The sequence below is a fragment of the Nyctibius grandis genome, chromosome 6, assembly GCF_013368605.1.
Source record: "Nyctibius grandis isolate bNycGra1 chromosome 6, bNycGra1.pri, whole genome shotgun sequence".
Classification (NCBI taxonomy): Eukaryota; Metazoa; Chordata; class Aves; order Nyctibiiformes; family Nyctibiidae; genus Nyctibius; species Nyctibius grandis.
In genome coordinates, this window is record NC_090663.1 from 43,100,600 (window position 1) to 43,172,688 (window position 72,089).

The 72,089-nt window shown below is 38.5% G+C and overlaps 2 protein-coding genes and 1 long non-coding RNA gene across 10 annotated transcripts; 1 reads left to right on the plus strand and 2 right to left on the minus strand.

Moving 5' to 3' along the window:
* Positions 1–10,195: 10,195 nt before the first annotated feature.
* Positions 10,196–25,665, minus strand: CEP44 (centrosomal protein 44). 5 transcript variants are annotated; one of them, XM_068403888.1, is made up of 11 exons: positions 25,574–25,665; positions 21,891–22,040; positions 21,145–21,292; positions 20,024–20,170; positions 18,908–19,015; positions 17,323–17,454; positions 16,739–16,948; positions 13,623–13,692; positions 11,448–11,575; positions 11,149–11,186; positions 10,196–10,342 (listed from the first exon to the last, which is right to left on the minus strand). In XM_068403888.1, the coding sequence occupies exons 2-11, from the start codon at positions 21,977–21,979 to the stop codon at positions 10,285–10,287; spliced, it is 1,128 nt and encodes a 375-aa protein (XP_068259989.1). In that variant the 5' UTR covers positions 21,980–22,040; positions 25,574–25,665; the 3' UTR covers positions 10,196–10,284. The 5 variants fall into 5 exon arrangements, with proteins under 5 accessions (XP_068259989.1, XP_068259988.1, XP_068259990.1 ...); XM_068403887.1 differs by lacking the exon at positions 25,574–25,665 and adding an exon at positions 25,369–25,518; XM_068403889.1 differs by lacking the exons at positions 18,908–19,015; positions 25,574–25,665 and adding an exon at positions 25,369–25,518.
* Positions 25,573–46,996, plus strand: FBXO8 (F-box protein 8). Of its 4 annotated transcripts, none has more exons than XM_068403894.1 (6): positions 25,573–25,748; positions 30,687–31,026; positions 33,293–33,419; positions 43,704–43,822; positions 45,460–45,656; positions 46,423–46,996. In XM_068403894.1, the coding sequence occupies exons 2-6, from the start codon at positions 30,698–30,700 to the stop codon at positions 46,608–46,610; spliced, it is 960 nt and encodes a 319-aa protein (XP_068259995.1). In that variant the 5' UTR covers positions 25,573–25,748; positions 30,687–30,697; the 3' UTR covers positions 46,611–46,996. The 4 variants fall into 4 exon arrangements, with proteins under 4 accessions (XP_068259995.1, XP_068259993.1, XP_068259994.1 ...); XM_068403892.1 differs by having other exon boundaries at positions 30,690–31,026; XM_068403893.1 differs by lacking the exon at positions 25,573–25,748 and adding an exon at positions 25,878–25,967 and having other exon boundaries at positions 30,690–31,026.
* A 2,875-nt stretch (positions 46,997–49,871) lies between these two features.
* Positions 49,872–55,378, minus strand: LOC137665094 (uncharacterized). The gene is made up of 3 exons (XR_011048443.1): positions 55,231–55,378; positions 50,883–50,989; positions 49,872–50,132 (listed from the first exon to the last, which is right to left on the minus strand). It is a non-coding gene; the product is annotated as an uncharacterized lncRNA (long non-coding RNA).
* Between the last annotated feature and the right edge of the window lie 16,711 nt (positions 55,379–72,089).

A 72,089-nucleotide genomic window follows, 5' to 3' on the forward strand; every position in this document is an offset into this window, starting at 1 on the left:
AAGACAACTTAACTGAGGTGGATTTCTTTAAAGTTAGCTATGTGCTGAAGTGTGCTGCTGAGGGTCAGCACAGGTCTGAAAGGTCCATTACCCAAAGCCTGAAAACCCTCTGACATCTATGCAATTTTAAATAACCTGTCAAATTAAGTTGTCTCCTCTCATTTACAGGTCTGTGACTTGTACAAGATTCAAGAAACCGACCGTCACATTCCATCCTCACATTGACTAAAGGTCTATGAAATTACTTGCTGAAGCAATATTACTATCCTAGTACTGGGAAAGTATATATGTTAAATAACTTGTAGCACTTTAAAAGCCTGCAAGAAAATGCAGAAACAGACTTAAACAGTAGATAAGTTTGGAGTGGAATAAAGTATACAATGAGTGATATCTGATAATGAGAAGGCACACAACACATTCACTGAGAAGCTGCAGCAGTGTAGTTCGACTATCTGTTAAGCCAATCTGGTCCTGGTCCTGCTGCTTTTCTCAGGGAACTCCTGCCATTCCTGCATAGGTGCTCAGCTGTAATGGTTCCTTGCACGGTCAGAACACTTGTTTTAAAGACAAAACATGGAACCTCTGGAACAGTTCTCTTGAGGTGAGAAAAGGCATAGGAGAGTAAGTGAAAGCTTGCAGTCAACAGTGGGGAAAGGACTAGGATCTTTAAGCAGTATGCATCTGTTACACCAGTTCAACCATACGGCCACAAGCACCTAAATAAGGAATGGCTGGGACTTCTTTTGCTTTATTTCAGAGGCTTGCAAATAATCCGTTTTGTGTACTAATCACTATTTTAGCAGTGAGCTTCTTACTGTGCCGGTGTTTGGTTTTCCTTAACAATCTGTTTATTTCTCCTTTTTTCACCCATTTACAAAATTAAATCATTTAGAAAGCATTGGAAGGTATTCAAAGGTTAATGAAAGTGACTGAATGTTACTAATTCACTGATCAAAGGAGAGTGTTTTGTGTGCTTTATAGAGCTAGGAACAATTACAGTATTTATTAATTGTTACATCTACTATTACACTCTTTTATTATTACAGAGCTATGTAGTCATGGCTCTCTTCTTAAGACAGAAAAATACAGACATACCAGAACACACAGCTCCAGCTGGCCAGTAACACCTAAAAAAAAACCCCCACACTAAAAAAAAAACAACAAAAAACCCAACAATGCTTTAGTTCTCATTGTATTCAAGGTGACTGTGATATCTGTGATACTAGGTCTGACCTCATATATATCCTAAAATGTTACAGCACTCAAAAATCACCACAGCAGACCTAAAGAAGGTTGGGAAGAGCCTCTCTGAGGAGGTAGTATAATAGGAGACAAAGTACCAAAGTATTCACTCACCTCATAAATCATAAAAGAGACAAATTAACCTGTGCAGGCAAGCTATTAACAAGAAAGTCCTTATTAGCGAAGGGATTTCTAGTCCCCAGAAAACTGAGGGTGATGTGCAATAAATATCATAATGCAACAGTATCATAGCCTGTTACTGCCAAAGAGAAGACCCACCCCAAGTTCCCTTCTGGGTACCCCCAAATGCTTACTCCTGTCCTCTGAACTGCCCCAGCTGAACTGACCCAGTCCACACTGTTACATGCACACAGCTTCCTGATAAACCAGCGTAGGGGAAAGGGACCTGGGGGTCCTAGTGGACAACAGGATGACCATGAGCCAGCAGTGTGCCCTTGTGGCCAAGGCCAATGGCATCCTGGGGTGTATTAGAAGGGGTGTGGTCAGCAGGTCGAGAGAGGTTCTCCTCCCCCTCTACTCTGCCCTGGTGAGGCCGCATCTGGAGTATTGTGTCCAGTTCTGGGCCCCTCAGTTCAAGAAGGACAGGGAACTGCTAGAGAGAGTCCAGCGCAGAGCCACAAAGATGATTAAGGGAGTGGAACATCTCCCTTATGAGGAGAGGCTGAGGGAGCTGGGTCTCTTTAGCTTGGAGAAGAGGAGACTGAGGGGTGACCTCATTAATGTTTATAAATATGTAAAGGGCAAGTGTCAAGAGGATGGAGCCAGGCTCTTCTCAGTGACATCCCTTGACAGGACAAGGGGCAATGGGTGCAAGCTGGAGCACAGGAGGTTCCACTTAAATATGAGGAAAAACTTCTTTACTGTAAGGGTGACTGAACACTGGAACAGGCTGCCCAGAGAGGTTGTGGAGTCTCCTTCTCTGGAGACATTCAAAACCCGCCTGGACGCATTCCTGTGTGATATGGTCTAGGCAATCCTGCCCCGGCAGGGGGATTGGACTAGATGATCTTTCGAGGTCCCTTCCAATCCCTAACATTCTGTGATTCTGTGATTCTGTGAAACCAATTCATTAAGATGGACAGACACAGCGTCAGGGCAGAACTTCATGGGAAAGAAGAGGGTTGTCATTTTTGGCTTATCTAAAATCATGTCCCTCCAGCAAGCTTCTGCAATGGTGGTTGTCTGATTAGCTGAGATATGCCCACACAAGTCTAGAAAGGAAAAATCAGCTTCATGCAGTAGAGAAAATAAAAAATCCAAGATCTTTAACACTCCACCTGTGAGTCAGAGGGGAGCCTGACGCTGAATAGCTCTCAGTATGGGTGTCAGAGAAGGAGGAAAAACATACCGACAAAGAATTTATATTAAAATTTGCATTAAATTTGTATTGAAATATTAGTATTAGCAACGAACATTGGACCATATTTTTTTTAGAGAAACAAAAATCCCATTCCATCCCCCTCAAGCCCTCAATACACCTCACCAATCATGCATGCACTGGACCTAAATTCCTCCTTGGCCTTGCTGGCTATGGTCTAAAACATGAGATTTTGGTATTTTTGTTTTAACAGAGAGCTAAAAGTGTTCTGATGAAAAATGGAGAATGCAGAGCAGATTACCTAAATCCTGGAAGCAGAACAACAAAAAAAAGGCTTTGAACAGAAACATCAATTCAGATTCCAAGTCCAACCACCTCCCTCCAAAGGGATACAGCCTCATTTTGTTTCCCCTCAAGTACAAAACACAGTTATATCAAACACCTTAATTTTTACACCACTGCTCACCACTCTCCCAGCTTTAGAGGGGTTCCTGGGTGGAACGTTTGCTGAACTTCTGAGGAAGGTAGGAGTCTGAACTATCTCCTCTCCTTCTGCATATCACCTTCGAAGATTAAGTTGTAATCATCATTTTGCATTGGTCATGAAAAGACCTATTCCACTGTATTATCAGTATGACAATCATACTATAGTATATTTTCCCTACACATTTCAGCTGTTTTAATTTCAAATGGTTCTCAGTATTAGTAACTTTTAAATTAAATGCACCCTCTCTGTATTTTGTGTTGCTTGTCAGACACATTACATTATGAACCTAAATTTTTAAGCATTATTTAAATTAAATATGTCCCGCTGACACCTGCTTTTGGTTCATTCAGAGCCTTTTTCCTGCTTCCCTTGTAGTTCCATTTTTATCTCATCCAGAAGTGTCTCCTGCTATGCGGATGTTATCTCAACACTCAGGAAAGACCTCCGTATTCTGGGCATATATTTTTCAAGGCCATAAATATCTCTACTAGGACTTCAGTTTGCTCTTCACTCAAGACAGCTTCTCTCCTTAAGCAAGAAGTGATTCATGGGTCATGACGGTTTATCCAATTTGTTGCTAAGGTGAAACTCTACCTGTACAGCAAAGCTCACAAACCTTTCCAGAACATCTACAAATTGCAGGCTTCTTGTAGTTCTACATCAGTATTAGTTAGTACATATTTATGTCAGTCTTTTAAGCTGGGGGCAAGACCATGAGAAAGCTCACTAAATCAAAAATCAAAAGTATATCAAAGCCATGCCTGTAACAAAAATACTCTCACTCAAGGCCAAAGTCATGAAATCAACTATGAAATAACTCAAGACATTAATCTCTTTCAGTGCCCTCCCATTCACTAGAACAATTGCCTTTTTTTTTCCATGCTAAAATAACATAAGATTGTATCCTTTCCTTCCGCAGAAGTAAGAGGCTATTTTATACTGAAGACAATTAATGATCAGTGCATCAACGCAGTATTATTCAAGTCAAAGTCAGCTTCAAATTAAAAGTTTTAACAATTTTTAATATGACATTCAGTCACAAAATACTTAGAGCAATACATTGTTTGCTGGTACATCTTCATGAAAAGGCTATACGTGATATAGAGAATACAGAAATGTTTCAACAGTGATGTACAAAAACACCTACAGAAAACCTGTGTCACTGATCTTAAATTGGTATACCACAGCTTTAAAAGGAATTTGATAAAGTATTCAGGCTAGCAATCTCCCACCATATCAGCACCTATTTTTCTGTAGTTCACACAAAAGCACAACTACTTTATCTGAAATTATCACAGCTGTCAACTACTCTCATAACTACAAGAAGCTGGAGCTTAAGTTACTACTAATACATGGGCTCAAGTAAGTTCATGAACTTACCCTTTAGTTCCTTCCATAGGTTCCAATGGAATGGTTTCAATTAAGAGAACTCTTAAAACCAGACTCCTTTTTTTCCACTAGCTTTTTTCCCTAAGTAATTCTTCAAGAAGGCATAAACTATGAACCAAACCGCATAATACTCTCAGGAGGAAAACAAGGAGAATCACTTAATTTTACAGTAGGAGAAAGCAGACATAAAGTTACTATAAACTACTAATGCAACAATACAGGGATGAAGACTCTCTGTAATCCCAGACCATAAGTCAGTACAATAGGAAAGGCATAGCACATTCAACTTGATCACCTATGAAACAAACATGCACTGCTAAAAATAACTACAGAATCTTCATGTATATTAAAACTCACTTATATTAACACTAATGAAATGCTTCGAACTGTTAATTATATTGTCTAGCTTATCACTTTACAGTTAAACTAAGGTTGAGAGGAGGATTTGTCTCATATTTTTATAATACAGTGTGATCACCTATAAGAAATATTATTTCAAATGCCTTACATGTGCATACGTGTTTATAACACAATATGAAAGGTTTACAAACATATTCCCTGAGGATTCATTTTGCATTTGCCTGTACATTTGATGGTCATTTTACATAGCAACAGGGGAGAAATTTATTTTATTTTATTAAACACAATGAAAAATATGCCTCCAAATCCACAAAAATTGGCCAGAGGAAAAAAAAAAAAATCAGAAGCGCATGTAATAAATAGAGCTATTTTAACACTTGAAAACTGACCCAATTGAAAATGTAGATCCCCTTTAATCCTATTTTCCATGGTATTTCAGACACACGTTTGCCCCTTCATTCAGTCAATTCAAACATAAATTAAACAAATGCAATAAACAAATTTTCATGAATACATACGTTGGGACTTTGCATAGGACCTTCTTCACTCCGAGCTCACTATGGGCTCAGAGAACAAAACCTTCATCAGTAAAACACTAACTTGACCCATTCTCTCTCCTGCTGCCCAGTTACTTGTTCACACCACTGCATGCTGCTCCATCTGCGAGTTCAGACACAAATGTTTGTATGCAATGTCATAAGCTGGATCACAGAGAGGATGTGGATGGGAAAAAAAAAACACCAATACCCCTCACTGTATTTTCAGAAGGGTATACTTAAGTCACATTAGTTATAAAATGCAGTTCATAGTGTAGTCAGACAGTAATGAGCAGCAGTGGGAGGAGATCCCTTAAGCTGCCAAAAACTTCAGCTTTGTGAAACTATTCTCAGCATTCACGGAAAGTATTCAAGGCTCTCTAACTGCAGTTCTCTTAAGCCTAGTTCATATTTCAACATGCACTCAATGAAGTGCAGCAACACCAGGTAAGAAAAGAATAGACATACAGGAGTGAAAGTTTATGAAGACCTTGCAGAATGTTTTAGAAATACAATTGTATCTTTGATTAAAATACCCTGAGGCATAATATCCTTTGATATTGCTTATACTAAAAATTAATCATTATAAACCTAACATTGGCAAAAATTATATTTCTGCTGATTCTGGACCCTATAATCAAAAGCTATTTTGCTTTATGGCATATGAAACTTCCTTTACGATAACTGGAAAGGTAAAGGGGAAGGGAAAAACAACACACATTGCTGTATTAGATCATCAGTGCTCCCCACTACTGCTTATTGTTGTTAACCTATATTTAGAGCAGTTTTCTCCCAGATAGTAAAAAGCCTCACTACTTCCAAATCAAGCGTCTGCTCTGGATAAAGTCTAAAGAGGATGAGTTTTGTAACCACAGATACAGCATCTTTCTGTATTAGATAAGGTCACATTGAATAAACAAAGCTACTAAGTTTACTACACCTCATGAAATAAGCTGTAGGATGCTCAAGTAAAGAAATATCACCGTTTTAGACGTTTATACCCATTTGGAACAATCAAGTCACAAGTGTTTTACCTAGTACCCTTGTATTGATTGCATCATCCTACGTATCCTACAAAGAACACAACACGGACCTCAATCGCACAGAAATCTGCCGAGATACCACAGAAGCAACATACTATCATTAAACAATTTTTGCAGATTTAATACCTCTCCTGAAGAAGTGTATTTTGCTGTCCAAGGATTATAAGTGAGCTACTTAGTTTTTCACCACATAGAGTAAAAAAAGATCCTAGAAAGGAACTGAAAAGGAACTATAGGTGGCATAAAGTGCTTGGAAAGATAACTGTAATGCCAAATAAATAATTTTAAGGTGGAACATATTACAACTGCAACTATTTGAAATGATGGCTAACTTCCATTCTGAAAACAAGCAGCTGATATAAAAAGCTGTTTTAACCCCTGTTCACTGATGATTAGTAAAGAATTTTAAGTGTCTCTAATAAAAAATAAGTAAATTCCACAAATACTAGTAGCTTCTCATACATTTTGATCATCTTACTTTTATCTTTCTCCAGAAAAACTAACCTTTACAAGACAAGAATGCACTTCTCAAACTTCAGTGTGTTCATATCCTTAATTTTAGCTTTTCATTGCTATAATAAAATAAAAATAGATACAATAGATCAAACAAAAAAGCCAATGAGCAAGGAAAGGGAGAAAAAAAAGGAACAAAATAGCCATTAGAAAAAAAAATAGGTTTAGTATGAGCAATAGGCTTATAGGCTGGTTGTATCGCAGGCTGTAATGGCAACTTAGGCAACATGGAAAATTTGCTGTGAAGCCATCTGGGCACCAGACAGCTATCCTCACAAATCAACACATACTCTTGTTTAAGAAATTAAAAAGAATACCTTATTTGAAAGAACTATCACCTATTTGATCTTCCACAGGGAGAGAAGAAAATGGCCACTCTCATCAGGTATAGCTAAATTGAAGTCACAACACTACATCCTACCAGCAGCTTAAGCTAAAATAAAAATAAATAAAAAAAAAAACAAACACACCACCAACAAAAAAAAACACACAAAAAATATTTAATATATATGCAGTATTTTTCACATTGGAATATTTCTTCAAAACTCTGTAGTAAATATACATTACTAGGGAAAAAAAGAGCAACAAAATTATTTTTATATTAGAATTCAAACAAGGTGGCTCTACGAATCACTGCTAGACTAACAGGGAAGGAAAAACAAGTGACCTCCCTCCTCACAGAGTCTAGATTTCAGCTCTGCAAATTCCACAAGAGATTTTCTCCTTAATGGAACTTATTTCAAGACAACAAGTATTCTGTATCAGGCAAATTTAAAAGAAAGTAAAACTTTAGAAAACATTTTCAGTCCAGGTTTCTTCTGCACCATGTTTGCTGTTGGACTAGAAACTGAATTAAGCCTGACTTGGGATATGAGACTACACCAGGACAGAAACACATAAAAAGAACTCCAAGAATAAGCATAAGAAAATTGGATATACTTACAAGTAAATAGGACACACTTAGCAATTAAGGCTTTGAGCTTTGAATACACTTCTGATGATGCAAAACAATTCCAAGTTAGGCATAAACACTAAGATATAATTGAACTCAGCCTGTCTCATACTTAGGTACAACCAAAGTTGAGTAGTCTGCAATAGAATTTAAGTATCAGATCTTAAACATTAAAAGTAACATCATAAAGAATACATTCTAGTGTCACAACTGCAATAATTTTCTTAGTATTTATGACTCAGAGCACTAGAATTTCACAACATGTAGCAGTATATACACAAACTGAAAATACAAGAAGAGGTTATCAGACTGCTTTTCAATATTACAGATTTGGGGTGAGAGGATTCTTATTATGTTTTCTATAGCATTTTTTAATTTCAGTAAATTAATTAAAGTACATACTGATACTAGATAAGACAGAGTAAAAAAAAAAAAATAATACCTTAATGGAAGTCCTGTAAGCTTTAATAGATTTAGAATCTTGCTAAAAAAAAAAAAAAAAAAAATCAAGTTAAAGTATATTTTTGTAGAAGCTTCAGTTTTAGCATTCTACTTTAAAGCAATTATGCTTCATTATCCCACGTAATGCATAAACACTTTCAGTTATATAAGGTGGAACTATTCTATTGATGTTTAAGGAAATAGAGCTGTCAGAACAATTCTTAACTATAGGAAGAAGGAACCACTTGAACAACTCTGGATTTTCAATTTTGCACTACATTTAAATAGAGCTGATATTAAATTGTACACTTGCAGAAAGATCTTTTTTTAACATTTGCTGCAGCAATCAAATGCATTCAATGATAAATCCCTGTAATTTGAATTATTTATGTTGACTAACACTTCTCATCTTTCCCATAACATTGACAAACAACAGATTCATTGTTCTGGTTCCTGCCACGAACTTTATCAAATATCATACAGAATAACCATCTTAGTTAACATAAATGCCTCTTCGATTCCAAAGCAAAAAGGAAAATTTAAAGAGAGGTAATATTTCAAAATGTTTTATCATTACTGGTTTAAAGCAACAACTTTAATTGTATAGAAATATACTTTTTTCCTTTGGTAGTTACTTTGTATAAAGATTTCCACAAGATGGTGCTGTAGTCCTATTTTAGAAAATATCACCGATTTTCTGTTGAACTGATCTAACATTTAGAAGAAAACCTCATTTCATTGTTAGGATAATGAACAGTGATTTGCAAGGTCTATTTTCAATTAAGGCACAAAACACATTCACATCATCTAACTTTCCAATTTTGTAAAATTGTTTTTCTTTTTTCTTTGAAACAACTGGAAAAATAAGTTCTATTGCAAGTCCAAAAACCCTCAACTAAAGTTTGCCTAACATAATGGATCACTGTATGTTCTTCTGTCTGTATGTAAAATAAAGTCAATTTATATTCCATATGGATAGAGAAAAAAAAAATCATAATTATTGTTAAAACATATAAACTACTTTTTACAGCATAATGTCAAACAGCTGCTTTCACCTTTATTTGCAAAGTCTGCCAAAAGAATCTATTGGTTTTGTGATATCAAACTCCAAAAATCTTTTTAAGTGAAGTGAGTATTATAGCACAAAGAAACCTTGATATGATAGGCTACCAATTTACAAAGAGTAATAAATAAATCTTATCAAACCTCACATATCTTTGGTTTGATTATATAATGTTTATGGAAGTCTTACGTCCACTTATATGTCTTAGAGAAATTTTAGTGTGGATTCAAATCATAAAAATGTTGTGTATCTTTGTATACTGGATGGTCTCCATCTGTGCTGCTGGTCTTAAAATGTGTTGGGTAAGAGCACTAAAACACTCAACACATCTCTTGCAGTCAAAGTCTGTGGACTTACTTGCACGTTTTAGTGTTTAGGATCAAACTGACCCTCACTTCGTCAGTGTTAATGGAAGCCATAATGTGTTGGTGCTCTCCAGCTCAGCATGAAAACTTATATTTAAAAAAAACAGCAAAAAAGGTACATATCTAAAATTGTGTATTTAAGTTTTCATTATGACTTATTTAACAGTACAGATGGTAAGATGGTATGTAAGAAAGTCTCCTGGGTGCAATATGCAAGTCCCGGCTGGAATGTTTCCAACAGGAAGTAAACCATGGTCCTCAAGCCTGCACTTTAAAAAACATATTACTTAGCACACTGCTAACAAATGTCAACACAAAAATACATTGCTTTAATGACTTCACTTTACAGAAGTGGGGGGGAAGCTATTTGAACCAAAAATCGGGGCTGGGGCGATGGAAATCAGCACACAGATGCTTTAGAAAATATTTATTCAAAGGAATAAAAGCACAGATGATCATTACAAATTTGATATATTAAAAATTTAATGTGTACAAACATACATATTAGTTCTGCTATCCATAAGTACAGAGACCAGGTCTGAAGACCTGTGCTTTCAGGTCTTCTCAGAGGTGTTGCTTGAGGTTTTCAACAATTCTGAGGTTTCTTCAATTCTGAAAATAAATTTTGTTTACACATACACTTATTAAAATATGGTAAAAAATAACTGACTTGTCTTTAACTTTCTAATGAATCCAAAATACTATCAAGCAGCATGAAAGCTTAAGTTTCCTCTCATCTCCCTTTTCCTCTGCGATTGGTTTGTATTTTAAATGCCCACCACATATCAATAAACTTTAAGTATATATAAAGAAGTAACCCACAAAATAAAATTAAATCATAAAAAAGGCTACATTTTTTTTCAGGCCAGGCACTTACAGAATAGAAATCTCCTGCTAAAGAAACATTATACAGCAATGCATTTCTCTTCAAGTGTAATAAAAATATTTCTTACAAAAAAAGCTTTCATTACAGATCTCAGGACCAATATCAAATACACCTTAATACAGTTCTCACAATGCTTAGCCTGAAATTAGTTTTACTTTTCCTCAAATAATATAAAACATAGTTAAGATACTTGCAACTTTTCTTCCTGAAAAATAACTACAGTATCAGGGAATTCCTATCAGAAGATAAATAATATTCCTATTTCTTGTCAACCAGATTCTAAACACTCTTTAATCTCTAGTTAATACTATTAAGAATGCTTTCTATTGCTTTTTAGAAACCAAAACAGTGACTCATCCCACAAATACAGAACTGTAAGTGGATTTATTATCCAGGGGAGTCATAAGGAAATGCCACACCTGATGTAGAGACCTTTGAGGTTTGGAACACATATGTATGTTCTCTATACGCCTTAGTCCAGTACAACTCCCTCCTGGGAAATGAATTCCTGCTGCCCTTTCCTATTACTTACATTTTACTTATCCTTTCCATTCTTTGTCTTGTTGTCTCCTGCAATTTAAAAGCAACAAAGTTAGTGAACTCTTTAAAGCCAACATTCTTCCGATGGACTTTCAACCTGAAAAAAATCATAGAGAAAATGTGACTTTAAGCACTGTTATCAAATCAAAAGGATTTTTATGAGACAGACCTAGATGTAGTTTTGCATAGTTTCCTGTTTTTCACTAGTAGTATATACAACTAAAACTAATGCTTACTTGTTCTCTTGACCTCAGAAAGGAAATCAACTAAGCATTTGCCAGTTTTACTTACCTTTGAAATATCTGTCAGACCAAGAGAATTAATGGTCACGGCTTTGGGAGATGGGTCTGTGGATAATAGTGAACTGTATCCAGACGACTGATGAAGACTCTCTGGCATCTCCTCCTTCCTCTCTGTATCTATGGAGAAACGCTCACTTTTGTGTCACCTTTGCCTTTTTGCTCTCTTATTGCAAGGTCAGCTATCAAATAGCTTGATTTACAGTATGTAATAACAGAGGAGAATGCATTGTTTAGAGAGGGAAAAAGAACAGCTACTGGTGAGGGTCCAAAACAGGTTTCTCTTTTTCTTATAACAAGGTAAGAGCAGTATACTATGTATAACACACACAAGACAAATTCAAAAAAAAAGATTACTAGGAATGCCACCTTTATCCTGATTACAGGGAAATCAACATTCAAGAATGTCTAACTACTGGGTCAAACATTTAGAAGTAATTTCAAATAGTTTACATTACTTTTACTGTAACCTACTTGTTCAAACAGGTCTTTAATTTGTAAGTAACCTGTCTTATAAGCAGCAGAAATACAAACAAAATCATCACTTTCTTGTTTAGCTTAAAATTTGTATCAAGCTCTTGCTGTTTCCCTAGCTCTCCTCCTGTTGGGATAGGTTTAGCATCCATTCAGCAGAAACACTTTTCTTTTACATTGTGAAGGCTTTGATACTCCTTGCAACTTCAGAATACTATTGTCAGGGAAGAGAATTTAGTATTTAGAGAAAAAGTGTTCCCGTATCCTTATTTTCAGTAAGGCCACCATCTATGGATCATACTTTTGGAACATATTTAGCTACACTATTCTGTATTTAAAATCATACTGAATTATTTTTAACCAATTAAAATTAAAAAATGTTTCTTCTGTATAGCTGTGATTCCTAAGGAGCACTACAACCAAAAACAGCATCAAAGCATTCCAAGTACTGTTGTACATCTCAGATATAAGAGTTAAGACTAGCTGTGTAACTTGTATGCCTAAAATTTCCTGAATCATATTTTAGAAAAACAGGAATAACAAATTCAGAAGAATTCTAGAAGCCTGAAAATATGAAAACTCTCTTTTAAAGACCATCAGCCTGTTTGCTGACTATGAAGTCCTCAAGTGTCAGTAACATACCACTAAACTTATGAAAGGAAGTAAACGTGTTACAAGCTTTCTAAGGTCTGTAAAAAGAAGGTCCCATTTGTGAGACTTCAAAATTAAAACAAACTTTGATGTAACCAAGAAACTGTCTTTCTAGTTTCCATGTAAACTTGGTTACTGAGATTCCCTTTTAATTTCAGTGCAACAGCCCAACACGGGACAAAAATGCCTAATAAGTAAGAATGGGAAATAGAATATTCTCCTTACTACTTGTGATAGGAATAACAGCTGCCATAGGGGAAACAGGCCAAATTAATAAAGAGAATGATGCAAGGTAAGGGCTAAAGAGCTACCATTGAGGAAGACAGAAGAATTATTTATGGCCTGGGGAATGTTTTTAATTTCTTTCCCCCTTAAGGCTTGTTTACTTCTTGTACTTTACCAAAATTAAGTTGAAAATTGAAGAAAAAGATTTTGTCTTGCCCTTCAAAATAAGGAAGTTCAGCAAAAATTCTACATGCATAGCTGCTAACTGCTTCAAAAGGGATGAAATTATAGAGAATGTTCAGCAGTGATTTGAAAAACAACACAGATTATGAATGAAAGAGCCCTGATTTGTCCTAAGCCCCATTATAAAAGTAAAAAACAACATAAAAAGTGACACTATTTTAATTATAACAAACCTGTGGCAACAAATATAATTTCTTTTGTGCTTATGAATAGCTTATTTTTAAAACACTATAACTGCTTTAAAATGCAGCTATCATTATGTTTTTCACAGATCTAGCTATAGCACCTTAATTAAATTTGCATATTTGAGATTTTTAGTAGTTATTTGTTACTATTAATTACTATGCTATATATTTTCATTAATGCTTTGAAAACTATTTCAGTAAATAAAGCTTCTAAAGAATAAATTACAAACATGAATTGACTAGCAGGTTGATTTCTAATTTGCAGCACGCATTTAAATTCAGAGGTCACTAAATTGCAATTGTCTACTTAAAAAACACTATTTTAGTCAAGGTCAGCAAGAAGCGTTTAGCATGTGAAGTTAATTAAAAAGAAAGTCATTAATACTCACCAGGAGAAACTGGAATCCTACTAGAAGTACATTCTTGACCTGTATTGTTGAACTCTGTAGATAAGCCTCTCTGAAATACAAGTTTACTGCATTTTAGCCATACACCCTGTTTAAACCATCTTTTGACTGAACAAAAGTATATTTAAGTACTAATTATGTATGCATTTGCTACACCATGCAGATATATTGGCACTGCACAAATGTTTTCCAGGACTAAAAAATCCAAAATTTCCATACATACATTGTATTAAAAAAATAGTCTATTTCATGGGGGCTTTTTTTAATATCAATATTGCTGTTCATAAACAGGTCAAAACCAGGTCCAAATATAGTACATATAACTCAGGTATGAGTAGAATGAACAATTAGACTGCTCTTGGCCTGTGCCAACAATTAGATCTTGACATTGGCTGCTGTTACCTCAACAAAATAAGTGTACCTTCTACTTCTGGTTTATATTCAGAAATGCAGCTCCTTGGTCCTAAAAAGTTAGTCTATAGATGAACTGAAATTCATTCCACTTCAATGCTTAGAACTCTAAAGTCTATTTTATGCTAGTTTCCCAGGCTCCTAAATGAGAGAGGGCTCTTTTAAGAAAGGTTCTCAGTTTAACTCAATCTAGCTTAGAAAAGGTTGTTCATAAACAAAATTAATGTTGTACTAACAATAGTTAGTTTTGAGTGCAATTTTCTGACTTCAAAACAAAAAAATCCAACACTCAAAAAACATCAGGCTTTTTTCACCAATGAGTTATCATTATGATTTTAAATCTCAGCCTTTGATAAAGTATATCACTGTATATACTGGAGTAACTATATCAGTTAACAGGGGAATATTATACCCAAATAAGTGAATTAGGGAGAAATAGTAGGTACTGTGTGGGAAGAAGCTGAAAAAAACTGTAATAATGCGTATCTCAAAAAAATTAAAATTAAAAAAAAAAAAGGATATCTACACTGACTACTTCTGCTCAATTCCTTTCATTGAAATAGCTTTGGTAGCTTTCAGACTTTCCCAGAGCTAAATGCACAGCTGCTGCTACTTTGGCAGCAGTGCAAGACAGATCTTAAGAGCGTTCCTGCTACGTTGGCTAGATGCCAAAAGTTCCCTGAAAAAAATGCAAGAGTAAGAAGAAAGGAGTAATTCTGAATTGCTTCTATATCTGTGAAGCACAACTTGGATGGAATTTCATGAAACAAAGAAGCAGCAATTCTCTGGCCCAAAGGATTATTTCTTGGCAGTTTTCAAACGCCTATTGCAAAAAAGAGTTTTGAAGATTTTTTTTAAATATAAAATCCAGCTTCTCTTGCTTTGAAAAAAGACAAGCAACAATGCCACACACAAACTAAATTCAAGCTTGTTTCTGCAGATCACTTATTTCAGTAACATGTAGTACAGAAATAAAATTCTTACTGGAAATTTTTGAGTGATACTAATGTTAAGTCTTTTCCAAATACTATTCCAAACCTTTGAACAACTGCAATAAACATGTTACTGAAATAATAATAAATCAAATTTACAGAAATAAAAGAACAAGCCTAGTCTGAAACACAAGCTTTCCTGTGCTACTACTGTCATAAATGCAGCAACTATCTCTTGAAGAGACTACACTTGAAACAGGAGCAAAACTATCTATGGCTGTTCAGCTGAAGGGCTCTTGAGACTGCTAGCAGAAGAAAACATTATCTGTGGTGGTTTTATTTTGACATATGTCCACTGATAATTAAATTACAATATCCATGAGAAATTGATTTCAAATGGTAAATCACTTGAGCCATTACTGATCTGAAACTGTTTAAAAAAAAAATGACTGAGATTGTCAATCCTTATAATTTGAGCTACAGCCTTTAGAAATAACCTAGTGATCAGTCTGAACACTTATCCATTTCAAGACTTTGCATAACTAGCACACTTTCAAGGCACACATTAAAAAACAGGTCTTGTATACAAGTATTAGCGACATTTTCAAATTTTCAGGGCCAGCCAGCAGCACACTCAGAGCTCCTGGTTACAAGTAAATTCAACATTTTTACAGTTACAGAGAAAAATGTAATACTGATCAACTATTTCCCACAAGGCTTTTCAACTTCTGGAAAATATCTGACTATCTGAAGGATACATGAGATGCATATGCAAATACACTTTGAAATTAAGCATGTGATCACAAAATTAATGCTATGGTTCACTGCATCTCAAAATACTTACATGTGCATATATATTATATATTGGGGGATTGGACTAGATGTTCTTTCGAGGTCCCTTCCAATCCCTAACATTCTGTGATTAAATTAAATAGTGTGCATACAAGGACCTTTCAATGGCATGAAAAACAATACACAGTCTTAATGCAATAAAATACTTCAATTGCTCTGACAAATATGCCAAATGTAGCCACATCACAACTGTAGCACTTTCATGCATTTAAAAATGCAATGAACATCATGGACAAGAAACAGGAAGGCGGGAGGGGCGCAGCATCCTATTCTTAGTTTGTGAATTAACTTTTCCATTAACCTTGTATTTTCCATTGAGCATGCCATCTATTTTTGCCAATGTTTGTTATACAGAATGAAGACTTTATCTTCCAAAGGGAATACCTGTATCTGATTAGAGCTTGAAGAATTAAAAAAATAGATATTCAACTGTATCAACAACAAAAACAAGATTTGCAGGCCAGTGTAAGATATTCAAAATAGTGCAGATCAGAATAAGGAAACCCTTAAATGTGTCACTAGCACAATGAAATTCTCAACTACAGAAACATTAAGCTTTCAAAGACAGCATAATTAAGAGTCTTCAAAAGCTTCCTTCTACAAGTTCGCTAGGAAATGAAAACACACACAGTCATTACTAATGAAAACAGGCTTAGCTACACCTGCTCTTCCCGCAAGGACACAATTTCCAATGGAGAGCTTTGCTTCATAGAGCATGAGAAAACAACAGAATTTAACAGTTAAGAAAAAAATACCACCAACTCCATAAACAGCACTTCCATTCAGATCATGCCTTTAAAAATAGTGAAAGGCATACATCGGGAGGCAGGAAGAAGAGAAACAGGCTGACAACATTGTGTCTGGGCAATTTTTGTTATGGAAGAAAAACAGAAGTTAACATACCTTTTCGGATTGCAACAACAGTCCTGTTTCAAGAAGCAAAACTCGATTCAACAAGTTATTCCAGTCCTTCTCATCTATGATCACCTTTCCTTTCAGTTTCTCTTCTAAAACATGTAGTTTACCTTCCATCCAATCTAGCTTATGAAGCTTTTCCTGGCAATCAGCAAGCTGACTCTTTAGGAACTCGATCTGAGAATTATGTTCTATGACCTGAAAATATGGATAAGAACATGTCCTCTAATTTCAAAACAGATATAATTCATAATTTTATCAATGAAATTAAGTGGAATCTTCCTCAAGTTCAGTAACCACATTCTGCTACAGTAGAAAATTGTTTTTCTTTCAGAATTGCCATAATACGCCTATTCATGGAACTCAGCTTTTAAAGAAACTGTCGACAGAACTGGCACTTGAAAGGACAGTACAATATAACTGACTTTTTTTTCCAACATATTTATTATATATCTATTAGTTACACTTAAGGAGCATCCAGCTATCTTTTTAAAACCTCTATCCCTTTAGAAAAGCCCTGTAACAAAAGTTAAGAATACATGCGAACAGCTTCTTAAAATAAAAGTTCTTACTTGTTCACATTTAACTTCCACTACATCATGATCTAGGTTCAATTCTTCTTCACTACCTCCCTGTGCCAGAAGGGGTAGTGGATGAAGGTCATCATTAACTTCATTTCCTGAATGCCGTTCTACTTGAGGCTTCTTTTGAGCATGTCAAAAAAAATTCACTGGTGTTATGCATTACAAGAACATTTCAATTCATCAGCCACGTAACTGACACAAAAGACGTATCATTTTAGTATTTATTTATTTAAATCTGACAATCTTATCCCAACTGCTTGCAAAATACAGAAAGCAACAGCAGACAGTTTAACTTAAAATATCATACAGTCATGAAAGAACTGTAAAACAAATATGCACACACTTTATCATATGCACTGTGTGCCTTGGTTCCCTTCAATAAACAGTAACAAAGGCATTAATGTCCTCTCTTATTATAAGGGTTGTTAGATTTCTAAGTGTGGAATGGGAGGTAAGAATCTCACTGTACGTATTAACATGTATAGACAGTTCCAACATCAACACCACCACCACTCAAACATTCAGGGAAAAAAAAGTTTAACTAGGAAGATTAGAACTCTCTTCTTTGACGACCGTCAGCAAAATAGCCCTACTAGCTACACATTTCATTTCCTTTGAATGCTTCCCTTAGAGAGAACAAAATAAGAGACAAATTTTGCCTTTCTTTCTAGGTGGATCAAGTCCTATGATCACTACCTGCCACATAACAAAATAAATTACCTAATGGTTAAAACCCACAATTACTAGTTTTGTGCAGCATCTTAACACTTACAGATTCCTAGATGTTTTACTGAAGCTGAAACTCTTCTCTTCTAGAGAATTCTTAATACACTCACGCATATCCCCATTCAGTTCTACCATTCAACAACCAGAAGGGCCAGATAAGTCATTCCAAATATTCTCTTTGTGAAATTCTCCTCTGCTAAAACAGTATTTTACTGCTAAATAGAAGCCACCAACATTTAATGGGCTGTCACAGTCCTAAAAGTTTTGTACAATTTTACTTTGCACTCTTTTAGCAGAAAATATTAGGAAAGCTGTCTCCTCCACAGGTCAAGAGTATCATAACACGTAAGATCAAGTGTTGCTCTTGTAAAACCAAATCCAAGAGGAATGTTACATTAAGAAATCCTTGCTGAACAGATACAGACTAAAGAGCAAAAAATGTTTTGAAAGCTACATTGAAAACATTGCAATGTTAGGCCAAACACTTATTAATCTCCAAACAGGATGTATATTCTTTTTCCAATTGCATCTTCATTTTCATTGATGTCCCTCCATTTGATATAATTCAAACGGCAAACAACAGCACTAGATCATTACCACCAAGACTTTGAGATCAACTACCCGGTGAAAAAGAGAAGCAATATCCTCTGTATTTCAGCTATTATTTCAGTCAACCACACTTGGGGTGTGGTTAGAGAAAAAGAAAAAAAAACACAACACAAAATAAAACCACAACTGGTCTGATCAAGCATTAAAACCTAAATGAAAGCACACATTCCAGAAAGAGCCTGACTTCTTACAAATGAGATTAACCTTTAGACATACAACATAAAAACTATTTTCATACCTGTTTGGAATTCAGAGCACTGCTACTATGATCAGCAAGGACATTATCACAATTTGACCATACTTCATATTTAAAAGATCTGAGTTTTTTCCTTGTTTGGGATTTAACCTTCAAAGTGAAGAGTATAAAATATTAAGCTTCTAACACAGGAATGTTTTCCGGGGGCAGGGGGCGGGGCGGCGGGGGGAGGTGGGGTGGGACAGGACACAACACACACGACACAACATGGTGATGGGATAACACACCCCGTTTTCTGCCATCATTAACAGTCAAGAATATTGCATGGCACACACAAACACATTTAAACCTCTGCAGTACAATAATGTCTAAAAAAAAAAGTTAAGTATGGCCCAAATTTACAAAGAAAACAGATCTGGAAGTGAATGGCACATTCATACACCCATTAACGCCTATGCAAGGCTGGATCAAAGCTGGTCATAAAAAAAAAAGACAACTTGCACCAGAGCTGAAAGACAAACAAATATGAAAAAAAGTCATTATACCCCCAAAAGTGACAAATGAAGCATACAGAAGTCCTGAAGACTGTTATAAACTCAAGCGAAAAAAAATCCTGTAAAATATGAAGACTGAAAATTCCTTTTATTAAAGCATACTCTGATATACAGGATACACTGATAAAAAATAATGCCTTACCAATGTAAAACAGTACATTTAATGAAAATTATCAGATTTGAGATGTATACCACTGAAACACAAATACAAGTGTCACGTTTAAATTAAACATTACCAGAACTTCAACATATCAGATGGTTTTGCTTTGTTTTTAAATCTATCTGCAAAGTCTAATGAGTTACACAAACATTCACTATGTTGAGAAGTAGAAAATATATTACTTACTGTAAAGACACCAAGTACTAGATTTGTCTTCATTCTAATATTTTTTTGTTTATACTATGAAGCATTGGCAGCTTTGTGTCTTTTGTATACCTGATAGCACTCAAGCATCTTACAATGGAACTTCATACTAATTTTCCCCTCTATTTTGACTATCAGCAATGCTGCACCTTCAAATAAACTGGTCTTCAGTTTCTACCTGCAGCATCAAGCATGTCAAAAGAAACTTATCTCATAATAAAGTTACCATTTAAACAGTACCTTATGCGAGTTACTTAATTCCTTATGTTTTTTCACCACGCAGTTGATAATGTCACAAACAATCTGCATTTTTCTTTCTGCAAAGCCAAACTGAAGAAACTGCTGTTTTGTTAAAATTGGTTTATATTGAAATTGATCTCGAAGAAGCTGCAACAAAATAAAAAGTTTACTTCACTTTCAAAATCACCACACAATTTGTTGTAGAAATGGCAAGCTCAGGTTTTTCTACAATCTTTTATTCTTCACTTCATCAGTCAAACCTTTTCTCATTTGGTTATTCATATATTTTCAGCTGTTTCTTCTAACTAGACTTTCAACATACCTCTTCCAGAAACATTTCATTCATGTCACTCTTGTAAAGTTTAACTCACAGTAAGATTAATGAAATAACTGGTTGTAGACATTAATATTAAAAAAGTTAAACAAAAACTTTCCAAAGTGAATGCACAATAAAAAGTTGTACTGATCTCAGCAAATGCGTCAGAGGGCTAAGTAAGGCTACCACAGAGCCTCTTTGTAAAGGAGTCTCTGTCCTCCTCAGATGGAAAACTAGTCTGAATAAGCTAGTATTCATTAATATATCAAGCCACCTTTTATAAAAATGTGCTTATGGATATTTTTAAGGATAGTTCAAAATTATTTTCATTCAGTTAAGGATTTGATTCCAATTTATAACCTGCTAAGAACTGGACTTTGTATCTTAATTTTGCATGGTGTTTTAAAATAACTGTATAAATTAATTGTGTTTTCATTATAATTTTTAAGTTTGCTGTAATTTTTTGCTGGTTATGATTTCTTCTAAGGTCACTTCTGCAAAATCTATTGTGTAATAAGTATTTCAGTATTCTTCACAACTAACATAAAACACAATAATGTTACTGATTCTGCAGTTGTCTCAAAATTGAGATTTGGCTAATAACACCCAGCCTTATTTTCATGAAAATCTAAATAAAGACTTGCCACACAATGACTTACTACTCATCTTAAATCCTAACAGAATTACGATTCACGTTCATTGTCAAAAATTTTTACATTCTAGTAAAACTCATACTAGATGTTTAATTTTTATGAAGCCATACTCAAAACTGTGTCTCTTCTGCAAAGGACATGAAGACAGATACCTTATAAATAGCTTCAATAAAACGCAAGTCACTCTTTGCTGTGAGTTCCACATCGCACTTTACCCAAAGTTCTGCTATGTAAGTTGAAAAAGATGTAAAAGAATAGCTGATGATAGGTAAAAATGCAGCTGGATCACCCTTTACCAACCTATTGAGAAACAAAAGTATTTTACACAGCAGAAGATAACAAAAGCCTTTCATTACATTAATTCAAACATTTACCTTGAAAGGTGTTTTAATATAGCCAGCATGTTATACCCAAGTACCTCCATTTTAAGGTTTCTTCCCAGGAATATCTCATTTGTCAGTCTTTACCGGTATCTATAAAATGCTCAAAACATTTTTGTGACCCTCACATAATTTTAACACTGTCAGGTGTAAAGCCCACCAGCATTTCCATCTCAGCATTCAACACCTTTTTTTTTAATCTTTACAGGATGAAATTTCCTGAAGAAAGCTTTGCTAGCACTTACAAAGAAATTATAAAGGTGGGAGATTAATCAAGGAAAAGAGAAAAACAGCAGAAGAGCAAGATAGCTATACACTTCAGGATTATTCTAAGGATTGCTCAGAACAGCAAAACTGCATCCTTCATCTTCCAGTTCACTTGTATCAAACTCCAGCTTCCCACAGAGATATGCTCTGCTTACTCATCACTGGGTGCAATGCTAATATTTATACTTATCTTGTTTACACATCTTGCTGTCATCATGTATTAGCATAAATTTATTCACACTGCCACTTACACTGTATAATCCACATCTCTTGGATAATTTAACATGCGAAGTCCTTGTTCTATTTTTCTTAAACTTCCTTTTAGGTCTCCTGTTGCCATTATTCCAAATGCTATTCTTCTTTCAGATTATGAAATAAATATAATACAGTACATTCTTCTCCTTAAAAGAAAAAAAAAAATATGTACACAAAAATTACAAAGTGCAATAGAATTATAACTGAAATTCAAAGCTTTTTGCTTCTCTTTTCTAGACACTACTATTTCCAAAGTGTTACCACACAGCACAGAGCTAGGGCTCAATACCAATTAATATCCATCATCACCTTCATTCATTCTAAATGGGATCAAGTAGTAATCCTCAATCCCATCAACTATCAAAGATCTTTAAAGATATCTGAAAGCATATTAAGAATTTAGGGGTGGCTAAATCTACTACAACTGAGTGAAAACAAGTTTCTTCACTGTTTCAAAGGAGCAGAAACTCCACAAGCAGTGAAAACCTTTTGCATTCTTCACTTTAGAAAGCTTCTTATTCTTTTCTTCACCTGGTCAAAAGAGTAATGTTTGGATCAGAAGGCAGGACTAGCAACTCATCACAGACAATACTTCTCTATTCACAGAATCACAGAATGGTTAGGGTTGGAAGGGACCTCTGGAGATCATCTAGTCCAACCCCCTGCCAAAGAAGATTTCCCCTAGAGCACATTGCACTATTTAGATGATTCATTAAACACACTTAAAATTGTTTGGGGGGGCGGGGGGGAGGTAACAGACTGTGTCGATATTTCAAAATAGGTGCAAGTTTATTCGGATGATAACCAAAAGGCCCCTATTTAGCTTCTACATTGTAACATGCAAGTTGAGAACCCACTTTTAATTTATTGTGGGCTTTGCTCCACAGAAGAGACAGACTCATCTAAGGACTCCGTGTAAACTACAAAAAGGTGCCTTTGTCCCTGCAGAACTAGTCTGCAAGGAAACCGAAGACTTCAAGACAGAAAAAGAAAAAAAAAAAAGGAAGAAAAAGAAAAGATGACAAAAAGAGAATCAGCAAAGCATGAAATCATCAGCAGCCAAATCAGCTTTTAGATCTATCCAAGGGGTAACTGAGTACAGGAAGCTCACACTTTTAATACGTTTTACCAAACAGAACTGATCAGTAAATTCTCAAATGGAGAAGAGGAGACTGGGGGGGCGGGGGGAAGAAAGAAAGAAATTGCCATAAGAGATCTAAAAACACTGGCAACTCCCCCTGGCTGGCATATACTAAATATCAGTACTAATAATAATTTTACAGACCCTTATCCCTTACTCCATTGCTTCAAAATACATTTATATTTAGAGATAGCCTATGAGTACTATTTACTGTACCTTGCAACCGTTTGTTCGTAAGCAACCAATATCAGTTCTTCTCCAACACAAGACTTTAAAAGCACAGACTGGACAATAGCCCAGCTCTTAAAGTCACAAACAAAAACAAATGGCCTGCATCTTAGCATTCTGGACAGACTGACAAAACTTGAGAAAGTCTATTAGTAAACCGCCAAACTCAGTGGTTTTTGAATAGTTTAGAGAAAAAAAAAATACAAAAAAAAAAAAAGGAGAAAGTTAGTTAAAAGACAAAGTACAGAAAAACAGAAAGTTGACACTTCTCACAAAAAGTTCTCCTTCCTCACATCCTTGAGATCTGCTTGTGACTGGCTTAATCCTCTACAGCGCTTCCCCCAAAAGCCTCAGTAAAAGTAATGATTTCAGCTATAAAGGCTTAAAAATAGAAATTTACTGTTCGATTTTCTGCTAGAACCTGGGAGATAATTACCTGCCACTGTCTTCACTGAATTTCTTTTCTTGCCAGAAAACAAATACTTTGAAACCTACCAATCCAAGCAGTGAAAAGGCATTGCCTGACTGCCTATACATGAAGCGATATTCTCAAAATACAGAATTTTATATAATTTCTCTTGCTGACACGACCAAAAAAAAACAAACACTCCAAAGAGATTATGTCTAGCCTTGTCAGAAATCACCTCCGACGGGTACTCCAGTTTGCAGCTTTGTTATTTCATCTTACTAATTAAAGCAATGAGTCTTTTTTTGAAAGGAATTTCTTGACCACCCACTTCACTTACAGTAAAAGGAAAAAGCTTGCACTCACAATGGTCTGGGTTTGGGTTTTTTTTTTTCTTCTTGTGCCTCTGTGTTGTTTAAATTAGCACTCTTCAAGAAGATGGAGATCTTCACATGTGCCCTGCCCTTGTTATTTTCTTCCTGCTTAATTATTAGGTTTTTCTCTTTAATCATTAGGTTCTAGGCTATTAGTCATGCTAAATGTAAGTACCCAACCCTCATTGTTAAAGGCTAGGGACAATATAACCTCAAGTATTTGGAAACTGAGGCAGCTATTCTTCTTGCATTACTTTACAAAGTAATCCACCCTACGGTTTTGCCAATTTAAACAGATCTCAAGACAAGACTCAAAGAGTCTAACATAAAACTGGAGCTCTAAGCTGCAACGCAAATACTCATAGAAGACACTCTCACAGGAATTCATCTAATCATATAGGCTGTTTCCCAAAAGTATCAACAATCCTTTCTACACCGGACCTCTGGATGCAAGAACAGGCAACTACTGTCACTACAAACTGAATAGCTCAAGAAATCATAAAAATAACAGTTAAGTTAGTAGAAAATACTTCAACAGCTGAGGAAGGTGAACACTGTAAGAAGCGGCACAGAGCTTTTGCCTGTAGGAACTCATGACAGAACAGTTACAGAACATTGGCTATCCAGAATAAAATCAGGTATAACAAAGTTTTAAGAGATAATAACCTAGAACTGCAAGTGGTTTAAAGAACAATTATCAAAATTCCATATGGTATTCAAAGAAATAATGAATGTCAAAAAACACCAAAAAAACCCATGCAAGTTACCAAGTACTTTAACACTGTAAACACTGTCTTTGAAACGTCAAAAAAAAACCTTTCGATTTCTTCAAATTGTATTAAGACTTTTCTGTTACATGGGGCGGTGAGCAGGGCGGGAATCGCACCGTTACGCAGAGATGCAAAAACGTCAAGGAGAAATATTGCACTTTGCTATCGTGTCAGCTGTGATAGACACGCTTCAAGCACACAGGATATCTGCAAACGAGTGACCCGCTCAAGGCGCTGCGCGTCGCGGGGCCGTTGCCCTGGGAGCCATCAAAACACCGGCAGAAAAAAAAGCGTGGCCCCGCCACGGGCAAGGCCGGCTGCGGTCCCGTGGCCAGCGCCAGCGCGCTGAGGCGAACTCGCAAGAGCGGGACCGACGCCGGCCTCTCCACCCGCCCTTCCTCGCCCCTACACCAGCCGGAGCCCCGGGCCTCCCCCGCTCCGCCCCGGGGCTCGCCGTCCCTGAGGAGAGGGAGGGCCCTGGGCTCGGAGCCGTCCCGCGCCGCCGGCCCCGAAGCGGGGTCAAACCCCTGCCCCGAGACAGATCCTGACGCTCACCCGCGCCAACAGCCGCCCCGCGCTGCGGGAACGCCCTCCCCGCCGGGCCGCCTGCCCCAGAGCGGCGCGGCCTCGCTGTCCCCCCTCAGCGGCCCCGGCGGCGGCACAGACCGAATCTGCCGCCGCCAGACCCGACGGCTGCTTCCGCTTCCCGCGCGTCCCTCCGCGGTGACGTCACTTCCACCAACAACAGCAAACGTCAAACCTGACAGGCAGGAGACGGGGAGGTGGCCGCCTCCCTGCGTGTCGGAGGGGCTTCCCTGGCTCCCACCGCCTCTCCTCGCCGCGGGGGCTGTTCAGCCCCTTCCTGCTCGGCGAGGCTCACGCACCGACTCGGGCCAGGCTCGTCGCGGCGGCGGTTGGGACCCGAGCTCGCACAGGTACGGGCCCCGCAGGTTTCCTCCGCGGGGCAGGCGGATACGGACGGACGGACGGACGGGCGGGCGGCGCGTCCAATCAAGAGACGGGGCCGTCGGGGCGGCCCAATGGCGCGCGGGGGCGGCGCCCGCGGGGCCAGGCCCGCCGGTGGCCGCCGAGCGGGGGGCGGCCGTGCCCCGGCGGAGGTCCCGGCTCCCCTTTGCGGGGAGAAGCGTGACTCGGTGAGGCGCCGGGGAGGTGGCGATCAGGGCAGCTGCGGAGCGCCTCGGGACGCGGGGCGGCGGGAGGGCAGCCGCGGCCCTCGGCGGTGGGGGTTCCCCGGGGCGCTCCTGTCAGCTGGGGCGGCCTTGGGCGTGAGGGACGGGCTGTGCCTCTGGAACCGCGGCCTGCTTTGGCTGGAGTGCGGCTGGCAAGGCTCTCACGTTCGGGGAATCGGCAGGCCTCCGTTGCTGATGCAGCTGCGACGAACGAAGCTTCAGCTTCGGTGACATTGAAGGAAGGAAACGTTTTCGCGTTTAGGAGAATTGGGGTCGCAAAGCAGCAGCTGTAGCGCTCGGTTACCGTGAGGTGGAGGGGGTTTATATCGAGAGTGTTTGTTGTGTTTTTATTTAATAAAGCAGAATCCAGTACCGGAACAGCATTAATCCAACTTACAATTAGCTTTTAGTGTCCTATCATGCTCTTCAACACTGCAAAATAATTTGTTATGTAGTAACAAAGTAGCATGAAGAAAACATGGTTAAAATTGAAATCCAACTCTAATTGATATCAGACAGAGCCAGAGAAGATCAGCAAGTCATAAACAAGCTTGATGTTATTTTTACTGTGATAGTTATTGCAGCCAAGCTGTCAGAGGTTTCAATTGTTAGATAAAGTTAAATAACTGGAAGTTTGGAAACATATTTGAGTGGCCTGTTGAATCTGGAGATTGAAAATGTGTGTTCAAAATAACTTAAAAATACAGTTCTAGACACCATTATTTAAAGGGCTTTATTGTAACAATGGGTTTACTCATATGGTTTTATGAGTGACTCTCAAACCATTCATCTTGGATTACTACAAAGCTGAAAGTAATTGCGTGATGGGGAAAATAAGATGTGATCTAACAAACGGCAGATAAGCTGCTGAATAGCTACACATGTATTAAAACTTGTGGATTTCCAGCAGGTGGTTCTAGGATGGTTTCAATTGTGTCTCACACTGTTTCTTCTTTGGAATTTCTTCAGTTGCTACTTAAAATAGCAAATATATATTTCTTTATCATTTTTACGTTTAAAAAAGACTTTTTAAATGATTTCTGCAGTGATATTTTCTGTATAAGTCTTAGAGTACATTATAAGAATGCTCATTTCTTGAATGACATAGTATTTTTTTTTCTGCCTTGATGCCACTTCTAGTGCTAAATAATTTAGAAGTTACTATGTTGTTGGTGATGTATAGCAATAGCTTTTGGAGGGGGGGAGAAAAGCCCTTTGAGCGCCAACAAGAACTATTGATATTCTTGTTAGCTCAGCATTCCTCAATAGAATGTGTTTTGTAAACAGGAACTTCTAGTTGAATATTGCAATAAAGATATTAAACTAGCAACTAAAATTTGGGTATTTGATATAGGGCTAAGTAGGAAAACTTGGTCCTCTGTGACCACTACCAGATTCTTTGGGTAGTGCGTATAGAACAGAAAGATAATCTGACTTTGAAGAGGTTTGAAAGCTATTATAAAATTGCCAGATGCTTACCTGATAGTTCACTTGTTAATGGACTGGGCACAGCCTTTCTATGAACTGTTTCTGATAATGCCACTGGTCTTTCCTTCTCGGCTTTCTGGTGTATTATGATTATGAAACTTGTCACAATATGATTCCTAGTGATCTTCAGAGCCTTGGATTTACTGTTACTCCTTTTTTTTAAAATTTTATTTAAACTATGCCCAAATAATTAGTATTTTCAGAAGATTTTTAACAGTTGGGAGTTAACAAATGTGTATAGAAATGTAGCTTTGTGATAATGATATAAACTAGTGTCAGAAAAGACAGCAAAAATTCTAGCAAAATAAATTCCTTAATTTGTCTTACAAAAAGTTTCCTCAACAGATTTCTGCATTTAACAGAACTTTCCTTTCTCTCTACTTGACATACACAATTTAAATAGGATAGATTCTCTCATTTCATCTTTTGTAAAATGTAAGGTTTAATATTGCAATGTAGTCATATTTTTTTCTTGCTGATTTCTATCGCTTTAGTGGTTAAGGACTTGAAATAATGATGAAGAATTACAAGCCCTCACTCCTGATTCTCTCTGTCTCTGAAACTATTATTTTGCTGTTTTGCTGTTTTATCATTTTGTGTAAATTCAGTGCTATATTTCAGGCAGATATTATTTTTGTTTTTACATGAAGATCTACACTGAGAAAGTGTGCAGATTATATTTGAGTTACATCTACATGTGTATGTATACGTTTACCTCTTTCAAAACCCTACATTTTTTGCATAATTGAATTGAAAGATCATTATTATTCAGTCATTCAGATCATCTGGTATCTTCAAAGAGTGAACACAGCCTCTAAATTGGGCATCTGCATATTTGAAAGTGTAATGCCTTGTTGGCAGTGTTCAATTTACTCACAGGGCTAAGGTCAAGAATTGGTTGAAGCCTCCCAATTTAGAGATCTCTGTTTACTAAATACTGTACTTAAGTAATTAACAAGCTCGTATACAGTGCCTAGCAAAATGGGAACTTTTATCTTAATTGAATCCTCTAGTGAGGTGATAGTAGTCCTTTTTGAAATGTTGTATTTCCTCAGAAATATTCCTTATCTGCTCTTTTCATCCCTTGGGAAAGTCTCCGCTCCTCCTTCCAGCCCTTGGCTGTTACCGCCTGTCCACACAAGCTGGTTTTTAGCTTGGTTCTTCACTGCACACCACTGCGTGCTCTGCCTGCTCAGCAGGGCCAATAGCAGCAGCAGCTGGAGTTGGAGCGGCAGGCAAGTTGATGGGTTTATGCTTGTAGTCCCAAATGCCAGGTCTGGCACACCTACCACTGATTCATTTAATAGCTCTTGATTTTATTGTAACAGCACTTTGTCATCGTTCTTTGGGATGAAGGCTAGTAACTTCCTGCTCCTTGGAGAGATTTAGTTGCTCAAAACTAAGGAAAAAGGTGGCACTGAATAACTGCAGCTCTGGGAATGTCTCCTTAGAAAAAGTTGCTACCTTTTATTTTAATCTAGCTAGGCAATGAAAAATAAAGACAGAGTTCTTCATCTTGTGAAGAAATGTGTTTTATTTACAGCTAGACGTTTCATAAATTAATTGCAAACACCAGCATGAGTTACCAAGGCCCACTTTCATCAGACCGCTCATCCTTGTGTTCCCACTTTTTCAATGGCAGAATGTGGTATAGCTCCCTCTTGTGAAGCAGCTTTACTGATAGCCCTAAGGACTTTTAGAAATTTTATGCCAGTCTCAAGAAAATGAGAATACCTTCTTTATGCATACATTCTTGCAGCCAATTGTGTATCCTGTTTATGGTGTGACTGAGTAAGCTTTTTTCCTTAAACTTGCCTGATAATTTATAGCAGTTGATCATGGTTTAACCTGCCTCTGTATGATAAAAAAAATAAGCCAAATATGTAACTGTACAGGAAATGAGAATATAAATAATGATCAATTTGTGTAAAATCTTCTGTATTAGTAAACTGAAACATGTGACTACAGTTTCTTCACAACTGTAGCCTTATCTAGAAACAAATTCTTGAAATTCCCTTGAATGCATGCATATGCAGATAACTGCTTCACCAGCCAGCTGAACCTGTCTTTTGTCTACCTCCATGTTGGTTATGCTTTTTTTTTTTCCCCCTGTAATTTCTCTAATTCCTCCATTTTTCTCCCATAATCACTCACCGCATCCATGGCTTGTTTCTTTCTGCTTACGTAGAACAGTTTCCATTCATGTCCAACCTTTAACACTGTTAAAGCCCCATTTTGAATTGCCCATGCTAATAGAATATGTTTTCAAATACATGTGAGATCCTACCAGACCAGGCCATAAGTGTTTCTTTTTTTGAAAGTCAGCATCGGGAACCTGAAGATTCCTAGTATGATCACTTTAGTGATCTGTCACCATAGCAAAGCTTGAAAAATAAGATAGTTCACCATATATACACTACTTGTCATGGGATTAAGACAACATTCCCATACTGAATTAGTACGTTCTACTGTACTTTAATTTTCCCTCTTGGTAAATCCAGGTGGTTACTGAAATTTGAGTTGTGGCATTCAGAAATCTTGATAACTGACTAACATTCAGCTTCTGTTCTTTTTATTACCATCTGCAGCAAAGTTTGACAAAAAATACCACAGTGATAAGTAAAATGTAGAAGCCTTACCATAAAGTTTTTGTGCTACTGTGCAAGAAAGCTTGAAAAGATACTTCGTGTGCACAAAAACAAGAAACTGAATCCTTAATGCATTATCATCAATGTCTTAATATCAGTCACAGCCTAATTTTGTGCGCTACCCACTACTCAGGACATTTTTGTTTCTCCTTACGTTTTATAGCACTTCGTTGACTCTAAGCTATTTTTATTACATTTTAAAGGAAGTCTGAAGATACAAATTCCAAATGTTCTGATGGTTGCAGCTTCTTAACTTGCATAGGACATAGCTAATGTTTGGTACTGTTTGCAGAAGCTTATTGTTAATTTTGTAACTCTTCAAGTGTAGAAATTTTTGAAAAACTCTTCTAGTTTTTTTATAGTTTTCGTTTTCTGTATTCGTTCAGCTGCTCCATTGGAGACAGATTATTGTCAGCGTAACTTTGACAAAACTCACTTTTTTTCTGTTCAGATCGGTCCTACAATTTTATTTTTCCACTGTGTGCTGAGTCTGTCTTACAAATATTTATAAATAGCTGTCAACATTTAATTTGGATTTTGTGTCCAGCAGGCTCGCAGATGGGTCAGGGATTCTGGAGAGTTGCTAGGAACCAGCAACTGCAACACCAAGGATACAGTGGACAAAGCTATCTTACCAGAGAGCATGGTAGGAGGATAGCTACTAACAATGTTTCCAATACAAGCCATCGCAAACAAGCCCAAGGAGGCATTGACATCTACCACCTGCTGAAGACAAGAAAATCTAAAGAACATGAAGGATTCATTAACCTGGAAATGCTGCCACCAGAGCTGAGTTTTACCATTTTGTCATACCTGAATGCAACTGATCTCTGTCTAGCTTCATGTGTCTGGCGTGATCTTGCTAATGATGAGCTTCTCTGGCAAGGGTAAGCAAAAAAAAAAAAAAAAAAATCACCTGGACATAGTAAAAATAATTATTACATCTTAAATTTTTCTAAACATGTGCTTTTTGTCATTCTAACCTTAGCAAAGGTTTCCTAAGTTAAATAAGATTTGATATAGGGCAAACATGAATATAGTTTAAATATGTGTTATTCTGGATTTGTAATTACTATCAGGTATTACTGGAGATTACTACATATACAAGTGTGCTTGGTACAAGTATACGTGTGTGTTACTACACACCTGTTGTTTGATATATCATGGGGAAAAAAACAAGGACTTGTCCTTGCTTTTGTATTATCTCAAAGCACATCTCAAATGTTTGTATTATTACTTCTCTGAACTTCAAACAAGTATCTAGCTTGAGCACACAAACCTATTCAGCTGAAGCTCCACGTAGAAAGGGATGAGAACTCATCTACTATACTTGTCTGAGAGCGACTTAAGTGTATGTTTTTTGGAAGATGGAAGGGGGAAAGAAAAGGTCAGTTCTACAAATGTGTCAAGTGGAATTTCTGCAGTCTTAACAGTTGAAACACATTTCTAGAACATGCAGAGTTTGTATGTCCAGAAAATAAATAAAGGAATGTTCTATCAAATAAAATAGTCTAAAATCAAAATTTAATTAAAAATATTTGATATTTGGTGGTTTAGAACACTAGGAAAGACATTAAATCATAATTCTCTTTAGAGTAGATGATCATCAGAACTCTTACCTTCTTTCACAACATATTCTTACCCATTAACTTAGCAGACAGTAAGTAGTGTTACTGTAATAATTGGGTTGTTATTCAGGTCCTGTTTCTTTTCCTTTTCTTGTGCTTTACATCTCTTCCTTTCTCGCCTATTTCTTTACCCCCCTGCATTTGAATTAAGCAGCTTCCCTTCCTATCATGCTTTATGAACTCAACAATAGGATAATGCAATTATAACTTTTTTAGTCACAGTTGTTCTGTTGGGGACCATTGCCTTGGCAGGAAACAGGAATTCTAGTGAAGATCCTGCTAAGCTTGTAAGTTTGTGTATATCAAATAGCTTGACAGTTGCGGAAGTTTGCATTGTATTGTATTGTACTTGGCTCTTGGTATTAAAACCACACTAAATACAAATAAATTGCCTGGACCAAAGCTTGAAGATACTAGAGCTGCTTAATTGTATGCAGTGTATATTCTTAACATACAGGGCGATAAAATACATATTTTCCTCAGAGTTCATTCTGGGAAATAGCTCAGTCATTTTTAGTGAAATCTTCCCAAATAATACTCAGTTCAAAGTATACACTTTGGTAGCGAAAATGTGTCCTGACTTAGCATATTAGTAAAAATCTCAAATTGCATAATCTCTGTACACATCTTTGTCTTCAATATTTGACCTGTATTGGATGTGTTTGAGTTTAGGCTTTGGCAAGTCCTGTGGCTGCAGTTCCAAACTCAGTCCAAATAAGATGCAGGTTCCTGAACTGAAAACAAAGTCTCTCCTATGTCCTCAGTGGCTGCCTGCTGCATCCTAAGCATTGTGCTTAATTATTTACAAAACAGATGTGTTGAAGCAGAACTACCAGTTCAATAAGGAATCTAGATAACAGTCAGAGTGCCTAGAAAGTGAAAGTTCAAGGGAATTTCAGATGGTGTCATCAAGGAGACTGAGATGAGGGACAGAAACCGATGAAACGGACACAGAATCAGGGTGGGATAGAAGGGAGAGAAACTGAGAAGTGATGGAAGATACAGAGGGATGGGGCTGAATCAAATAATTAGGAGTGGTCAAGACTGGAAAAAGGACAGTCAGGTGGAAAAGGACATATGGGGAAAGCAGTGAGTTAATGGCCTAATTTTGTGCAGATGTGGTGTCCCACTTACTACACAACTGGGGCACAAGAAAAGAAACATGATTTTTTAAACTGTCATACTGGTGCAGAACAACTTGTCGCAGTTACCCAGTGTTCAGGTGATAGGAGTGCCAGAAGTCTCAGCTGTGTGGATGTCATTATGATGCCACCTGTTGGGATATGTTTTGAGATTGCAGTCAAATATACCAAAACCCCTGTGAGAAGAAAACAATAACCATACAAATGAAGACTTTAACAACACACATGCAAAAGGCTTAATAACTAAGTGTTGCAAGCAGCCTATTTCTAACTTTTCCTATAGTTTGAGTGTTTGGCTTTGCAGTGTTGATTACATTTTGCTTCTGTAAAATGCATGAAATACAGAAAAGAATTTTGATAATAGACAAATTCTATTTTCATAGGTTGTGCAAATCCACTTGGGGTCACTGTTCTATATACAATAAGAATCCGCCTCTAGGATTTTCTTTTAGAAAATTGTATATGCAGCTAGATGAGGGCAGTCTCACCTTTAATGCCAACCCTGATGAGGTAAGTGAACTGTTGCTGACAGTAATAAACAGTTAAAGTAATTGTGATTGTCATTTTATAATTATAGCCATATTAAAAGCCAAGTTTTAATAAGTGTTTGTTTTACAGTAGGAATGGTTAATACTAGGTTACAGCCCTATCCTGATCTTTTTTTGCATACAGTACCTGTGCACATCATTTACATGGCTTGCCTCTTAAGTGCTCTCTGTACAGCGGTCTGACCTATGGATGCCAGAAATTCATAACCACGTATTAACTTAGAAATGGGGCAGAGATCCTAACTGAAGACACAATGGTGAATTTAAAAAGGGATAATAATACGCTTACATAAATTAAAATGCTTCTGCAGAGTATGAGTTTGATACCACTTCAGTTAAAGCAGGGTGAGGTATAAAGTAACATCAGTTACAAGAAACCACAACTGTCAATGTAAGGGATTTTTAAATATTTCCACTATCAAGAAGCAAATCTTGAAATATTATTAAAAAGTTGTACTGCTGAACTATCCTATAGATCAGTTTCATTTTATTTCTGTGGATGTTATGCATAAACATAATCTTTCTTTATAGTATATAGCAACATACAATTATTTTCCAAAAATACCCCATGTCAGACTAAAAGGTTTTCATTTATTAATTCATGTAACTAACTGGAAAAGTCAGTTTCTACTTCCGCTCTGTCACCTTTCAAAGAAGAAAAGAGTTTGAGAGTAGACATCTTTTGCCTGGGAGATATGGAGTTAATGCCCAAGTGACAAAGAGAGTCTTTTGTGTACAAAACCAGACTACTGCTTCACGTTTCCTAGGAAAAGAAGGTACACAGTACTGAACAAAAAGTAATATTAATTTCCTGCATATATTTATACATACACAAGGAAGTGGTAATTGAATAAATCCAAAGTCGGAAAAGGATTAAGAGACATGAAAAGATATACTTCTAGGAGCCAGTAGTTCACTCTGCTGATATGATACAGAAAACATGAACTTGTGACCACGGGGTGAAATAAATGAAGCAGTCATATGAATCGTTAAAATAATGTGATTTTGTTTAAATTCTTGCTTTATCTCATATTCTGCTTGATAAAGAAATCTGCTACTTTTATTAGTCACAAATTACAGTATTTTGTAATTTCTCTGGTAGAGCTCTGCCTTGAACTGTGACACGCAGTGCTGAGATGTCTTATCAGCACCTTGCCACTTGAGTGATTAGCTTTGATTTTCAGCAGGATTTTAGTGAATTTAGTAATAAATGTAAAGCTTTTCAAATGAAACACAATATTTAGGTAACTTAAATGTGTTTTCAAGAATATATCAAGTTTTAATTGGTAACAGCTTTGTTCACACAAATTTTTTTTTGTCTTTCAATTTGTTTTAACATAATTTTTCACTTATTATCTTAGTTTATAATATGCTGTTATATTCCAACCTAATTTAAAGTAATCTTGGTAGGGTTAAAGCATTTGGAGCCTTCACAAAAGGTACTGAATAAAAAATTTCTTATTTTTAAAAAATTAAAATCTGCAAATTAGAACTACCTTATTGTATACATAAATTAGGTATTAAATTTATTATGCTACACTTACTTCTTCTGGGTTCATTATGGTTATATTGTACAGTAGAAGCACAAACAGTCTGCTTCAGGCCTAGTGAGAGACGAGAACCTCAGGTTATCTCCTAAGGGCTTCTGTTCCTCTCTCCCTGTGGAGCACCATAGCCTGGTAGGAATCACTCAGGGCCTGAGTTTCAGGAGAATTCACAAATACTATTGCTTTTATTGTTTAGAAGTGTGATATTGGCAGAATTATTATTATTATAAGGACACTGTGACTGGAATATATGATATGACGTTCCACTATTACAAATTGCATCTCCGAATTTCCTGCCAAACTCTGCTTTACATTTGATAACAGACCTGATCAAATTACTATAAAAATAGGAATACTTACAGCCACAGGAGCAAGATTCTCCAAAGGACACCGCCCATGTCATGAAAATGGGTAACCAGGCTCCACAGCAACAGCTCCAGAGCTAGCGGTGGCTCACGGGGTAGGGAAGAGCATCTACACACTTTGTGGTAGGATTCTCTGGTTAGCCATTGTTGTGTGCATGGTGTTGTGATATCTGCTGTAATTTAATGTATTGGTTGTATGCATGAGCTTGCAAAATTCATAGCAGGTGCTCACATTCTGCTGAAAGGATGTTCCTAATCACACATAATCTGAAAAAAACCTCCAGTGCATGTTTGGTTTCTCATTACTTTTTTTGTTTGTTGTTTTGTTGTTTTTTTTTCATATGGCAGCACCATTGTAGCCAAGATTTTGGAACTTGATTTTTGTTTATTTGGGGAGAGGGGGTGGTTTAGTGTTAGTATTAACATTTGAATATGAATATTATGTTGTTTGATCTGCCTACTTGGTCTCTGCTGTTTTTTATTCTGAAGAGTGTATGGTGTATGTGAAATGTTTCTCATGCAGTGCTCATTTCATATCTCATATGCTTATGACTCAGAATTTGTAAGCAACCAGAAGCTATTTCCCACTGTTTTGTATACTGTTTCTAACTCCCTACAAAATATTTTGTCAAGTTTATTACATGGAACTATGCTACGTAGTTAAAATTGGAACTGAAGGTGGAAAAGAGAATCCTTTAGTCAGGAAAGAAGATCTAATTTTTGCTTCATTCTTAATGGTAATGATTCTAACAGATTCTGTTTAATAGCATTTATTTTTATGGATCTATTGGAATCTGGACTGTACTGAGACTCTCAGACTTTAATGAGGTCAGGATTTCCGTTATGTAGCATAATAACAATAAAGTACAGTAAGACAGTGCTTATACTAAGCCTGGCTTACCACTCTTCTGATTGTCTCATTCATTACCAACTGCCCTTAGTTTTTGACAGGGAGGTCAGTTTTCTGACCTTGTCTTGATTATAAATGAATTGTTAGCCACTTGTATAAAGGTACCTTCCCTGACTTTTAATTATGGATAGCCTAGATGATGGAATATCTACTGTGCTGTATATTTCTAACCAAATTTTTTGAAAATTTATCCTATTTCATAGTGATCTACTAAGCAACCTAATTTTGAGATGCATTGATTTGTCTGTCCCAAGAATATTAAAAGTATGTGTACGTTGTAGAGGGAAGAAGTTCTTTTGTGTGATTTATCTAAAAAGTTGGAATGGACTAGACAGCTGAAACCTTTTGAAAACTCTACATTAAAGTCGGAGAACTTTAATCTTGTAAATTATTATTTATGGTTTCTGTGTAACATGAAAAATATTTCAACGTTCTACTTGTGATTTCTGCCATTATAAGTGTATCACAGTATCGCTGAGGCTGTATTTTAAAGACATACAGTGAAAGAGACACTGTTTGCAATGTTCTATATGTTCTATATTGTGTCCACATTTGTCACCAAATGATTTGATTTGTAACTTAGGAAAAAGATCTTAAAAATTTCTATTAGAAAATGTAACATCAATATTGTGCATTTTGTTCCAGAAGATGCACCATGAAATATATTAAGATATTACATTTCCCTAGAAAAATGGGAATAATAATACCATACATGTCTGATTATTATTTACTGATAATGTTACCTAGAAGCCCCAATTAGAACTTGAGGCCCTGCTCTGCCAGATACTGTATATACAGAATAAAATGACAGTCACTGCCCCCAAAGAATTTACCTAAATAATTAAGCTAGTGTTTAAACTTGAATTCCTGTATTTCCTCAGATTTTATTTAAGAATGTTTTAATTTGATTGGTGATCAAAATAGTCTTTTTTTAATACAGTACAGACTAGAAAGAAATCAGCATTTTATGTTGATGCTTACGTAATCCTACCAAAATGTAAAAGCATATAACTCACAGAATTATAAATCACCTAAAAATGTTAATGGTAATATGCTACTAGTGATTTCCTTAGTCACCTTTTAAAACCATTTAAGCTAAACAAATAGAGCATGTGTACAAGCATTTATGTGAAATTTGAAATTTCAGCTATTAAGTGAAATTTGTCTTTATTGACAAATGTATTTGTCGTATGTTTTCCTACACCTACTTTTAAATGCGCATTAGGTAAAAAGCTTCATTGTCTCCCAACTCTGACTTTGCAAACAATTCCACTTAAATATTAAGAAATCGTGTATGTGTAGGAAAATACTGATTCCAAAATGTCTGTGCAGTTAACTTAGAATATCTGGGTTTTTTGTATGCATATCTAACCAGAGACGTCAGAGGCAACTATGAAAGTTTTAATGTTGACTGCTGTACTGAAATGTTCTGAAAGTAGTCTTAGCAGAGAAGAAGATCAATGAAGAAATGAAACCAATACTGAAAAAGACAAGTTTTTTATTTTAAATGTCCTGTATGGATGTAAATGAATGGAAAGGTTCTTGGGAACAGGTAGAAAGCAAGCTGCGAGTGTCGGTGCTGTGATAGAATAGGTTGGTAAAACAAGCATAACGTGACTGGAAAAAAAAAAGGAGTAACTGTAAAAAATAACATATTGAAATACGCCAAATGGCTTTTGTTGTTACTATTAGTCTATAGTTATGATTGTTACTTGCATATATAATTTAAATCAACGCTTTCACACATTAAGATTTTATGCAGAGCTGTCTGAAATTCGGTGGTAACACTCTTGCCACAAAGGCAAGGTATCCTTAAGGCATCTTTCCTCATTCTCTAATGCTAAGAACATTATAGTGACAAGCAGACTCCTCATATAAGTTAGGCATAGGGCTACTGGAAATCTTGGCTGTGGTACTGTTCACCAAACTAGTCTTGCACTATATCAGAATTAGAAGAAGGTACCATGTGTGCTCATCCTGCAGTGTTTCCTAAGTGTTAAAAAGACCTCTTCAGACCTGGTAGATAGTGGTACAGATCTGCCTACCTGACTTCAGTCAAATGTTTCCTAAGAGAATCACCAGATGACTGATAAATAATCTTAGCATAGATTTTAATAGTGTGTAGAACTACTTATTTCAGCTAGTATACCTGCCACAAGCAACCATTTTAGCTACCAGAAGTGATTTATTTGAAGTGTGGGTTCTGAGAGGAATTCAAGGCAGTGTTTACAGTGTTACAAAAAGCAGATTCGATGACATGCCGTAAATCTTGTAAATAAATTTCATTTGCTGTGAGCCAAAATTTAAGAACTTTAAAGAGAAATCAGGTCTCTGTTGTTGCAAAGTATTTGTGATTGCTTAGGAAGAAATAAAAAGCAACTAAAAATGATGGCATGTGCTGAAGAATTATTATTTATACCCTGTTTATTTGTGAAGGAGATGAGGAAAATAAATAACAAGACTGCATTCACAGGGAAATATATTGTCAAGCATTATGTGTGGTGGGTGGAGAGAGAGGGAATTAGAGACAGGGAATAAAAATACTTTGCAAAGACTTGGTAGCCTATCAGGTGAAGATCCTACATTGAGTTGAAATCTAGTGCATGAAAGAAATTGTGTATGGCATTTACTGTCACAGAGAAACCAACCCATTGTCTATCTTAAAGAAGGTGTTATTTTCATCCTACCTCATTTATGACGTGCAGGTGTTTTCTGGATATGTTGCAGAACTGTTTGTTAAATAATTACAGCAGGAATAGTACTGAGAGTTCCTCGCCAGGCTTCAGTTTGTATTACCTTAAGCAAATACTTATTGCTGAAGCAAATGCATAAGTCTCATCAAGTCGGGATATATGTAAAGGAGATGTTCTGCTGCTAGGCTTGTATAAATTGCCATAATACTTGAGGAATGAATATGCAGTTGATGTTCATTTTGATCTCCCATTTTTAGTTTCCTGTTTAGCTCTAATTCAAGAAAGTGCTTAAGCTTATGTTGTCCATTCATATTATGGACAAACCTAAGTATGATCTAATTTGGACTTAAATGCAAGCTTATAGTACAATAATGTTTCATTACGGTCCTAAATAAAGATTCTTCTTAAAATAGGGGCCTAAAATTGCTAGGATTTTTTTTTTGTTTTACCTGTATAATACCTTCATATTTTTATTTCTTTTATAAAATGTTCTTATAACAAAAAAAAAAAAGTACGCTGATTAACTGCTCGGGGGGCTATGATCTAGTGGCAATTACAGAGACTTGGTGGGACGCCTCGCATGACTGGAATGTGGTCATGGATGGCTATGTCTTGTTCAGGAAAGACAGGCCGCTAAGGAGAGGTGGTGGAGTTGCTCTTTATGTGAGTGAGCAGCTAGAATGTATTGAGTTCTGTCCAGGGGCGGATCAGGAGCGAGTTGAGAGTTTGTGGGTGCGAATTAAGGGGCAGGCTGGCATGGGTGATACTGTTGTGGGTGTCTATTACAGGCCACCGGATCAGGATGAGGAGGGTGATGAGGCCTTCTACAGGCAGCTGAGAGCAGTCTCGCAATTACAGGGCCTGGTTGTCATGGGAGATTTCAACTACCCTGATATTTGCTGGGAGGCCTACTCAGCCAGCCATCCTCAGTCCAGGAGGTTCCTCCAGTGCATTGATGATAACTTTCTGATGCAAATGGTGGATGAGCCAACTAGGAGAGGAGCGCTGCTGGATCTTATCCTCACTAACAAGGAGGGTCTGGTTGAAGAGGTGAAGGTTGAGGGCAGCCTTGGTTGTAGTGACCATGAGATGGTAGAGTTCAGGATCTCATGTGGCAGGAACAGAATAGCTAGCAGAATCACAACTCTGGACTTCAGGAGGGCCAACTTTGGCCTTTTCAAGCAATTGCTAGGGGAAATCCCATGGGACAGGGTACTAGAAGGTAAGGGGGCCCAAGATAGTTGGTTAGCATTCAAGGACTGCTTCTTCCAAGCTCAAGATCAGAGCATCCCAGCAGGTAGGAAGTCAAGGAAGGGTACCAGGAGACCTGCATGGTTAAACAGGGAACTGCTGGGCAAACTCAAGTGGAAGAAGAGGGTGTACAGATCATGGAAGGAGGGGCTGGCCACTTGGGAGGAATATAAGTTTGTTGTCAGAGGATGTAGGGAGGCAACTAGGAAAGCTAAGGCCTCCTTGGAATTAAACCTTGCAAGAGAGGTCAAGGACAACAGAAAGGGCTTCTTCAAATACATTGCAGGTAAAGCCAACACTAGAGGCAACGTAGGGCCACTGATGAATGAGGTGGGGGCCCTGGAGACAGAGGATAAAAAGAAGGTGGAGTTACTGAATGCCTTCTTTGCCTCTGTCTATACTGCCGGAGGCTGTCCTGAGGAGCCCCGGACCCCTGAGGCCCCAGAAGAAGTCAGGATAGAGGAGGAATCTGTCTTAGTAGATGAGGGCTGGGTCAGGGACCAATTAAGCAATCTGGACGTCCATAAATCCATGGGCCCTGATGGGATGCACCCGCGGGTGCTGAGGGAGCTGGCGGAAGTCATTGCTAGGCCACTCTCCATCATCTTTGCTAAGTCATGGGCAACGGGAGAGGTGCCTGAGGACTGGAGGAAAGCGAATGTCACTCCAGTCTTCAAAAAGGGCAAGAAGGAGGACCCGGGTAACTATAGATCGGTCAGCCTCACCTCCATCCCCGGAAAGGTGATGGAACAACTTGTCCTTGGTGCTGTCTCTAGGCACATCAAGGATAGGGGGATCATTAGGGGCACTCAGCATGGCTTCACCAAGGGGAAGTCATGCTTAACCAACTTGATAGCCTTTTATGAGGACGTAACCCGGTGGATAGATGATGGTAAAGCTGTGGATGTGGTCTATCTCGATTACAGTAAAGCGTTTGACACGGTCTCCCACAGCATCCTCTCAGCTAAACTGAGGAAGTGTGGTCTGGATGATGGGGTAGTGAGGTGGATTGTGAACTGGCTGAAGGAAAGAAGTCAGAGAGTGGTGGTCAATGGGACAGAGTCCAGTTGGAGGCCTGTGTCTAGCGGAGTCCCTCAAGGGTCGGTACTGGGACCAACACTATTCAATATATTCATTAATGACTTGGATGAGGGAATAGAGTGCACTGTCAGCAAGTTCGCTCATGACACCAAACTGGGAGGAGTGGCTGACACAACGGAAGGCTGCGCAGCCATTCAGAGGGACCTGGACAGGCTGGAGAGTTGGGCGGGGAGAAATTTAATGAAATATAACAAGGGCAAGTGTAGAGTCCTGCATCTGGGCAAGAACAGCCCCATGTACCAGTACAAGTTGGGGGCAGACCTGTTGGAGAGCAGCGTAGGGGAAAGGGACCTGGGGGTCCTAGTGGACAGCAGGATGACCATGAGCCAGCAGTGTGCCCTTGTGGCCAAGAAGGCCAATGGCATCCTGGGGTGTATTAGAAGGGGTGTGGTTAGCAGGTCGAGAGAGGTTCTCCTCCCCCTCTACTCTGCCCTGGTGAGGCCGCATCTGGAATATTGTGTCCAGTTCTGGGCCCCTCAGTTCAAGAAGGACAGGGAACTGCTAGAGAGAGTCCAGCGCAGAGCCACGAAGATGATTAAGGGAGTGGAACATCTCCCTTATGAGGAGAGGCTGAGGGAGCTGGGTCTCTTTAGCTTAGAGGAGACTGAGGAGTGACCTCATTAATGTTTATAAATATGTAAAGGGCAAGTGTCATGAGGATGGAGCCAGGCTCTTCTCAGTGACATCCCTTGACAGGACAAGGGGCAATGGGTGCAAGCTGGAACACAGGAGGTTCCACATAAATATGAGGAAAAACTTCTTTACGGTGAGGGTGACCGAACACTGGAACAGGCTGCCCAGAGAGGTTGTGGAGTCTCCTTCTCTGGAGACATTCAAAACCCGCCTGGATGCGTTCCTGTGTGATATGGTCTAGGCAATCCTGCTCTGGCAGGGGGATTGGACTAGATGATCTTTCGAGTTCCCTTCCAATCCCTAACGTTCTGTGATTCTGTGAACTGCTCTTTCCTATAAATATATAACCAAAAATTATTGACTGGTAAAAACAGCTAGATAGTATTACAGGTGTTTGTTGGCTTTTCACTTGTGTTATCGATATCTTAAGCATATATTGTAATTTCTTTTTTGCTTGATATAACTGAGACTTTGCTTTACTAATCCACTTCATAAAACAACTTGCTAAACCTGCACGCAGTCCTTTATTTCTTTTTTAAGCAAAATTGAAGAGCACTGGGAAGCTAGTTTATACACTGGATGACAGGTTGCCCCTACATCTTTATAGATGTAATGTAAACTAAAAGGACAGACCTGCAAAATATTGTGAAGTCTGATATCAGAAGATTTATGAAAAAAGATTTCACAAGTATTTTAAAGGCGATTTAGGTAGTGGCCTTGGTACTTTTTATTTCAACATCATGGTATAGTCAAGAGATACTGTACTTCAGTATTGTAACACTTCTTTGTAACAAACGCTCAGAACCACTCCCAGCCCCTGCCAATTGGATTGAAACTAGTTGGTTAGTTATTCTCAGGTTTAGATTTTTGTTGTTGAAAAACGTGAATATTTTAAAAATCTGTTAGGTTGGTTTTGATTTTTGAGATCATACGGAGAATAGTTTTATGCTTTGGGATATTTCAATGAACAGAAAGAATCCAGAATATCACTGAAATATTTTTAAATGAAATTTGGCATGTGTATTCTGTAAGAATTGTGTGCTTCACAAAGTGTGGAAAATTCTAGAAATCATAATATGAATATAAAATATACACAGTTGTTCTATCTTTTTAAACTTTTTCTTAATGTTAAACTTTTTCTTAATGTTAGGCACAGTGTTCTTATTTATGTGTATGCATATTTATATATGTTGATATTTACCTATGCTTTGAAATCAGTGTGCTTGTGTTTATTTGCATTATTACACATTTAAACAAATGCATTTAATGCATCTATTTGAATGTGATACATCATATACATGTGAGAACATTAATGTTTTAATGAAAGATATCAAAGACTAAACGTTATGGCTAAGATTTTCTTATTTACAGAAGTTATGAAATTAAAAGTTATGGTCCCCACAGCATTTTAAATACGATTATAAAAGTATAAAACCCAAAATACTAGTCTACACTGTAAAGATATTATTAAAGAACCATCATGATCATTATGGGGTTAATAATTTTAAATTTCATACTGTGAGTATATGTAAAATCTCAACCATAACAATAAATTTTCTTTGCATTTGATTTATAATTTTCGAGTGTGTTTGGATGTTGAAATGTGATTTAGAGGAAGAAGAATCATTCTGAAAAACAAACCAGCTAATTAGTAAGATTACGTTCCTACACTGCCAAGTACAATACTTGTTCCTAAACACATTATGAAGATTAAACATATTTATATATACATGTATTTTATCTCAGGGAGTCAACTACTTTATGTCCAAGGGCATACTAGATGATTCGTCGAAAGAAATAGCTAAGTTTATCTTTTGCACAAGAACACTAAATTGGAAGAAGCTGAGAATCTACCTTGATGAAAGGTAATTTGAATTTCTCTTGAGACATTTCCTATTCATTTTCAATGTACAGCACCATTCAACAATATTTTGCTTGTATTGATGTAATTTTAAAGATGTAAAAATGCAAGAAAATGCAACTAAGTAATGCTGCTGCTAAATCTGAACAGTTATTCAGTTCAAGTATTTGAGACTGTAACACTTTATAAAAACCCTTGAAAATACCACCTATAACTAGTAAATCTCACATCCTGTGCTTTTTCTGCATTTTTGCAGTTCTGGGCATAGATTATTTTGAAGTTATAGTGAGCATTTAAGCTGCACAGGATAATCTTTGTGCTGTATGACTTTCAGATTTTATAGATATTTTGCTGCTATTTTTGATTTTTTTCCTTTTTTTTTTTTCCTATCTAGTATGAGTGTTAATCAGAAAAAGCAGTTGTCACTTTACCAAGTGATGATAGCTTTTTAACTAATATTGAATCATCTAACCATTATTTGGTTGTCTGATATTTCTCAAATGGAAGTCACAGCCACCTCCTAAGATGCAATAGAGACAGCATAAGCTGCAGTAGGGATCACTCTCCCTGCTGTAGCATGCTCTTCTACCTCCACAACGCATTCTCTTGCCCTCCAGGATACCATCAGGTTGGGATAGTGCAGTGTCAGGAAAGAGGAGCACCAACACATTCAAGCAAAGCTGAAAGAGGAGGAGAATAATAACTGGACCTAAATAGGAAGAGCAGAGGGACTGCAGCTCTTCTATCAGGAACCTTCTCCTGCTTCTCATCCTCCTCAGCCCGTACCATTAAAGGAATAAAAGGAGTCATTCTGTAGTGTTATCGCCACTGACAGTCCTGTGCTGTGAAACTTCGGATTATCATTTTTTTTGGCAATAGAAAAAATACAAAAATATTTGATGGATGAGATTGCAAGTTAATATTAGCAACCCTTACTGCCATTCATCTTCCCTTCGTAAACAGTGTAATCAGGCATTAAAAATAAAAACTAGGTTTCTAAATGTTGAAACTCCTCTATTAGTACTGAAATGTTTAATAGAAAGGATAAACAGACAAGAATATTCTGTGGTTCACTTCAATTGGCTTCCAAATTTCCTTCAGATGTCTTTTGCACATCTGTTCATTTAGGCTAGTCTGAATCCTTCAGATGCTCCCGTGCTCAGTGGAAAATGCTTGAGACCATTGCACCCTGATGGGCTTAGACTTTAAGGGGGTTTTGTGAGCAAATTTTATCTAACTTAAGCCTGGTTTTAACAAGATACTCCTGTAACAGCTTCTACTTAGGCACGAAAATGTGTGACACACATGAATCTGTTCCCGTCATTATCTATTATAATGGTTTTGTCAGACGGTTTAAAGGAAGCGAAGCCTCTATGTAGTCTATGATTGAATATGCATATAAAGAAACTTAGAATTCTGGTTAATGTGTATTTTTATAGTATTTGGCTACTATTGTAAGTGTCTGAAGAACATGTGTTTATATTATCTTTGTGCTGTTAGTGATAATTTTCTTTGTCTTTCAGCAAAAATCAAAGCTCATAAATATTCTGAAGCTTTCATTTTTATTTTTTAAAACCTACATTTTCATATTTAAACAGTTAAAAGAAACTTCTCTAATTATGTGGGATTTTATTCTACCAGGCGAGATGTTTTGGATGACCTTGTGACGCTGCACAACTTCAGAAATCAGTTCTTGCCAAATGCACTGAGAGAGTTCTTCAGACACATTCATGCTCCTGAGGAGCGTGGGGAATACCTTGAGACTCTCATAACAAAGTTCTCTCACAGATTCTGTGCTTGTAACCCTGATTTGATGAGAGAGCTTGGCCTTAGCCCTGGTAAGCAAAAAAGAGCTTTGCTTCAGTGGATCAGTCTTTCTATTTCTGGATGATGCTACTGTTTATGATAGTTTTAAAATCAGGACCTAAACAAGTATTTCTGAAAGTACAGGCATGGCTTGGGAGGGTTCAGTATACAGGCATCATCCCACTTGGGTTGAAAAAAACCCAAAAATAACACTGTTCTTTTCTTAGACCTAGCTGATAGATGGGTTTTATTTTCATGTTATCTTTCCTTCACTTTTGTCTGTACTTAAGCTCTGTACTATCTCTAAGTTCCCTCTTGCAAAGACTTACACACTTCTTAACATTTTACCTTGTGGATAGTCCCACAGAAATGAGGGGGAATTTTGGGCCTCACTCACATTAACAAGCATTTATAATTGGTTGAGTGGGAGCCAGTTTCCAACAGTGGGACTGCTTACATATTTAAAGATAAGCTTTAGCAGGATGTTGGCCTTAGTTTACAAAAACTTCAAGAATCTGTTTAAATGAATGTGCATAAAGCCCTTAGTGACTTTTGGATAATGTAGAAATATTAAGAGATTTGTAAATGCTCATTTGGCAATGTGCTGACATTATTACTTCGAGAACTGCTATATTAAATTTTACTTCACTGGGATACCCTTTTGAGTTGTTATATGTGCGTGTATATATATATAAGTCCAGATGATGAAGACCGTAAGGTTCTTGGACAGGGAACAATATTTTTCATGATCAGTTTCCTTTTTAATGTGTTTTTTTTTATTTATTCTCTCTTGTCTAGATGCAGTTTATGTACTGTGTTACTCTTTGATTCTACTTTCCATTGATCTAACAAGCCCTCATGTGAAGAACAAAATGTCAAAGAGGGAATTCATCCGAAATACACGACGAGCTGCACAGAATATTAGTGAAGATTTTGTAGGGCACCTTTATGACAACATCTACCTTATTGGCCATGTGGCTGCCTAAAAGCACAATTTGCTAGCACTTAAAATTTGTAATTTTCAAAAACTACATCAATTCAAAAAATTAATTCTTTTGTAGAGATGGGGGTTATTTTAGTGCTGGTCATTCTAACCTCTGTATGCAATCAAAGTTTGTGTGTGTAAGTGTGTGTATGTGTAAACTACCTTTTCTATCTCTTTCCCGTGGGAATGGAAGGATTTGGAGATGTGTTTTTCATAATTTTTTTAGTTTTGCACAAAACAATGCCATTAGTCTGACACCGCCATTACGAATGTTAAACTGACATGACAGTCTGAGCTGACAAAGTGGTGAATTTGTGCATTAGATCTGCTTGAAACTTTAATAAGTTCATTCTTTTTAGAATACCATGTAATGTGTATATATTTAACTAAAGAGATTTATAATCATAATTATTTTATTGTAAAATATTTTAACTAAAATTTCTCCTTTTATCTCTTAAAATAGTGTTGTACTTCTTTCTTTTGCACTTTTTTTACAATGCTGACTACCTCAGATACCTAAGTTAGAGAAACATTGGTCTGAACACCAATACCAGTAAAGTTTATTCTAGGAGATGACAGAACACTTGTAAAATATCTAAGCTGATATTTAATACTATATTGACTAACTTGAATTAGCATATTGCCAATCTGCTGTTCACTCAGTTTTAAAGATGACAGCCTCTATTTTACATGAACCCTGATGTCATACAGGGATAGCCTAGGGAAATCGTGCAGTTTACATAGAGCTAACCTGTATTGCAGACACTAGGTATTGGGGACATAGGACAACTACAGTCATCTATTCAGCACAGTAAGCAAGGAAAAATCTCAACAGGGAAAGTGGTGTGAGCAGCTAACATGTTGCTGCTTTCAGCTGCTTCCCTTGGTCTAGAAGTGTCAATGACGGAAATGCCTAGGCAAATGTGTACCACATGACTCATTGCTGAAACTGTTAAAAACTGACTATGCAAGATTCAAGCAGTGACTGTGCAGGACTGGGGAGCCGTTTCAGACTCAGGTACTGAATTACTGTTCCTAGATCTGTTACTTAGCTAGATTTTAAATAGTTCTAGGTTTATGAAAATGCTTCAAAAATAGTTTCAGTCAGGTTGTGTCTTACATTTTCTGAAGTGTGGAGAATATTAGCAGTGCAACGGCCGTGCACCTACAGAGACTGAATGAGGATTTGCCTGGTTTTTGTTCAGATAACTCAGAGCAGTGCTTCTCTTAAATTAACATAACATTTAGTTGAAGTCAGAGCTGTTCCTGATTATGTTTGCTTACATAATATTCAGCTATCACTAGCATATGGATTCATCATGGTAACAAGTAGATTTATCCTTTTTCCCTGCCTCACCATGAGATGAGGTAGGAAGATATACTTAGTTCTGTTTTACACATTCATCTGATTTTTTTTACGTAGGAAGCCGATGGCAGAGACAGGAATTGGATGCAGGTAATACTCCTCATACGCACGCACTCTGCCCACACTGCTGCGCTCTCCATTTGGCACCTAAGGGGGTATTACATTTGTCTTAGGTATGAGAAGACTGATCACAGAATCACAGAATCACAGAATGTTAGGGATTGGAAGGGACCTCGAAAGATCATCTAGTCCAATCCCCCTGCCGGAGCAGGATTGCCTAGACCATATCACACAGGAACGCATCCAGGTGGGTTTTGAATGTCTCCAGAGAAGGAGACTCCACAACCTCTCTGGGCAGCCTGTTCCAGTGTTCGGTCACCCTCACCGTAAAGAAGTTTTTCCTCATATTTAAGTGGAACCTCCTGTGTTCCAGCTTGCACCCATTGCCCCTTGTCCTGTCAAGGGATGTCACTGAGAAGAGCCTGGCTCCATCCTCATGACACTTGCCCTTTACATATTTATAAACATTAATGAGGTCACTCCTCAGTCTCCTCTTCTCCAAGCTAAAGAGACCCAGCTCCCTCAGCCTCTCCTCATAAGGGAGATGTTCCACCCCCTTAATCATCTTTGTGGCTCTGCGCTGGACTCTCTCTAGCAGTTCCCTGTCCTTCTTGAACTGAGGGGCCCAGAACTGGACACAATATTCCAGATGCGGCCTCACCAGGGCAGAGTAGAGGGGGAGGAGAACCTCTCTCGACCTGCTAACCACACCCCTTCTAATACACCCCAGGATGCCATTGGCCTTCTTGGCCACAAGGGCACACTGCTGGCTCATGGTCATCCTGCTGTCCACTAGGACCCCCAGGTCCCTTTCCCCTACGCTGCTCTCCAACATGTCTGCCCCCAACTTGTACTGGTACATGGGGTTATTCTTGCCCAGATGCAGGACTCTACACTTGCCCTTGTTATATTTCATTAAATTTCTCCCCGCCCAACTCTCCAGCCTGTCCACGTCTCTCTGAATGGCTGCGCAGCCTTCCGGTGTGTCAGCCACTCCTCCCAGTTTTGTGTCATCAGCGAACTTGCTGACAGTGCACTCTATTCCCTCATCCAAGTCATTAATGAATATATTGAATAGTACTGGTCCCAGTACCGACCCTTGAGGGACTCCGCTAGACACAGGCCTCCAGCTGGACTCTGTCCCATTGACCACCACTCTCTGGCTTCTTTCCTTCAGCCAGTTCACAATCCACCTCACTACCCGATCATCCAGACCACACTTCCCCAGTTTAGCTGCGAGGATGCTGTGGGAGACCGTGTCAAACGCTTTACTGTAATCGAGATAGACCACATCCACAGCTTTACCATCATCTATCCACCGGGTTACATCCTCATAAAAGGCTATCAAGTTGGTTGAGCATGACTTCCCCTTGGTGAAGCCATGCTGAGTGCCCCTAATGATCCCCCTATCCTTGATGTGCCTAGAGACAGCATCAAGAACAAGTTGTTCCATCACCTTTCCGGGGATGGAGGTGAGGCTGACCGGTCTATAGTTACCCGGGTTCTCCTTCTTGCCCTTTTTGAAGACTGGAGTGACATTCGCTTTCCTCCAGTCCTCAGGCACTTCTCCCGTTGCCCACGACTTAGCAAAGATGATGGAGAGTGGCCTAGCAATGACTTCCGCCAGCTCCCTCAGCACCCGCGGGTGCATCCCATCAGGGCCCATGGATTTATATGATGATAATGATAGTCCACATGAGGGCTACATAAATGACAGGGAGAAAAAAAATGTAGCTACTGCTGCTATTTCAAGTGTTTAGTACATTTTGTTTATAGCTCTGGTCCTCATGCAAAAATGCACACAGCAGAAGTTGTAATTTTTTTATTATGTTACCTTTAATCAAGTGTAAATGCCATTTGTATTTGTGTAGCATACACAGCCAAAGCCAGAAGCCAGCCGTATTGCAGCTATCCTCGAGACAGGTTTTACAATACTACTGCCCTCTTTCAGGATAACTTCTCATCACTTCACCCTGTCTGATTTCATATATTTCAGAAAGCCCACGGACACATTCCGCAGTGGTCAATTCATCTCAAACACAAATAAAGAGTACATGGTACATTGGGGAGCTTTGTTTAAGGCACAGGTATCTGGTCCTGTTAAAAAAAAAAAAAAAAAAAGACAAGTTAGAAAACTTTTAACATAATCTGTAAAACCAACAATAAAGGATAAGTGTCTCTGTGTTCCTTAAAGCGATCTTACATGAGGACTGCAGAATATTGCTTTCTAGAAAGCACTCCTCAGAATTTATACACTTAAAAAGAAGAATTCAGTGAATTTTGGAATTACAACTAATGTTATCAGGAAATGTTTTCTTCTCAAACCACAACTGCAGAGTGAGGCCCGGTTCTCTTCTGACTGGTATTTATGTTGACATGAGTGATACTGGTTTTGATTTTGCACTGATACTAGAGTACACATTGTTAATCTGCATTTCTCTTAATTTCCAGTTACCCTCAGTTCCCATCCTCAAACAGATACAGAACAAAACGTCCAGGCAGACAAAACATGTTTTTTCAGGAATAGATGAGTGCATCTATTAACAAGGTTTAGAAAGCTTCAAGGCCAGTCTAACAGCCAAGAAGATAAATTAGAAACAGGTTGATATGGTTAAAGTTTCCATAAGACACAAGTCCAGGGGAAAAGAAAAAAAACAAAACCCTAATCACATACAGATAACAGCATCTGATGTTCACAATAGGATTTTGAGCTGTGTTAGATGGTTAGCGCCCAGCTCATGCTGTACATTATGTTACTAACTCAGAGTGGAACAGAAAACAGCAAACACAACATGCCAAATGTGGATTCCCTTAGAGGTAACCAAGAAATAAAAAATGACAACAGACCTTTCTTCTGTCCTTCTGTTGAAGTTTGGGTCTCTCCAGCGTGGCAGCGAAGTCATTTTTTGCATTTTAAGAATCTAGACTTTTCAAGAAGTTAGGCAATTTTTTGTCTTAAAAGAAGGGAAAAAATCTTAAGCAGGTATAACAATACTCTTACAAAGTGAAAAAAAAAGTTTGAATTCTCTTAGTCATCCTTCAAAAACCCTCTAAAAACTAAGGTTTGGGCAGTGTCTTTTTCAATGCACTATTGGTGTCTCCACATAAATTTTAAAAGAAAACAGTGATAGATACTTCATTGATATAGGTGACGCTAAATGATGCAGAAATAGCTACTTGATCAGGCACTTCAGAAGACTTAGACAGAGGATCCCAAGCCTACTTACATGAGCATGATCATACTCATAAGTGCAAGTGATTCCTGAGCTATTGTGATTCCACCATTCCATGTCCTTTGAACTTTGGCTGTGTGATGTTGCCTTCATGCTACGTGTACGCAGCACTAAAGGAAGAAATGAGCCTGCAGCCCGCCCCCCTGCAAACAGTGGTTATTCTGGTCCTAAAAGACGCTGAAGTTGGGTTCTGAGCGGCCATTTCTGAAATTTTACTAACGTCAGTATACACAGATGTGACAACTGTTCTTCGTTCATGTAGGGGAAATGAGTGTACCTGTGTCCATGTAAAGTGTCACATAATACAGCTCATTTTTGCCTGTATTAAATTCTGAGTCTCTCATTGCATGTATTCAAGGAATACAGCATATATTACATATTCACGTGGTTTAATTATAGACAGTGTCTGATATTCTACATTTGCTCAAAACTCTTATTTCTGTCTTGAATACTTTCTATTCATACTCTAAACAACAGATTTTTATGGCTTTGGCTTTTTAAAATAAATCAAAGCTACTTCGACATACAAAAGCTCAAACAATTGTAAGGTAGAGACATTTGTCAATTTTGAAGTGGGCAAGAAATTCAGATTCAGGAAAAAAAAAAAATCAGTTTGTTCTCTTCAACCTTTCCCTCCTATCCCCCACACTGGAAAAAGAAAAATTATAAACAGTTTCAAAATACAGATTTAGGAAAATAAACTGTCTAGCTAGGCAAATAAATGTTACTATTTCCTCTTCAGTATACTGCAGTTTATTAATGTTCTTTACATAAACAAAATTATCAACAGGAATTGCTCTTTTTGAAGTGGTAATAGTTTTGTTCTCTGTGCAAAGTTTTCATTGTGCAATCTGATTTTTTTATGGATCTGTTTTTAGAAAAAAAGTATTAAATTATTTTAAGTACTTGAGCAAAATTGAGGCATACCTACTTGATAATGTTAAAATGTCAAAATAATAATATTAAGTATTTAGAAAAGTCAGATTTACTTGCCTTATATTGGATTGGGATTTTTTTTCTTTTCATATATTTTATGTAAGTACCAAAACTAATAAACATTAAGGCTGATGACTTGTTCTCTGCTGTTGTACAATCTACCACTCTAATCTCAAAAGCACTGTTAAAATGGACAAAGGACAGACTTAAAGGATTTCCTGTGTCCCATAGGCACATTATGAATTCATTTTGCCTTAAAGACAAATAATATACAAACTTTTATAATCTACATATAATAGTGATTTTAGGAAGATAAAATTTTATGTGATCTTCTAATATTATTTATCAGATGTTAAAAGTTAAGAACTTATCATACAATGTGTGTAATTAAATCATAACCAGACAGCTAGGATTAGTTACAGAAATGAATGTATATGTAAAAAGCTTCAGAGATCGCATTGCTTCTTCATCACTTCAGTGCTTTTGCTGACAATGATGTTAGTAATTTGCAGTTTTCCTTTCTTATTCATATAAACAAACTTAGAGAAGAGATGGATGAGAAAATACTTATACAGAATACTTCCATTCCCTATGTGGAGTTTTCTTGCGTTAAAAAGGAACTTTCTGTATTTGCTTTATAATTTAAAATAAAGAAAAAATACACTTCACTGAAAGAATGAAGCTCTAATTTTCAGATATGTGGTTCACTCCTAGCACCTAATACAGGAAATGAGCAAAAAGCACTTTTCAGATTTCTAGCAATCCAACAAATGCATTGGTTTTTAAGCTTAAAAATACTACTTGCTGAGTATATGTACATGAAAGAAATCAAGCATATTTATGTAAAAGCAACATGGTCAGGATACCAGTTCTTTTCAGAGAGAGTATTCATTTGTAAAAGTTAGCTTTCTTCTTGGCAGTGTTGGAGAGGAATGTTGGATTTAATTTAAAATGATTAATGAGATTTTGTCAGACTCGCTGCCTTTACCACCACTGCAGTTTGTCAGCACAACAACCTGGGAAAACCCGGACGCCACTCTGTCGCCCAAAACAGCTTTCCAGGAAAAAATAAACCTGAGTAACTAGTGCCAGGTACATGTCAATGGTATTGTCTTTCAGCTGTTGAAAGTTTAACTCTAAGTTGGGACATTTACACATTCTGAGGAAGTGAACCTCATTCGTTATTTCAATAGTCTGGTTTTGACAGCGGATACCACTATCAGCTTAAGTTTTCAGAGCAGGCATAGCCTTTATTATTCACCTTATGGAAAATCCTATAATCCATGCAGACGAGAAATTCTTTAAAAGGAAAAAAAAATTTCAAAGCTTGTTCGGTTAGGTTTTTCTGGAGAAAGACCATCTATGCAACCTGTCTCATTTTTGGCTGTATTCCGTTAGGAAGATCTGATCTTCTGAGCCCTGCGCACACGCATAGGCTGCCGAGTGGCAAGGAATGCTGGATTGGACTCGAGGCAGACGCATCTGTATGCACATATGCTAATAGCCAAAACCTAACAAGTTCTCAATAGTTTTCATATGTAACCATAACATAAGAAAATGAGAAATTCTTTTGAAATTTAAGGTAGATGCTGAAAATTATTTATGATTTGTCTTTTTTGCTTTCCTTGTGAAAATTTATTCGGCTGGGCTACAGCTTGAGCATTGTGTTCTTCTTACACATGAAATACACAAAAACTGAAAAGGTGACTTTAATTTCAGAAGCAGCCTTCCCCGTCCAAGAAAACATGTTTGCCTGTGCCACACCAGTCTTTCTGCAGTCACATAACCCTGTATCAACAAAATGACCTTTCATTCACTCCTGTGGACCCCTTTATACATCAGTTCTATCCACTAACTCAGCATGCCAAAAATCCTGTGAGGCTTCAGAGAGATGTAAATGGTGGAAAAGACTTAGTACTGCTCTGCTACACCAGGCAGAACATCCTCCTTATGGCACATGATGCCACAGGTATCCTTTGCATCTTAGCTATTTCTTACATGTTAAAGTATTTTCACAACTGCCGTTTCCCTGTCTTCACATACAGAATCCAGACTAATTATCATAGTTACATGTAAAGCAATTGAATTGAAGTATATTTTTATAACTGGAAAACTTCTTAAGCTTACTTGCCTTCTGCAGCATTAATCACCTGCATAACAAAACGGGCAAGGAAATCACAGAACTGCTTTAAAAGTGCTAGAGAAGTGCATCTCTTGGTGTGCTTCTTAGTGACAATCAAAATCCTGCATTTTTTCCACATTAAATGTAGCTTCTAATTTCTATATTCCACTTCAGAATTTATATCAATAAATGCATTTGTTACTGTTCCATGCTGTCTAAAGTCTGACAGTACCATTTCTGATTTGTACTAGCAAATGCTAGATTTGTTGGGTTTTTTTGTTCTCCTGGCATAGCAGCAAAGTTTACAGTAGATACACAACTTTCCTCTATCACAGTAAAAATACGATAAAAAATGCTTGAATCTTTTTTCCCTATATATAAGGTTTAGGTATGGATAAAATACAGAAGTCACATGGTTAGTAATCAGCTTTTGTTAAAACTTTTTTTCAGCTTTTTAAAAATAAATGTATTAATATATTATTTCCTTTTCTTGGTATTAAGTGTTCACAGTGTACATTGTGCTGCATAACATATACTGAAAATCACAGCACTTAAAGGCTTAATTTGAAGATTTAAATGGTACATAGACATTGTGCTGGCTTCTTATATAAAGTAGATTTTATTTAAAATCATAAAGACCCTGAAATGTGTTGGGAATTCTTTTAAATGAGTATTATTTAGTAATATTAAGTTAAATTGTTAAACATAAATCAAGATTATGCTCTGAGTCTAAAGACACAAAATAGTAAAAGGGGAGGAAAGCCAAAGGAAGACATTTTCTTTGATAAGACTTTTCATTAAAACTAAAATTTTGTTAGTTTTAATGCAGATCGAGACAGAAGTTTTGAAGAAGTGAGATTAGTGGTTTCTGTAAAAAGATACCTGGTCCCAGCCCTATTCATACCTCATCCTCCCTCTTTTCTGCGGTAACACAACAGCCTTCCTGCCCCATCCAACAAGTCTGCTCCTCTCCACAGCTGTCCGCAGTGAGGCTGAGCAGAGCCTTCCTTCACAGCCTATTCTTCTCTTCCCCTGAAGATGGAAATGGACTGTGTGTAGTCTTGTTATTTTTAAAATATGAAGTGTTCTCTTAATGCTGGTGAAATAACAGGAACAAAAGAAAATAGCGGTTAAGATGTACTCTCGGTGAGTGTTGATATTTTTTAAGTAAAGACAGTTGTTCTATTATACAAAAGAAATAGAAAAGGAAGCTCATGTTGCCAATCATACAGCTTTATGTCAATAACTTCAATCTCATAATTATTCTAAAATCATCCTCAAATTAATTCCACAAATGCTGATTAATGGTCTTTAGTCTATTTTAAAAGTTGTTCACTACATACTTGAACTAAGCAGGATTTTACATAGAATATGAGATTAACACTTGAAGAGGCTTATCTACATTATCCTTATGTCTTCATTTAGCCCGCACCCAGGGCTCCACAACAAACAGTTTTTCTCTCACCCAATGTCCCTTCCCCAACCAAGGAAGGGACTCGGGAAAAGGAGGGAGACTTGTGGGTTTAAAGTTAAACAGATTTAATAAAATAAAGAAACCAATTTCAATGACAATCCAAAACACACAAAATTACACTTAGCTACAGAGTGCTAACAAGTTGCTCCAGGAATAGCAATCATTGAGAATAACAAAAACAGAGAGAAAAAAAGAGAGGAGAACAAAAAAAAAACAACCCTTCTTCCTCAGCAAGCTTTGCCTTTTGTAGTGAACTTGATGTTAATGATATAGAATACACCTGTGTGCCAGCCTGGGTCAGCTGCCCTGGGTTTAGCTGCTAATGGCCCTGATCACCATGGCTGGCCACAAACTGAAACAAAAATCTAACAGAAACTTGCTTCTATGAATTTTATCCCATGAAACCAGGACACCTTACAACACACCAAACAAGATACACCCTAGTGAAATACTGGCCCCACGGATGTCAAAAGCAAATCAGTAACTCACGGGAGTAGTCAGGAATTCATTACAGTCTGGAAGAAGCAAAAGCTTAGAAGTATCTTTAATGCCTCGCCTTCTGACAGACCCATGGTCTCAACACACTGTTTACGCTGATAAATGTCACTGTGTGATCAATTGTGACATAGCAGTATTCTCAAATATTTTTTGATAACCTATTCTCAATAAAGAGGAGAAACAAAAGCAGGTTGACCCTCTGGAGGCTACATGCTTACTACAAATAGTGCAAGTAATACAGTTACTTCATACAAGTAATGCTTTAGTCAAAAAGCATTTAACCTCGGAGAAAAGGGAAATAAAAACATTCAATGCCCATGATGCATAGGAGATCTGTAAAATAAATAGCAGTGTCCCACCTGTACAGGCATAGCAGAATATTGGTCTAAAAGAAAAGGTGTCTCAGTTTTAGTAAACTATAATCTAATTTTCTCAAGTGGTGATTGAAGTGCCCTTTGGTTTCACCTCCTTTGTAGCCAATTCTCGGGATACAGGTGTACCACATAATCTAGCAAAGGAGAACTTGTGCATTCATAGACTGATGCATAGTAATCTTTCTGCTCTGGCTGGCACTTCTCACAAACAGTCTTTGGTGAGTCAGTCGCATTGTCTTTGGAAGTAAGATCTTCCAGAAAGAGGTTTGTCACTTGCCATATCACACAGTTTAGAAGGTATGCTCAAAGGCAGAAGAAAGCCAGATTGGTTGGTTGGGTAGGGTTTTTATACTGTCAAGTATATGTATTGTATACTTCTCTCCCCCTTTCCTCCTTTTTCACTTTCTTCATTTCCAAAAAAGCTTGTTGATATCATTCTTAACAATCATTTATCTTGGCAGGGGAGCGGGGGGGGGAGAAAAAAAGAAAGACTGTGAATCTTTGATGGTAAAAAAATGTGTGAGTTTTCACAGTTTTTTCATAACACTAAAATACCATTCCTGTGGTTGCCAAGAATTTTTGTGAATAAAGACTGAGAACTTCATGTGAGCCCAAACTGATCCACTGATACCCGAGAACGGAAGAGACTCACCTTACGATTATCACTCCAGAAGGTCAGAGCATGGAATTGGTGTTACCGTGCTTACAAAAATATCACTTACATCAAAGTTATTAAATATTTACAGAATCTTCACCTCCTGCTTTAGTTATTGTTATTTATTTCATCTACTATTTTAACTGGAAATTGCCAGTTAATACTTTTCTCCCTCATTGTGTCAGTCTTATCTACCACAGATCAAGACAAGTTTCTGTGAAGGGACTCCATAATGCATTCCATGGAAAATAATACATCAGGTTCACAAGAATAAAGCTTTGACTGAGGAAGCTCTCACTTACATGTTGATAAGTATAAATTGTTATATAAAAATGAAAACAGCCTTTAAGCAAGAGAGTGATCCAATCCATTTTAAACACAAGTCCTTACAGGGGCGGTCTTAGACGTAAGCAGATGTAAGCAGATGAATAACCCAATCCCTATTCTGCTGACGATACACATCTTTAAACATGTGCTTTTGAGTTTCTGAGAAGCCAATGAAACCAACTTTCCATACTATTTATGTCTGCAAGACCCAGCCAGCTTGGAAAAGCAGCACCAAAAACCACTCTCATGACATGACTAGTATTTGGCTCAGGATTCTTAATATGATTTAACAGATGACAACCATGGAGTGAAAGTGAGTTAAATATCAAGTTCATTCTTATTAGGAAAACTTGCACAACAAATGCAGTAATTGCAATAAAAAAAAAAATATGCTCAACAATGGCTCCATAGAGGCAATGTAGTCACAGGGTCTCTCCTGAGGAAAACCAACACTCTGCTCCCCAATTTTACAAGCTTGTTTCACAGGTTTCACCAGTTGGGAAAAGCTCCCCTTGATACTCTCTGCCAAAGCACAGCTTCTACTCTCTGAGCATCATTCCCCCACCAGGCCAAAGCAGCCTAGGGCTTTCCTTGATGCTCACTATCTAGAAGAAGGGGCCACAGTTTCAGATCATGGCAACATAAGAACAATCACGCACCATTTCTGCAGCACTAGGCACTTCTCTGTTTCAGTGAAACTCCTAATTTACACCAGCTCAGAATCTGCCCTTCCCTTTCAAGTCCTGAAACTTGATTTTCTCCTACCTTGATATGTGACTATTCTCTCTGCATTACTGGGATGCTTCAGATCTGTTGTGCTCTTCATGCTATAAATTCCTTGTTCACACATCTTCTGCAAGCAAAAGGCTCGATGTCAGAGAAGGCACAAATTCCATGGTGTTCAGAGCTCATATTATCAAAAGATCTAAAAAAAAAAAAAAAAATTATACAGTGCATTTGCAAGGACTTATCCCTGGATACAAATATGTTTCAAATTAAAGTAAGACTAGAAATGACTGCAACATAAAGAATACTTCACTGACTAGAAAATCTGGTAAACTCATGTCTTGTCCAGGTATATCTATTGCATTGTATTTTAAAAGGACCAGGTTTCATGATTTTCAGCCATGTATTATTGAAATTGTGTCCCTGGCTGTAAGTATGATAGCATTTTTTTTAAGTCTTTACCTTGCTTAGACACTTTTTTCTTTCTCTTTTCTAACATTTCCCTTGCTGGTATTAAAACATATAATGTAACATAACGTAGCTTCCTAACAATACCTCCTACTTTTTCACTGTGATTTCCTGACTTTGTGGGGATCTTTCTAGATACACTTTCTCTTAGAAAGGCTTATAGAAAAAAAAGTGTAAATACTACAAAGTTGACAGGGTTTATATGTATATATTTATGCCTTGTATATATCCTAGGCTCCTGGTCTGCTCCCTTGCCAGTGTGATTGATTGACTGCGTCCCGAAAGATGTTTATAAGAACCGGCAGGTCCCGTATTTGTACAGCTCTGCAAACACCCAAAGAAAACCAAGCGCCCGGTGATCTCGCTGTTGGCTCTATTCCTGTAGCCTCGGATGGGAGTGTTACTACGGCGGTGGTTATAACTAATACCGCCGAGGAGCTGCCCTTCCTCCTCCTCCTCGTCCTCCCTGGGCTCAGCGGAGACCCGCAGCCGGAGGGATTTGCGCGGTCGCCGGCCGCAGATCGCGGCAAAGCGAAGCGGCCCTCGGGGATTGCGGGGGCGACCCGAGCAAATTAATCAGCTTGTCCTTGCTCAGGCTCCGAGGAGGCGGGGGATGGCGGGGAGGCGGGAAGAGCGGGGTCTTGTTTTTTCCTCCCCTGTTTCAGGAGAGTGCCCTGTCACCACTGGGTGACAACTGGGTCACTTTACAGCAGAGCCACTTGGAGCAAAAATAAAATAATAAAATAAAAAAGAAGCTGCCCACAGATTAGGGAGCCTTACTCCAATGTTCTATTTCTTTTAAAGCCCCGAACCGAGCCGAGCCGAGCCGAGCCGTGCTCCGCCCCGCCGGGCTCCACCTGCCAGGCGCAGGGCCGGGAGCATCCCCCTGCCCTAACCCCCCCCGTCCCGGTGGTCTTTTCCATGTGGATCCCATTATCATCATTTGCTCCTAGTATAAGGGGGATTAAAGCGATTAGAATGAAAATAATTAAATGATCTTTCAATTTACCCCTTCGTGCTGGTTGCAGGGAGACGGGACTCTACCTAGAGCAACCGAGACGGGGTTTGTGATTTCTTTTTGGAGGGGTTTATTTGTAAAGGAAAGGAAGAAAAGGAGGCGAGGGGGAAAACCCTCGCAACTGTCAACTGTTTTCCAAACACTGGATTAATACTGGCCAGACCTTTGTCGTAACGTGACCCTACGGTTTTCAAATGTGTTTTGAAACCTATAAGCGTTTGTTAAATCTCAGCGTTGAATAATGAAAGCAAAATAAAAACCAAAAATGTTCGGATGCTCTGGGGTTTTGTTGTTTTGGAGGTGGGAAGGTGGAGAAACTGTTTTGGGAGTTTGGTTGGTTGGTTGGTTGGTTGGGTTTTTTTCCTGCGACAAGCAAAATCCCCATATTTCATTATTTGGAATAAAGCCATAATCCTGACGAAAGGATTTAAATATTTAAAAATAACAGACGGATTTTAATCTGATGAAGGGATAACCGTTTCTTCAGCCTCTTTTTCAAGGAAAGTTTTCTGAACAAGTGACACAACTGCTTATATATATGTACACACACGCTCACACTATAGCTACGTGTTCATTTATGTCTCTTTATGAATCCATACCTCAATCTTTACTGTTTTCGTTTGCACGGATAAAATTAGCTTAGAACCATGTCCAAGAAAAGGTAAAAATTCAAAGGTTAATTAGTCACAAGCGTCTTCGCTTTCTTTTCTTCCTTTTTTTTTTTTTTTTTTTTAAGTAACGTTAGCCTTTAAGAGAATATTAGCATCTAGGGGCCTGCCTGGGGAAATTGGCGTGGTAGCTTTTCGATGACAAAAGAAGGGAGCCTTCCCAAAGACAGTGGAAGCTGCGCTGATTGACGCCCCACCTGGTTCTCCCAGCAGTGGCCCCTAGTGCACCCCAGCCCCAGGACCGGAGCGGGCCGGGGGCGCTCTGCCAGAGCGGGTGGCCGCTGGCAGCCCTGCCCCTCCGCGAAACCCCCTCCTGCCCCTGCCCACGGACGCGAAGTCACTGGAACCAGTGTATTAGTTTTAAAACGGGCAGAGACGGCAACCTAACCCACCCCTTCACAACTGAGTAACATGGAACTAAATTCAAATTTTAAACTCCCTCGAAAGGTCCGGTGCTGATGGAGGAGGAAGATGAGCCGGAGACATTCAGAAAATGCGAAGTTTACAGCTGTGATACCTCTGCTACCTGAAGGCACAGCGCCAGAGCGGGTAATTCCTTTTTACTAATTACTTCGTTTGAGAACGAGCAGATCAAAAAGAAAATCTTGTAGAAAGAACTTCAGGATCTGCAGAGGAGAATAACATTTCCGTGCTCCCTGCGTACCCGAAAATCCTAACAAAAATAATGTGGATGCTCTGCTCTCCACGGCTCTGAGTGCACACGTCTTGGGGTTGGTTTGGTTTAAAAGGTTCTTCTAAAGTTGAGAAATTGCCCTGCGGGGTGTTGTTATTTTTAAAATAGTAGATCTTTCAGGGTGAAATTTCAGTATAGAAGTTTCTTTGATTCAACGGGGAGGGAAAATCCCATTTGTTGTCAGAAGTTAATTTTCATCTCCTAGAGAAGTTACTGACTTTAAATATTTTTCTTTCCTCTATAAAAGTTATTGGCCTGCTTTCATAGTTACTAAAAAGTTTATCCGGCAAACCGAAGCCTAAATCCCGGCATTCATTTGGCAGTAACTCCTTTAGTAAATACTTATTACCGCGCAGTGCCCTTTGCCCGGTGAGTCTCGCCCACAAACAAGCCAGGCAGTGTAATTTCTACCCACTGAAGTGGTTATTAATGCCAAACCTGCGGGTGCGAGTCGCTTCTCAATCACCAATAAAACCTTTACTGCGGCTCGAGCGAAAGCATCTTTTGAGAGCAGGCTTCCAGGCGTGCGGTGCCTGGGCGCTCTTTCGCCTAATGCCTCTTTTCCTGATCTTATTACCGGTCGCTCCTGTTTTACTGTTTATGGACCATAAAAGCCCCCGCACGCCCCGCTCGGGGCCGCGGGAGGTGCGCGGCCGCGGGGCGCCCCGCCGGGCTCGTCCCCGGGCAGGGCGCGGAGCAGGTGGCCGCTCCCTGCGATTTTTATTTTTCCCCATTTTAATGCAAAATAGACAAACCCTCAGCTTTACTCCCACCTCCCCCAGCCCCTCCATTTCTTCACGGAAGAAAGGCAAGGAGCTGAGGAGGGAGGAGAAGTGCCTTTCTCCCGTGGCATCGCTTGCCGCGGTCGGCAGCAGAGAAAGCCCTTGGCCGGGCAGCGCTCCCTCCGCCAGCGCTCAGCGGCCGCGGGGCTGGGGGCGAAGCTGCGCGGCAGGAGGAAAGGGGACGGGGGGGCCGCCGGGGAGGGCGGGCAGCGTCTGCCGGAGGAGGCACTTCGCGTCTGCGCTGTTTCCCCCGCCAGCGCGGAGCCGGCGGTGCCCGTCTCCCAGCGTGGGACAGAGAGGTGCCGGGGGACAGGACCGCTGCGCTCCCCGCGGTGGCAAAGCCGCCTCGCCTCCGGCAGGTCCGTGTTATTCAGAAAACGCCGAGAGAAGGGAAAAAGAGAAGGAAAAACACCCCCCCCCCCCCCCAAAAAAAAAAAACCCCAACCAAACAAAAAAACGCCACTCAAACCAAAACAAAAAAAAAACAAACCACCACCAACAAAAAAACCCTATAGTGGCCAAATCATTTTTACCTTTCATGGCCGAGAGGGATGCCTTTACTCTCCCTTCTGGCGCGAAGGGCTGTCCTCAGAGATCCCCCGTCTCCTCCGGTAGCCGCTCCCTCTGTCACCTAGAATGACACACAACCGCGGGTAACAGGCAGCCGCTCTCCCACGGCTGGGGCTCGGCGCCTCGCAGCCGGGCCCAGAGCGGCCCCCACCCTCCGCCATATAAGGCTCACCGGGAAAGCCCCGGAGGACCCGCCGGTGCCAAACATTGTCCCCAACACTCCGGGTCATCCCACTCCGCCTCAGCCCCTTAAACACGGGGAAATCCTCCTTCTCCAACAATACCCTGGTGGATTTGGTGGTGTTTGGTTTTGTTTTTTTTTTTCCTGAGGGGACGTACTGAGACTGAGCTCAGCGTGCCCCCCCCCCCCCCCCCCCCCCCCCTCCCCCGGCCCCGACGTGTTGGGAAGAAGCCGCCCACCCAACGGGGGCTCCTCAGGCATCCCCCAGAGCGGCGGGGAGCCCCAGACCTGCCGAGGCGGGAGTCAGGCGCTCGGCCGGAGCCCTCCGGTGCCCCGACAGCTCATTAAAACCTGCTCTGCCACCCGCACGCCGCGGCCGGAGCGGCGGAGAGCCGCCTGCTTATTTTAGGAGTCAGGCTGGACGGAGTCCTTCCTGACACAGACATTTGATTTAAAACTGCTTCTGGAGAAAGACAAATAAATAACTTCTTCGGGAGGAGAAAGAAAAAAAAACAAAAACAACCCAAACAGAAACCAACAAAGCCAACCCCAAAGCTGACAGGAGCTACAAGCATTAAATACATGTAGGGACAGGAGAAAGAGCAAAGGTAAATAAATCTCGGTTACGTAACTGAAAGGCAGAAGCGAGTCCTTTGTGTACACAGAGCTTCAGGGAGAGGAAAACCAGAGCCCGGGGGACGCGAGGGGAGCCAGGGGCGCGCAGGGGCTCCCCTTGCCCGCGCCGCCGGCCGGAGATTTACCTTCGCCTTTAGCTCCAGCCCGGCCACCTCCCCCACACGAAGAAGAAAAAAAGGAAAAAAATATATTAGGAGGAGTCCAGTAACAAGGGAGAAAGGATGAGAGGCCGGGGAAGCTTGGCCAGCTGCGGGGCTTATTCACTGGAGAGGGTGAAGTGGGACGCGGAGGCGTGAAAGCGGGCCGCTCCCAAAACACGAGGGGGAAGCGTGCAGTGAGGCTGAAAAGGTGCAAATAAAAGCCGATGGAAGGAAATAACACTCTTTTCGTTTGTTTTAATCTGCAAATAGCCCGTGCTGCTCGAGCAGTGCAGTGGGACTAACGAAGGAACTTCTAGCTGGGTAAAAAGAGCAGCGAGATCGGCTTTGACAGAGGTTTTTGGTTTTGTTTTTAAACTAAGTGCTTTGGCAAGTGTATTTGTACTCATGTTGCTCTGCATAGAAGCCAAATGATCAAACTGGGTCCCCCAAATCAGTTATATCTTAATTATTCGGGGCAAAATCAAAAGCCTTCTAATTTTGAGCTAATACGATAAAGGACTGAAAATGAATCTCAAGACAGGGCTGTTTGATGTCTCTGGCATAAACCCACAAGTTTTTCTCCCTACATTTATAATCATACCCAATAATTCCCCAAACGCAGAGGATGATGCATACAACCAAACCATTTCACTGGAACTGTGAAGTTATTCACACCATGCTTGTTTGAAGAATTACTTTTGCTTTTCAGCATGAGAGGGTGCATAATACCAAAGGACACTCTGGACACATGCTTTTAGGCTGCAAATCTTATTCCTTCCTCGAATCCCTTCTACATCCACAGTAATTAATAACAACTGCAATTAACAGCTTCCATTTAATGTCATACAACATTCTCCACTCCCTCCCGGTATGATATACCGATTACATGAAAATATACTGGTGATCTGCAGTTTCCAGATTTCAGCATTACTACCACATGCAGAACAACTCTCAAGCATTTATTTTCTCAAATGTGATCTCCTAGTACCCCTCTCTGGGGCATCAAGGGGAGCTTTTCCCCACCAATCCTAAACTGGTTTGCAACAATTAGTCCTCTTCACAAGTCAGCCCATCCCTGGACACCAATTCCAGCATCATTTCCATCAAAAACAGCAGGGTAGTGACTCCAATGACAGTAGAACCTGTTTCATTCAGCTGTTTCAGTTAAGAAAAAAACAAGTCTGTTAACAGACCTGTCCTAAAACTGAATTAGTATGCACATATACATATTTCTAACAAATATCAGTACTTTTTCTGATACCTCTCCTGTATATTGTGGACGCAGTCAGAAGTGTCTTTACAACTGGTGTATAATATTCTTGATATGCAGGTGCATAACTGGGTTTACCAGGAATAGAGAGGTTGAAAAGGGACTGTTTAGTGTCATCAACACTATCCAGTGCCGTGCATACACTCCTAATCAGATGGTGCAACTGCAGAAGAGAGATGGCCTCTCACCTTACTCCAGGCCATCGCAACTGCAACTGCAGAAAGTCTTAAGAAAAAAGCTATCAATCACCTTCATCTATGGTCATCATTTCCTACTATCTCAATTTTTCAACTACCAGAAATAGTGTTTTGAAAATGCATTTTTCATGTAGAAATACAAAGCTGATCAGAAACAAAGTAAAGCTAATTTATTTTTTAAAAATGTGTAACCATTCGTGAGATGTGGAAGTGAAAACATTTAAGGTGTTTGCTTCAAAAATTAAAAAAAAATCTTCTTACTCAAGTTCTCAAATTCCCACTTTTAAAATTAAAGTGTATATTTCATTTACAACTTCACTTCTAAGGTTTACTTACAGAAATATTATTGGATTATTTGCTGCACAGGCAACTATGGTCTTTTTAAGAGGAAGTTTTGCTCCAAGAGGTCCCATTGGTGACTTGCAGTCCTCCCAACAGAGGAGGATTAATGCAGTCCTTCTGCATTAATCAGGAGTCTACGTCCTGCAGTTTAAAGCAGGGAATGGGTAAGGTAAACAGCTATAAATCCTTATGTCTTAGAGAGAAATCCTGCATTAGTCTATCATATGAGAGGGTAAGACAGAAAGTGAAGAGAGCCTTTTCTGGCTCTGTTGTCGTTATGGAAAGTTTCCACACTAGTCCTAGCACCAGGTGAGAGAGTGGCTGAAGCACTGGCCGATGTGGGGGAGAATTGGCTCTTTAGGCAAATGAAAATGGCAGGGTCAGCAGTTTGCTTACAGGAGAAATGTCATCTCTCAGGAACAAGTCAAGTCCGAAACCAGTACTTGTAGGCAATTGTAGTGACGGTCTGGCTGTTCAAAATGCTTGGGTTCCCTTCCTATTTTTCTGAGTCTCCAGTCAGACAGACCCTGAGTCCCCCCAAGTGGCCTCAGGTGTTGCTTACTGCTTTGTGCAGTGCAATGGTGAACCCGGGCACAGCACACTGTGGGAGCTTCCCAAAGGCTCATGAGAGAAAAGCACAGGAGTGCTTTCTACTGCCTATGGCCATCTACTGAGGCATTTCTCAGAGAAACCTGCTGCAGTGATATGATCTGCTTCCTCACCTTCTGGGATGGGACCATTGTGATTTTTCCTCTTGCATCTGCTCTACAGGGGCATGGAAATTTTAGAATAAGCATGAAAGCCATTTTCATGGCTGGACACTCGTGTATCAGATTCCCGCATTCCTGCTTTTACAGACTTTGGAAATATGTTCTGAGGGTGTTCGCATGAGATGGATGGTGAGCTGTTACCAAAATGAGACTATAAGTAGCCAGGGCTCCTGAAGAACCGTCCTGGTACTAGACCAAGAAGAGCTGGGAGGGTGGTGCAGAGCGACGTGAGCTGGTTTGTACAGCCAGTGTAGATGTCCAGAAGCAGCGTGTCTCCATTCTCCTGAGCCAACAGCCCTGCCAAACAGATTGTGAGCCCTGTGGTGGAAGTAGTACATCTTTTTATTCAGTCAATGCTTATTAGTTTGGCTATCTTACAAATTGTGGCTAGGCTGATTTTAGAAAGTCGCTATGTGCCTGTCAAGAATAGAAATAAAAGGAGTAACACACATACAAAATTGCACAATTGTATGCTGAGCTTTATTTATTTTCCTCCTTGAAGATCAGCTCAGCATATATAAATTTAGGAATATATCTTTGATGGTGAGATGACATTTGGACAAAGCAGGGCACAGCTAAAATGGACTCACTCTTTAAAGAACTGCATTTCTTTTTGTGTCTTTTTTTTTTAAGAAAACACCATGAGTACTGTCTTAACTGCCAAAAACTAGCTACTCCATTGTTACAAATTCATAAATACCATTCAGATTACTCTGTATTCTAAAGGGCCTCAGGTTTCAGCTCTATTTAACTTAAAAATGACTGATATGCGATACATACACTCTTTCAAAGAAGTATCTATGTGCCAAAGCCCTACCTTGAACTAGACTTACTGTTCAGGGCTCTATCCTGTTACAGAATCCAAAACTCAGCCATGGTTTAAAGTATTCAAATATTTTAGCTAACCTGAAGTTGCTGTTCTTTTTCCTGGCTTGATCTTGCCATTTTACCCTGACTACCAGAGGATCCTGGCATGGAAATGAGGACAAAAAAGAACTACTGAACTTTTATTTTCCTGCAATAAAATCTGTGCCCATGGCAGGGGATTTGGGACTAGATGATCTTCAAGGTCCCTTCCAACCCAAAGTATTCCATGAGTCTATGATTCTATAAATGTCAGAGAACATTGTGTTATTAGAGATGTTCCAGAACACATATTGTAGATAAATTAGCATTTTTCTCATCTTCCTGAAGTCAGAAAACCTCTTGATTTGATACAACACTCACTACCTTGATACTCAAGTGCAGATTCCTAGAATGATTACATAAGAATTTACAAAACCACTAAATTTTGTGTGACTTGTTTACGGCTGCTGAAACTTGCCTATGGGGACAAAAACTAAAAGCCATAACTATGGATTAAGTACAATAGAAGCTTTAGGATTTATGAATCACAGTTCCGGACTCAGATATTTAATTCTGCTTTCAATTTGTGTCCGTATTACTTCAATTCCATAACTGTGTATTTTTTGATTCTAAAGTTTCCTGTGTACCTGGAATTTGACTCCGAGTAATCACAACTAAACTCTGAGCCCAGCCGGGACTAAGAAGTATAAATTTCTCTGCAGAAATTCCCTGCGGTGCCTTATCCAAAAGACATCTTCTGGTAATTTCTGGATCAAGTTCCTTATCAACTGCAATTGTATTTACTCTAAATAAAAAGAATGGCACATGGTTGTGTTATTGTTGCTCAGCTCAGTCAGACACCCAGGAAATGGAAGATAGAGACTCAGTGCCTTTTAAAACTGTAAGGGCTCAAATAACTTTTTTTTCTTTTTAGGAGAAAGCACAATTTATGTGTTTAAGATAAATTTAAGATATGGAGTAGAAGTCATGGGGTTACCATGCCACTCCATGGAGTATTTTGACTTATGATTCATAACAAATGGAGCAATTTTGTCCATCCCTAGGTGAGGCAAGTAGAAATAGGTGGGGTTAAAGACACAGCCCTGCCCTCCATGTTTCTGCTGGCCAGTGGGTGTTTTTTGATCACCTAATTGCATCCTCGCGCTGGATGGAGGGTGAGGATCCTGCCGCACACCCTTGCTCTCCACTCCAAGGGGCAGGCACCGAAATTTCTTAGCCGAACCAAGACCCAAGCAAATAGCTGCTCATTACCAGACATCACCTTGCTGAGAAACCCAGAGGCAGCAATTAGGTGTTGCAGCGTGCAAATTGAAAAAAACAGAGCATTTCGAAGCCGGGCTGTGTATGCTGGAGGAGGACTGAAGCACCTCGTGAGCGGCGTGGAGTTGTGCGAAGGCTCAGGCAGCACCGACAGCAGCTGGAGAAACAATTGCGGCCCTACTTTTGGAAAGACGAGGCAGAGTGCCAGATGGCAGCTGACCAGAAGAGACGAGGTCTAAACAAAAGCCCTGAAAAAAAAGAAGAAAAAATAAAGCCCAAACCCTAAACAGGGAACTAGTCTTTTGGGGCAACACAGATTTCAATGAGAGGTATTTAAAAAAAAATGTCTGTGCTGTCTTGCTTTTCCAAAGGGCACATTTTGTCAGATACCTGCACCAAAAGTACCACAAAGCATTACCTACCTTATTTGTAAGTCAGAAAGCCACTAAGAAAAAAAAAGCTTTCTTCAAGGGGAGTTTGGTGTGCTGTTTAGCCTGCTCTGTCATTTTTCTTGTCTCTCTTCATAATCCCTATGCAACCCAGAAACGGCCAGTAAAAAAGAGAGACCTTCTGCTTGTTTAATTACTTCCTGAAAATTTGACAACTACTACCTCGGTCTCATTGGATAATCTACTTTTAAATTGCCTAGTCTTTCAAAGACAGCATAATTATTTGAGTACACTTACTTCCCTAGCTATACATCATGCCTATCAAAATTAAATGCTTCCAACATACCATTGCAGCTTTTTAACATTTCACTTCTGTAATACATTTAACAGTAAATTGATCCTATACTTCCTTTTCAACAATTTTTCATACCTTTAGCAGTAAAGCACAGTTAGAAGTTGGATCTTTTTTCTCTGATAAGGGAATAAAGTTATTTAAAGAATGCTAAAGAGATTTCTAAAATGCAAAGCCTGTCAGTAATGTTTGTGATGTTTAAAAATTGTTTCCTTTATTTCTGCTTAAAAAAAGTATTTCATTAATACAATTAATTTCTGAAAAAAATACGTAAGCAGACATAACTTCCTGAGTTTACAGTTTTGCTCTACATTCAACCAGAATAATAAATGTTATCTCAAAGGAATTGATGTGATTTTCCTTTGAAATTTTGTGAAGATTTTTTTTTCAAAACAATAAAATGATTTACAAAAATGAAGAGTGAACAAGTTAGTGTGCTAATTTAGCAGACTATTTCAATGACATTTTAACTGGTAAATATATCAGGTTTTAGAAATATAATTTTTCTGTCATCCATATGATTATTTCTGCTTCTATATCATCAGAAAACCAAAAATGCTCTTAACAACACGTATTGATTAATCATCAAAATATGCACTAAGCACATATTCAGGGCACAGGCAATGGGTGTGTGTGTATTTTTCAAAGCTGGAAGACTACCCCACACAGTACTATGATTTATCCTGTAAAGACACGGGAAGCTGAAAGCAGTCACGAATACAGACCTCTCTCCCAGATATTAGCATCGCTTTTGAGCATTCCTCTCTCAGGATATGCTGAATTGGAAGTGTTTTTTTTTTTGTTTATAGTGAGACATGTCAATAAGCCACATTTTCAAAAGAGAGAGGTTTTAGTTGCAGGAATGCATGCAGACTCTCATGGTGGATCCTGTTGGTATATGCACCACATGTGCGTGTATGCATGCAAGCCAGAAGACTGTCTACAGCACATGTGCAGGTCAATCCAACATGAGCAAAACCAAAAGCAAAGGAGGTAAAGAAACAGCACGTAAAAAAAAGGAAAAAGAAAGAACCCCCCCTTGGTTCTAAATCATCACAAAGACTGCAATATCCTGTTATCTATTCTAGTAACATCATACAAAATAAAGAAACAAATGTTGCCCTTCTGTGAAGGGAGATAATAAAAGATTGATTCATTAAAAAGAAAAAAAACCTGAGGAGGTAAGAAATATGTTGGTTTAAGCTATACACAAGAAAAGCACAGGCTGACATAACTTTTAAGCAGCCCAAATTTCTTCACATTGGCTGTTCCTGTTGTCTTATGGGGCGAACAGTACATACACGAGATGAAAGACAAGTAAAAGCCATTGCATGTCTGGTTGCCACAAACCTGTTTCTAAACCCCGCTATTGACCTAGTGGCGAAGAGCTTTGTACGCTGATCTTCATTTTTTTTTTTCCTACTACAGACCTAAAAAAGACAGAAATAAGAGACTAAAAAGCACCAACTGAATATGGGTTCAGGGCATCGGTAACAAGTGCATTTCACCCTGAAGAGAGAATACTACTCACCAAGGATTAGTGTTGATTTAAAGCATGTATCCAGAATGCTTCTTTAATTCTGTTATTATGACTACCTAATATTAGGAAGGCAAAATTGTCAAGTTATAACATTAAACTATGAGAAAATAGCGACACCACTTCAGACACCGATATTTTTTAATTTGATTCGAAAAATTAAAACCAGTTACCTGCCTGTTTCTAAAATTCTGATTCTGGATTTCGTTGATTTACCAAATCAAGTTTCATCCTCTCTCATACCCTAAACATGCTTACATGTTCAAGAAATACTCAAAATGGCAAATCTTATTAGAACTTATGAAACTTCTACAGAAATAACATACAAAATAAGATATAGTAGGCATAAATAAATCCTACCCCTTCCCTTGCTACAGGATAAAGTCAAAACAACATGTGCAAAGTGAAAACTGGTACACAAGAAAATATTTAGGCACAATCTATAGAACTCACAAGAATAAGCTTGAGTCCAGGAATATTTGCAAGCTTGGGAAAGGGTGACATTAATCAACTACGCATACATTAAGAAATGTTACAGGTTAAAGCTGCTGAACGAAAGCATTAGAGGTATATGCCTACAGCTGGACTCTGAGGATCTTATTTAACCCCCTAATGAAGCCTGGCCAACAGTACCCACTAATGCTAGTGGGAAGTGTCCTGCACTTCTGAAAATTGTGATATTTATCAAGCTGCCTAAACAAGGTGTTTGGTTAGGCAGAAGGCATATTAAAGGGAGGGAGTAACACTCCATATCCTGACATCTGCGTACATGCTTTCAGCATACTTGGTCTGCTACCGTGCATAGTTGATGCTTTTTTCTGTGGGTAGCTCAGTAACTGTTTTTACACTTGCATAGTATTCCGTGGCACGCACAGCTTTTCTCGATTTCCGAGCTTTTTATTTCATCAGTGGCTTAGAGACAGTGCATATGTAGATTAACCTAAATTGTTATGGAAAAAAAAACCAAACGTGATATTAAGTTATTACTTTATTTGAAAGTAGTTGACTTTGATTTTGCTTAATCATCATCAGATTCGGAAAATAAAGGCATCTCAAATTTCTGTAAAAAATTAAATGTAAACGCTTTTATTCAGAAGAGCATTCCGTAATGGTTTTTACTGAGTATCCCATGCTTGCTTAATATTTAAGGTCAGCATAGTCACAACAGAATTAAGTCACTGGTCTGAACTGAGTCATGCTCATATAGTGATTTATAAAAACAGATTAGATCTTAAAAATCAATCATTCTAAATGAAAGAATTCCAGGTGACATCCCACTTGGAATTAATATCTAATTAAGTGCAACAGTCTCAAAAGAGAAAAAAATAACTTCTTTGGTAACTTATGCACGTATATCTTGTATTTCCAACTTTTCTTAAATTATATAGAAACTGTTATACAGTAGCTGCCAGTCAAGTTCTATACTTTGTTTCAGTCTCAGTTATCAAATTCATGTTACACTGAGTTGCCATATAAAATAATGATTAACCACTCCTAAACATCTGCTCCATCTTAAAAAGCTTGTACTAAAATCAATTTTCAAACAGAAGTCTGACCCAGAAGTTCTC

Coding starts and splice junctions, on each gene's coding strand:
- CEP44 (XM_068403888.1), bottom strand. CDS start 21,979: ATGGCAACAGGAGACCTAAAAGGAAGTTTAAGAAAAATAGAACAAGGA. Junction 16,949..17,322: donor TGGAAGTTAAATGTGAACAA/GTAAGAACTTTT, acceptor CCATATTTTCAG/GTCATAGAACATAATTCTCA. Junction 10,343..11,148: donor ATGGAAAGGATAAGTAAAAT/GTAAGTAATAGG, acceptor ATTTATTTTCAG/AATTGAAGAAACCTCAGAAT.
- FBXO8 (XM_068403894.1), top strand. CDS start 30,698: ATGGGTCAGGGATTCTGGAGAGTTGCTAGGAACCAGCAACTGCAACAC. Junction 31,027..33,292: donor GATGAGCTTCTCTGGCAAGG/GTAAGCAAAAAA, acceptor CTATTTTCATAG/GTTGTGCAAATCCACTTGGG. Junction 43,823..45,459: donor AGAATCTACCTTGATGAAAG/GTAATTTGAATT, acceptor TTATTCTACCAG/GCGAGATGTTTTGGATGACC.